Source organism: Bufo gargarizans, chromosome 5, assembly GCF_014858855.1.
Source record: "Bufo gargarizans isolate SCDJY-AF-19 chromosome 5, ASM1485885v1, whole genome shotgun sequence".
NCBI classification, from domain to species: Eukaryota; Metazoa; Chordata; class Amphibia; order Anura; family Bufonidae; genus Bufo; species Bufo gargarizans.
In genome coordinates this window covers 468,064,393-468,136,481 of record NC_058084.1, presented here as the reverse complement: position 1 = coordinate 468,136,481, position 72,089 = coordinate 468,064,393, and the positions used below count along the sequence as shown (strand labels likewise).

General features: G+C 45.1%; 1 protein-coding gene across 5 annotated transcripts; it reads right to left on the bottom strand.

The window, feature by feature from the left end:
- Positions 1-18,798: 18,798 nt before the first annotated feature.
- LOC122938979 (mucin-2-like) lies at positions 18,799-62,546 on the bottom strand. Of its 5 annotated transcripts, none has more exons than XM_044294884.1 (7): positions 62,162-62,546; positions 54,645-54,715; positions 54,263-54,411; positions 35,123-35,243; positions 30,365-30,560; positions 29,469-29,942; positions 18,799-22,605 (listed from the first exon to the last, which is right to left on the bottom strand). In XM_044294884.1, exons 3-7 carry the CDS (start codon positions 54,391-54,393, stop codon positions 19,730-19,732), a joined length of 3,798 nt encoding a protein of 1,265 aa, XP_044150819.1. In that variant the 5' UTR covers positions 54,394-54,411; positions 54,645-54,715; positions 62,162-62,546; the 3' UTR covers positions 18,799-19,729. The 5 variants fall into 5 exon arrangements, with proteins under 5 accessions (XP_044150819.1, XP_044150820.1, XP_044150822.1 ...); XM_044294885.1 differs by lacking the exon at positions 62,162-62,546 and adding an exon at positions 61,955-62,077; XM_044294887.1 differs by lacking the exons at positions 54,263-54,411; positions 54,645-54,715.
- Positions 62,547-72,089: the final 9,543 nt, after the last annotated feature.

Here is a 72,089-nt window from a genome sequence, read left to right as displayed (position 1 = left end):
TCTTCTCGTTGTGCAGCGTTTTCTGCCACACTTTTTCCTTCCCACAGACTTCCCACTGAGGGGCCTTGATACTGCACTCTGGGAACAGCCTATTCGTTCAGAAATTTCCTTCTGTGTCTTACCCTCTTGCTTGAGGGTGTCAATGATGGCCTTCTGGACAGCAGTCAGGTCGGCAGTCTTACCCATGATTGCGGTTTTGAGTAATGAACCAGGCTGGGAGTTTTTAAAAGCCTCAGGAATCTTTTGCAGGTGTTTAGAGTTAATTAGTTGATTCAGATGATTAGGTTAATAGCTCGTTTACAGAACCTTTTCATGATAAGCTAATTTTTTGAGATAGGAATTTTGGGTTTTCATGAGCTGTATGCCAAAATCATCAATATTAAACCAATAAAAGGCTTGAACTACTTCAGTTGTGTGTAATGAATCTAAAATATATGAAAGTCTAAGGACCTGTACAGAGCCACCTGGGCTGAGCTGAAGGACTTGATGTTGCTGAAACTAGGGGAATCTTAGCATCAGGTTGTGGACCCTTTCCTGACTGAACGTAGGAGGAGGGCTTTTGACAATTTGTCTCTAGAAGACTGGGAGAAAACGCTACCATCAGGGGCAGAGTTTGTCCAAGTTTTCACAGAAAGGGCAAAGGGAAAAGATGAGAGTTCCAGAAGCCTAAAAGACGTAGTTCAGGGACCTCAAGAGACAGTAGAGACGTATGCAGCTGGACTGTGGACCATTTGGACTGACATAGGGTGGGATCAGACTGGACCAATGGGTGAGAAATTGATGACATCAGCATTTATGGAAGGCTTGAGACCTGCTCTGCAAGCCAAGTTAAAAGCCTGTAACCTGAACGGCGAGTCACTGCACTGCCACAATTGATTGCTGCTCCAAAAGGGTTAGAACTGGACATGAAAAAGAATTCAGGGGCTGCAGTCAAATATGTAAATCAGGGCCAAGGACAGCAACAAACGTCCCGTAGAGATTTTAGATGTTATAACTGTGGCTAACCTGTCCACATAAAACAATATTGCCGCGCTCCTCGCTGGCAACGGGAAGCACCCAATGATACTGACAGTGGAGATCAACAGACCTCCAGTGCCATTTTTACCCCCTGCTAGGAAATAGGCAACCCAGTGCTGGCACTGCTTGCAAAAACTGAAGAAAAAGGCCCTCAACTTCATGTACCCTTATCCATAGGCAACATAAAGACAGTACCATTCCTGATTGACACGAGGGCAGCCAAAACAGTAGTAGACCAGAGTTTCTTGCGGCCACATCAGTTAACCCCTTATTATGTACCGGCTGTGGGATTTACAGGAGAAACAGTTTTTGTCCATGAATCTGAGCCAGTTAAACTAAAGATAAAAGACAGTACGGTTGTTACCCGATTGTTAAAGAAAACCTTCCAGAACCTCTTTTAGGGACTGATGTTTTGCAAGCACTGGGAGCCCACATACACTTTGATACTGATGGCACTACACGTGTAGATTTTGGGGCCCCAGAGGAAGTATTATGTCCCTTAATAGCAACACTGGCCCTGCCTGAGACTGAACCATCAGAATTAACCCTTGTAGACCAGGCTGTTTTTGAGGTGGTACCGAAGGATTTATGGGCAACATCAAAAACAGACTTAGGGAAACTCCCTGTGTCTCCGGTCACATTGCATCTTAAGCCAGGATGTCAGCCCCCTCAAGTGAAGCAGTACCCCCTCAGTCATGCCCAGGAGATAGCAGTGGCCAGTCAAATTCATGCTTTTCTCCAGGCCGATGTATTGATAAAAGCAGTATCTCCCGCTGTTCCCAATAAAGAAGAAACCAGTTAAGGGACAGCCTGTCAGTTACAGGATGGTTCATGATCTTAGAGAAGTTAACAAGGTGACAGTTTTACAAACTCCAATAGTGCCAAACCCACATACCGTACTGTCACAAGTTCCATCCACTGCTGCTGCTTTCTTTAGTGTTCCGTTGCATCGTGACTGACAGTATCTGTTTGCCTTTACATTTACAGGTAACCAGTATTCTTGGACCGTCCGCCCTCAGGGAGCTCAGAACTCCCCCGACCATGTATACACAGGCTCTGCAATCTGTCCTTACAGACTGGGCACCGCCCGGCTCAGTGCTCCTGTCACCATACGTGGATGATTTGCTCCTGTGTGCTGAAGACAATGAGACTTGCTGTGAGGCAACTATATCTCTTTACATTTTTCTACATCAGAACGGGTGTAAAGCCTCCAAGCAGAAGCTGCAGTTTTGTAAAAACAGGGTTTTATTTCTAGGACACTGCCTCTCCCATGGAGCTCGCCACCTAACCCCAGAAAGTAAGGAGGCTGCTGAAAGGCTACAAGTGCCCAAAGGCGCACAAAGCCTAAGGGTGTTTTTGGGTCTGGTGTCATACTGGATTAGACATGCCTCCATGTTAGGCTACTTTCACACTTGCGGCAGTGTGATCCGGCAGGCAGTTCTGTCGTCGGAACTGGCCGTCGGATCCGCCGATCTGCCACTGACTGAAAGCATTTGTGAGACGGATCCGGATGCGGATTCGTCTCACAAATGCATTGCAAGGACGGATCCGTCTCTCCGCTTGTCATGCGGACCGACGGATCCGTCTTGTAAATTTTTTCACATTTTTACCGATCTGCGCATGCGCATGCCGGAACATTCTTATGGGAAAAAAATGCCGGATCCGGCGTTCAGTCTTCAGTTTTTTTCGCCGGAGATAAAACCGTAGCATGCTGGGGTTTTCTCTTTTGCCTGATCAGTCAAAACGACTGAACTGAAGACATCCTGATGCAAACTGAAAGGATTACTCTCCATTCAGAATGCATGGGGATAAAACTGATCAGTACTTTTCCGGTATAGAGCCCCTGTGACGGAACTCTATGCCGGAAAAGAAAAACGCAAGTGTGAAAGTACCCTTAATGCAGCCTCTGTATGATTGTCTGTCATCTGACGCATTTCACCTGACAGAAGAGGCAGTGAATAATTTTCATACATTGAAGCTGTGCATAGCCTTGGCCCCAGCCCTGGGTATTCCAAAATATGATCAGGGCCGTCTTTAACACGGGGCAAAAAAGGGGCAGCTGCCCCGGGCCCAGTTGCTCCTGGGGGCCCCAAGGCAACTGCCTCTTGAGCCCCGCTGGCCATTGGAGGACCTTTCATGGGTCCATACTTTATTAACTAAGTAGCAGGACATGTAGGGCATATATGGGGGATGTCCCTGCACTTACTATTATTTATGGGCGCCGCTCCATTACGCCGCTGTGGCCCCCGATACATTCTCCTGCAGTGTATGCTAAGTAACAGCATCGGAACACCAGGGAGGAGACATCAGCTTTTGTCCCAGGGCGTTCCTTCTCCCTGTAGCGCTGTCCAATCGCAGCGCAGAACGTCACAGCCAGGGAGAAAAAAAAACTCACCTTCTCTCTGTGATGTTCTGTGCATGGCGAGTTCATAAAAGATTTATTTTTTTGGGCACAAGTTAGCAGAAATTGATTAAAAAATTTTTTTTCTTACAAAGTCTCATATTCCACTAAGGGCTCTTTCACACCTGCGTTCTTTTCTTCCGGCATAGAGTTCCGTCGTCGGGGCTCTATGCCGGTAGAATCCTGATCAGTTTTATCCTAATGCATTCTGAATGGAGAGAAATCCGTTCAGGATGCATCAGGACGTCTTCAGTTCCGGACCGGAAAGTTTTTTTGGCCGGAGAAAATACCGCAGCATGCTGCGCTTTTTGCTCCGGCCAAAAATCCTGAACACTTGCCGCAAGGCCGGATCCGGAATTAATGCCCATTGAAAGGCATTAATCCGGATCCGGCCTTAAGCTAAACGTCGTTTCGGCGCATTGCCGTATCCGACGTTTAGCTTTTTCTGAATGGTTACCATGGCTGCTGGGATGCTAAGGTGTAGCAGGGAGCGGGGGAGCAGTATACTTACCATCCGTGCGGCTCCCCGGGCGCTCCAGAGTGACGTCAGGGCGCCCCAGGCGCATGGATGACGTGATCGCATGGACACGTGATCCATGCGCATGGGGCGCTCTGACGTCACTCTGGAGCGCCCCGGGAGCCGCACGGACTGTAAGTATACCGCTCCCCCGCTCCCCACTACTACTATGGCAACCAGGACTTTAATAGCGTCCTGGCTGCCATAGTAACACTGAACGCATTTTGAAGACGGATCCGTCTTAAAATGCATCCAGTTCACTTGCGTTTTTCCGGATCCGGCGTGTAATTCCGGCAAATGGAGTACACGCCGGATCCGGACAACGCAAGTGTGAAAGAGCCCTAACTTGTGACAAAAAATTAAATTTTACATGAACTCGCCATGCCCCTCACGGAATACCTTGGGGTGTCTTCTTTCCAAAATGGGGTCACTTGTGGGGTATTTATACTGCCCTGGAATTTTAGGGACCCTAAAGCATGAGAAGTAGTTTGGAATTCAAATGCGTAAAAATGCCCCTTTTTTGACGTTTTGGGCTAACTAAATTTAGGGGGTATTCCTCTGAGACTACCCAGGAAAAAGAGCAAACCTGCCTAGTAAAAAGGAGTGCTTGCGAAGTAAACCTGCGATCGCTAATAAAGATCCAAAAAGCTCAAAAGTGATCTGTTTTTGCAGTGATCAGAAAAAATAAATTCTGTCACTGCGGTGGGGCAGACTGAACGCAAGTGTGCGCACAAGATCAGGCCTGATCGGGCGAACACTGCGTTTTGTAGAGCCTAAGGTGACCCTAATGTACTGATATAGATCTGATTGCGATCAGTCTTGATCACTTACAGATACTATATAGTACTAGTGCTGATTAGCGACAGTGATGACGCTAATCAGAGACTAACCAGTGACTGCGGTGCGGTGGGCTGGGCGCTAACTACCTAAGAAGTAGCTAACTAACTGGCGGTAATAAGGGACCCTTACAGGGGGGTGATCAATGACAGGGGGGTGACCAGGGAGTCTATATGGGGTGATCAGGGGTTAATAAGTGACAGGGGGGGGGTGTAGTGTAGTGGTGTTTGGTGCTACTTTACTGAGCTGCCTGTGTGCTCAGGATTGTGTACTGTGCAATCCTGTGAACGCGCGCTCCTGTGAGCACGCGTTCACAGGAGATCTCAGGTCTCACGAAATGATGCCAATAGGCGTCACTGAGACCTGAGAGCGCTGCCGTCCGGATGCCTATCGGTGTTACCGTGACGGCAAGCGGTTAAACTGATCCTCTGGATAGATCATCAGCATCTGATCGGCGGGGGTCCGACATCCGGGACCACCGCCGATCAGCTGTTTGAGAAGGGATAAGCTCCGTTCAAGTGAACAGAGCTTAGCCGCGCCCAGGCAAGTTGATACTAGTCGTGACGTCACTGGGCCAGTGGTAAACAGTGAGAAGGCCGCGGCGCTGCTGGAGCGCCGCTGCCTACTCCAACAGCTTATCGGCGCCCCGCCGATCAGATGCTGATGATCTATCCAGAGGATAGATAATCAGTTTAAACAAACTGCAGAACCCCTTTAAGGTAAACGCTCACACAAGATGTACCATGGTGGAAGCGAAAGGCAATGATCGAGCAGACAAGGCAGCCAAACGAGCTACACTCCAGCCACTAAATGCTGACGCCACCCCGGTGAGAGCCTTGAGACCTGAGGATATTTCTATAAGGACATTTCAAAGAATGCTCGAACAAGCACCTCCTGAGGAAAAAGAACTTTGGGCAAAACAAGGGGCCAAACCTGATAAACATGGAATTTGGAGAAACAAGGACAAAATGTGTATACCTCGCCCTCTATACCCAGCTAGGGTTTAGGAGGCCCACGGGCCCACTCACCTATCAAAAGGTGCCATGGTAAGTGTGGTTAATGCAGGATGGATTGCTCCAGGATTCTCTACAGTAGCTACTTGGTTTGTACAAGGATGTATGGTCTATGTATTGAACAATCCCGGTCAAGTGGTGAAGACTCCAAGCACGCACACCCCCAGGCCACTTTACCCGTTCCAGAGACTGTAGATAGACTATATACAACTGCCTAAGGTAGGAGTATAGGAATTTGTCCTTGTGTGTGTTGATCTCTTTTCAGGGTGGCCAGAAGCCTTCCCAGTAGCAAAGGCAAATGCAAAGAACACAGCAAAGAAGCTGGTCAGTGAACTGGTGTTCAGGTATGGTGTCCCTGAAGTTATTGAATCAGACAGCGGTTCCCACTTCACAGGAGAAGTAATGAGGGAAGTGATGCAGGCTTTAGGGGTCACCCAAGCTTTCTATACAGTATACCATCCACAAAGCAGCGGCCACGTTGAGCGCCTGAATGGCACGCTCAAATTAAATCCAGGAAGCCATGCAGGAAACTCAGCGGCTTTGGCCAGAGTGTTTGCCTTTAGCCTGATACTCAGTCAGGACCTCTCCAAACAGAAAGACATGATTATCCCCATTTGAGATTCTGTTTGGAAGCGCCCCCAGATTAGGCTTGTATTTTGCACAACAGTTTCAAATGAACGATGATAGCCTAAAAAGCTACGTACCGGCCCTCACAAAGAGGCTTGAGAACACCCATAAACGTGTTTGTTTCCCTTCCAGATTCAGTAGAAGGAACACTCAGTCTGCAACCAGGAGACTGGGTGGTGATAAAAAGACATGTGAGGAAAGGCCTGGATCCCAGATTTGATGGTCCTTTCCAAGTCCTGTTGACTACTCATAAAGCAGTAAAGGTTGAAGGAAAGCCTAACTGGATACACGCTTCTCACTGCAAGGAAGTTCTGACGCCCGAGGATGAGGATCCTCCTGCTGATGGCCACCCTAATCCTGGGAACAACCGCCCTGTACCAACAACTGAAGGATAACTGGGACAATGCACTTATCAGACATCACCAGGAGCTGTTTAGAGGACTCAATGACAGTAAAATAAAAAATTGGATCTGTACTCACAGTCCCGTGAGTTCAAGAACTATGCCTTATCCGGCAATCCCCTTGACTTTTAAAGAACTTATTTATATGTCATGTTGGCGGTTTGTCTCACAAAGAAGACCAGGGCCTGATGATCAAAAGTATAATCGTAGTATATGCTGTGATTAAGCTTGTGTTTATGTGCGCCAACAGGTTCTGTACCAAAAGGAGAAACTACCAGGATTATTGAGAGGTCTTGTCAACTGCATCAATACCGGAGAGGGAATCTGGCCTCCGGCTGGCGGTTGAGCCCATCTCACCTGAAGTACCTTTGGGTCAAGATGTCAGTTCTAAGATATCTCAAAATGCGGGAATTGTGAGGGATGAGAATCGATTTTGTATATTTCCTCCATCTTGTGCATATGTGGAAAATTACTGAGCCAGCTGGCAGGATGTGGGGAGTTCCTGTGTGTAGACCAAATGTTCTATCTACAAGGCCACGGTAGCCGCTCGCTTATCACAGTTTGACGTGCAGAGAGTTATGTTCTTTCTGTGTTTCGGAGTGCGTTGCTAAAGAAGATAAGATGCGGAAGTATTGCCTTATATGAATAACAAATCAAATCACTGGTTTTCGATTTCCACCCCCCTGATTTGTCTATGCTCATCTGTAGTGTTATAAAGATGTCCGCTTGTGTGTAATAAAGTGGAGAGAACCTGATTCAGCAGTGTGTCTGTGTCAGCTCCCCGAGCGCTCGTACATCCACATCAATTGGGACCCCGACAATCATAGAAGTAGGGGGTTTTGCCCCAACACTGGTGATGGTCCTCAAAGGTGTCCTCTGTATTCTTCCTCAACTTTGTCTCTTAGAGCAGAGACTCAAAATAGTTACAAGAGACACCAAATTTCACCGGATTTTCTTCGTATCTATGCTTTACTGTTCGACAATGCATTGAAGGATCAGGAGCATAAATATCAGGCAAGTGAGCTCAGTGCTGGCTTATTATGCAACAAACCTCTGCTTTATACCAATAAGGGTGCATTCACATGTCCGCAAGGGTTTTATGGTCCACAAATTGCGGATCTACAAAACACGGACACCGGCCATGTGCATTCTGCATTTTGCGGACCGCACATGGCCGGCCCTACGATAGAAGTGCTTATTCTTCTCCGTGGCTGCAGAGAAGAATAGGGCATGTTCTATCTTGTTTGCGGCACAGCAGAATGGAACTACGGATGCGGACATCACACGGTGTGCTGTCTGCATCTTTTGCGGCCCCACTGAAATGAATGGCTCTGCACCCGTTTCGCAAAATTGTGCAACGGATGGGGACCCATTAATGCGGACATGTGAATGGACCCTAATTTGGACACAAAATCTGAGAAATGATTTGCTACGATACTAGTAAACACGGCTGGAATCCGGTAGCCAGATGGAATAAGCCAGACGCAGTCTGTAGAGATGTTGTTCGTAGTGCAGTTTGAAGTGTAGATCAAAATGGGGTTATACAGCAAGGAGTATAAACAGTCTGGGTAAGACGGTTCTGAGGAGCAGGAGACTGGAACAAGTCACAATACTCGAGCAATGATTGAATTGCCACATGGGTAAAAGTAGGCCCAAACAGGAAACAAGATGGCTTCCAATCAGCACACATCGGCCATCTTTGTTAAGAGCAAACATCAGCCTCCAGTGGTGAAGAGCAGAAGTGCAACACAACAGTTCAGAGTGAGTGAAACAGCAGCCTCTAGTGGTTAATTAGAAAAATACATCACAATCCCGATATTATTTTGATATACTGTACATGAAAGTCATGGTGACCTAAATGAGGATGTCACTAAAAAAGAGGTTATCCCAGCACAGAATATAAAAATGAAAATCTTAGAAAACATAGATATTAATAAAAAAAAATATAAAAAAAAAGAAATGACTTGAGAAGTTACCTGTTGACTTGATGCAGAAGTATATACACTGAGGAGCAAAAGGGTAACAATGTTTAGATCTTGTGACTTCCAGGCTCCATATCTCACCATCCACTACAGCTTCGAACGCGAGACTCCCATCATTTTATAAACCATCCTCTCGGCTATCTCATACATAAATTGGACTTGCAGCTATTTAGCATATGATTAGTTCTGCAGATTCTTCTCATGTAACTGCGTTGTTACCGTTTTGCTCCTAAAATTCTACATTTACATTTTTTTTATTTTGTATATCCACCTTTGGCTTTAAGCACTGCCTGAATCCTTCTGGGCATACTATCGATCAGATTCAAGAATGTCTCGACCGAAATCTGTTCCCAGGTCTCTTCTACACAGTTCCCAATGTCGGTGCATACTGATCGACTCACTTGGGTACGAATACAGCTTTTTCTTCATCTCTACCCACAAGTGTTGGATTGGGTTGAGGTCTGGGGACTGTGGGGACCAATCCAGCACCTCTACTTCATTGTCATTACCTATTTCTTCACCAATCTCGACGTACGCTTCATGTCGTCCTGCTGGAACACTATGTTGTCCTTTTCATACCCATAGTACTCGAGTGTATGAAGTCACTCGTCTTGTAGGACACTCACATATAGCTCAGCATTGAGACACCACCCATCCTGGTCACGTATCCAACGCCTTTGGCCGTAAAACAACCCCATATCATCAGGCTTTCTCCACCGAACTTGACAGTTCCTTAAATTTCTCGATCCATTAGCCCCTCTCCCCTTGTTTCTTCCAGACACATTTGCACCCATCAGAGTCCAGTCTATTGACTTTCGTCTCATCGCTCCAAATCACCCGTTTCCAATCTTCTACTGTCCTTACTTTTTGGGAGACTTGTTAACGCTGATATTTTGCCTGGACGTTCACCTCTTGGCTTTGGAATGGATGGACTTCATTTCGTAATCTTCCAGCTGTCATGGCGCTCACATGATGCAGTTTGGAGATCTTCTTGGCTGAGATACCGCTATCGATGAGTTGGATGATGCTCTTCTCCTTTCTTGGGAAATCTTTTTCATGGCTGCTCCTGGATTCGGACCAGTGACCTTTCACTTGGGAATCAACCGAATAACACACTGAGCCATCAGGGAATGTGAGGACAGGGTGCAATTTGTAGTCTACAAGAAGAAAAAGATTGTTCGACCACCAGGAGCAAAACAGTAACAATTCAGTTACATGAGAAGAATCTGCAGAACTAAATCATATACTAAATAGCTGCAAGTCCAATGTATGTATGAGACATCCAAGATGGTTGTCTATAAAATGATGGGAGTCTCATGTTCGAAGCAGTAGTGGATGGTGAGATATGGAGCCTGAAATTCAAAAGCTCTAAACATTGTTACCCTTTTGCTCGTCAGTGTATCTAAGGGCTCTTTCACACCTGCGTTCTTTTCTTCCGGCATAGAGTTCCGTCGGCGGGGCTCTATGCCGGAAGAATACTGATCAGGATTATCCTAATGCATTCTGAATGGACAGTCCGTCCTTCAGGATGCATCAGGATGTCTTCCGTTCCGGAACGGAACGTTTTTTGGCCGCAGCAAATGGCGCAGCATGCTGCGCTTTTTGCTCCGGCCAAAAATCCGGAACACTTGCCGCAAGGCCGGATCCGGAATGAATGCCCATTGAAAGGCATTGATCCGGATCCGGCCTTAAGCTAAACGTCGTTTCGGCGCATTGCCGGATCCGACGTTTAGCTTTTTCTCAATGGTTACCATGGCTGCCGGGACGCTAAAGTCCTGGCAGCCATGGTAAAGTGTAGTGGGGAGCGGGGGAGCGGTATACTTACCATCCATGCGGCTCCCGGGGCGCTCCAGAGTGACGTCAGGGCGCCCCAAGCGCATGGATGACGTGATCGCATGGATCACATGATCCATGCGCATGGGGCGCTCTGACGTCATTCTGGAGCGCCCCGGGAGCCGCGCGGACTGTAAGTATGCCGCTCCCCGCTCCTACTATGGCAACCAGGACTTTAATAGCGTCCTGGCTGCCATAGTAACACTGAAAGCTTTTTGAAGACGGATCCATCTTCAAATGCTTTCAGTACACTTGCGTTTTTCCGGATCCGGCGTGTAATTCCGGCAAGTGGAGTACACGCCGGATCCGGACAACGCAAGTGTGAAAGAGGCCTAAGATGTTACGATTAAAGTCATATTTCCTCCCATGTTGTATGCGGCAGCAGGAGTTACCGTTTCCGTAGTCTCATTCATTTTGATAACAGTTGCCGCTCAGCTGTTTCTGTAACTCCCTCCACCTCTGGCAGAGACATAGAAAGGTTATTCCAATCTCAGGCTTGAATGACCTTCTGCACGCTGGGGATCTTTCAGTTCTTCAAGTGCTGACGCCATATAGCGCTATGCAGAAATTGAAGGTGCGGTACAAAGAGCAGACTACAAACAATGTCTATGCCGTATGTGCTATCCCAATGTGCAGACCACAGGGAACATTCATAGCTTTAAGAGGAGGTTATGAAAGGTCCTAATATTTGTGAACCTAGAAGGGGAAGGCCCACCTCCTGAAGTGCGGCTGTCCGTATCATACTAAAATAGGCAAAGGAAAGAGAACCATTTATCAGTCCAGCACCTGTCATAAGAAGCATAACAAAAGCACTTCAAAGAGAACCCGCTTATGGCGTCTCTCCGGTGGCACAATATATTAGACACAGAGGTGGTAGCTCTATGGAAATAATGCAGATTTCACTCTGCACCATCTGACGCACATTGATTTCTGGAAGGCACCTGCAAGGTCAAAATGCTTATTACACCTCCATACCGCTGAGACCAGAGATCGGCTGCAGCAGTCACGTGAAGTATACCAGATGTCGACACTGCAGTCGTGTAAAGATTTCCCCGAGGTCCAGACCAAAGCTGTGGTGCTGGAGATAGCAGGGACGAAGTGCTGGGCACAGCTTTATTTTTATTTGTTTTAGTGGCATGTGGAATATTTTTAACCAGTTCAGGACCAGATTAATTGTGACCTTCAGGACATAATTTAGGCATTTTTTATTTTTTCACACACTAGTAGTTTATTTCTAGGGCTTGCAAAGAGATTTTTTTTAATGCATTTTTTGTAATAACTCCAGTTTCTTCTCATTTTAACACATTTTCTTTTTAAGAAATTTTAGGCTTTCAAATTGAAAAAAGTAAAAACAAAATATAAACTGCTAGTGGTGCTTGGTCTATGTTCACACAACCAAGGTGGTTCACCCTTTATATTAACTTCTGCAGCAGGGTGTACATTGACGCAGGGTCAAATCAATACTGCTACCATACAGGCTACCCCTATGGCACGGTAGTGGTCATACAGATGCCGGATATCCTTCTGTGGTAGGGGTCATACAGATGCCAGATATCCTCCTGTGTTAGGGATCATACAGATGCCGGATATCCTCCTGTGGTGGGGGTCATACAGATGCCGGATATCCTCCTGTGGTGGGGGTCATACAGATGCCGGATATCCTCCTGTGGTGGGGGTCATACAGATGCCGGATATCCTCCTGTGGTGGGGGTCATACAGATGCTGGATATCCTCCTGTGGCGGGGGGTCATACCGATGCCAGATATCCTCCTGTGGTAGGGGTCATACAGATGCCAGATATCCTCCTGTGGTAGGGGTCATACAGATGCCAGATATCCTCCTGTGGTAGGGGTCATACAGATGCCGATATCCTCCTGTGGCGGGGGGTCATACAGATGCCAGATATCCTCCTGTGGTAGGGGTCATACCGATGCCAGATATCCTCCTGTGGTAGGGGTCATACAGATGCCAGATATCCTCCTGTGGTAGGGGTCATACAGATGCTGGATATCCTCCTGTGGTAGCCATCATACAGATGCCAGAAATCCTTCTGTGGTGGTGATCATGCAGATTTCGGCTATCCTTCTGTGGGATTTTATGTGATAGATCGACACAAAGTAGCAAGTATAAGTGAAATGAAAATTAATACAAATCTCAAAAGTTCGGTGTGCATTTGTATTCAGCCTCCTGTATTCGGATCCCCTTAAATAAAATCCAGTGTGAACAATTGCCTTCAAAATTCACCTCATTAGTAAATCAAGTCCAGCTGTGTGTAATGTATTCTCAGTATAACTATAGCTGTTCTGTGAAGGCCTCAGAGGTTTGTTAGAGAACATTAGTGATCAAACTGTATCATGAAAACCAAGGAACACACCAGACAGGTCAGGGATAAATTTGTGGAGAAGTGTAAAGCAGGGTTAGGTTATTAAAAAAAAAAAAAAATATATATCACAGGCTCTGAACATCTCACGGAGAACTGTTCAATCCATCATCCGAATATGGAAGGAGTATGTCACAACGGCAAACCTACCAAGACATGACCCTCCACCTTAACTGACAGCCCAGGCAAGGAGAGCACCGATTAGAGAAGCAGCCAAGAGGCCCATGGTCACTCTGGGGGAGATGCCGAGATCCACTGCTCAGGTGGAATAATCTGTCCACAGGACAACTATTAATCATGTTCTCTGAAAATCTGGCCATTATGGAAGAGTGGCGAGAAGAAAGACATTTTTGAAAATAAGCCATAAAAAGTCTAGTTTGCAGTTTACCACAAGCCATGTGGGGGACACCGGAAACGTGGAAGAAGGTGCTTGGGGGCAGATCAGACCAAAGGTGAACTTTTTGGCCTAAATGCAAAATGCTACATCTGGCAGAAAACTAACCCTGCACATTACCCTGAACAAACCATCCCCACCGTGAGACATATTGGTGGTGGCAGCTTCATGTTTGGGGGAGGATTTTCTTCAGCAGGGACAAGGAAGCTGGTCAAAGTTCATGGGAAGATGGATGGAGCTAAATACAGGGCAATCCTGGCCGAAAAGCTGGTAGAGGCTGCAAAAGACTTGAGACTGGGGTGGAGGTTCACCTTCCAGCAGGACAACAACCCTCATACAAATGCACAGTACACTTTCCAGATTTTTACTTATGAAACATTCTGAAAACCTTGTATCATTTTCTTCTCGCTTCACACAGACTTGTACTTTGTGTTGGTCGATCACATAAAATCCCAATAAAGGGGATCTCTCACTTCAGTAAGTGGCATTTATTATGTGTTAGAAGTTAATCCCAGGCAGTTCCTAATGTATTGTAATTCTCCATATTGCTTCCTTTGCTGGCTGGATTCATTTTTCCATCACATGATACACTGCTCTGTCCCATGGTTACGACCACCCTGCAATCCATCAGTGGTGGTCGTGCTTGCACACTATAGGAAAAAGCTCCGGCCTGTCTGGTGGCTGAAACCACGGGAGCACACATAGGCTAGTGCTTCTTCCTATAGTGTGCCAGCACGGCCGCCGCTGCTGCTGCTGGATTTCAGGGTGGTCGTAACCATGGTAAACAGCAGTGTATAATGTGATGGAAAAATGTATCAAATAGTAACATTGAGAATCACAATACATTAGTAAGTGCCTTGTGTTAAGTTTCTCAATTCCATTTGCTGAAGTGACACAGCCCCTTTATGTGGGTGTAACGTGGAAAAAAAAAAGTAGAAAAGCTCCAGGGGTATGAAGACTTTAAGGCACTCTACAGAGAAGCCTCACTTGGGTCATCACAGGAACTTGGAGGACATACATCCCCCCTCATTTGTGTGGCTGTTGCAATCACATATATAGCACATATTCATATTTAGCTGTCAGTATATACAGATTTTTTTGCATTATATTCAGGTTGAATACTCTAATCCTGGCTTAATTTACTCTGTACTGACCTAATGCATTCATGTCCACCACCTACTGACTGTTTGGTCATGTATTTTTTTACGGCGGCTGCGTACACCTTGTCCTTGCCTGTCTCCTCCATGTTCATCTAGGCCCATCAATCGATTCCAGACCTCTACCCACTATTACCATGATACTACCCAGAGATAATCTCTCTAGTGTCTGTATTTATGGCAGAGTACTGCTGAAATAAAAAAATAATTTAAAAAAAAAAAAAAGGTCAAAAGTTTTCTATGAACATTTAGTTAAAAAGTATCAAATTATCCCCATATATTTAATTCCTGCAGCGGCCACTGAACGATAAAAGGAAAAAAGGAGCCACGGTCGGACTTTAAAATATTTATTGAGTACAAAGTTATGTGAAAAGTTGAAACCAGAAGGCTGTGTACCCCGGGACCGCGTGTTGAGGTAGAAGTGACAGGTCAGGTACGTAACACTACATTGGGTAATAAAACACTGATAAAAAATATATACAAGTCCACGTTGGCAGCAACCGGAACATGAAGTCACTGTGTGCAGTCGTGAGGGCCACGTGGCTCCACCTGTGATGAAATCCTGGTCAGAACACCCATGGCTCTCACATCTCGTGGGGGTAGGAGCTCCATAGACCATAAGTGCATTTAGTTCCAAAGGGTCACACTTGGGCCGTGGGCGACACGAAGGACATTGCGGCTGCTTCCAAGCAGGGGCACAAATACTCTTTGCGGTTATTTCCTCACCGTGAAATAACCAAAACCCAATGTCAGTGTTAGGGACAATTCTAAAACCAAAAGAGATTGCAAAATACCAATTGAAAGAGGATGCAAGAAACGGGTGCATGGGGGGCACCCGAGGGTAATGGCCAACGACTTAAGAAGCACGAAACAAAGATTCTCGGAATTTACAACAGAAATTTCACGCATTCAAGATTCAAAACAGGATTCCAGTTTGGGGGTATTTGGACTTCAAGAGGTGCAGTTAATGGGGAACGCGAGTCCTAGTGTATTAATATCACATTATCCACGAGCCTCTGGTCTAAGAAGATCCTCGTCTGCAGTAATTTACTACAACTGGTGGGAGTGCTCCTATAGTAAAAGGGTGTGCACCACCCGTAGATCAATGGAGCAGAACCCCACAGGGGGACAACGCTGAACTAACCAAAATTGTCAGAAAACCCCTTTAACCATATTCTTTTGTGCCTAGAGGTCTCCCGCAAGTTGCAAGCATTACTGCAAATGGACGTATGCCTGTAATCCACAGCTAGTGCTAGGTAACCAAAGGCTCTCCACTGCAAAATGAGAAGAAATGCATCACCCCAAATGCAAAATATTCCCAGTAAATTCTTAAAGGGGTTATCGAATTTCTCAAAACCCCCCCCATGTGCCGGTCCCCTCACCGGTAATATACTTACCCCGCTCCACTCCTGGTCCCCGCACCGCCGCTGCTTCTCCCTGCACACGGATGAAAACATCCGGTATCGGGTGGGGACAGCCAATGGCAGGCAGGAACGGGGAAGCGTCACCCGCAATGCTAGGGAGGCTAGTCACCATCAGCTATTAGGCCACGGACCACAACGCAATTGCATAACGGAAACTGGACGGATCCGTTAGGCAGGCCATAGACTTATCATGACAGAATGAATAACAGAATGCCTCTAAAGGCATTCCGTTATGCATTCCATCATGGAATCGCGTTATGGTCCGTGGTAATGGAATCCATAACGCAATTCAGATTATGAAGTTCGCTCATCCCTAGTGGTCTAACTATGACGATGACTCCCGTAAACTGCAGAAACCCTGCCCCCTGTATATCCGTAGCACACCTTAAACAGCAGCATGGAGGACATTATACTACAGCAGTAATGAGCAGCGTAGCAGTGAATCCAGCACTGGGGTGGGCATAACACATAGCAGCCACATCTCTTTACATCACTCTAGCTGCTCCTCGCCTCTCGACAGGATTCCAAGGAAGGCAGCAACAGTCAGGTCCATAAATAGTGGGACATCGACACAATTCTAACATTTTTGGCTCTATACACCACCACAATGGATTTGAAATGAAACAAAGATGATGTGCTTTAACTGCAGATTGTCAGCTTTAATTTGAGAGTATTTACATCCAAATCAGGTGAACGGTGCAGGAATTACAGCAGTTTGCATATGTGCCTCCCACTTGTTAAGGGACCAAAAGTAATTGGACAATTGTCTTCTCAGCTGCTCCATGGCCGGGTGTGTGTTTTTCCCTCATTATCCCAATTACAATGAGCAGATAAAAGGTCCAGAGTTCATTTCACGTCTGCTATTTGCATTTGGAATCTGTTGCTGTCAACTCTCAAGATGAGACCAAAGAGCTGTCACCATCAGTGAAGCCATCATTAGGCTGAAAAGGCACAACAAACCCATCAGAGAGATGGCAAAAACATTAGGCGCGGCCAAAACAACTGTTTGGAACATTCTTAAAAAGGAGGAACGCAGCGGTGAGCTCAGCAACACCAAAAGACCCGGAAGACCACAGAAAACAACTGTGGTGGGTGACCAAAAAATTCTTTCCCTGGTGAAGAAAACACCCTTCACAACAGCCAGATCAAGAACACTCTCCAGGAGGTAGGTGTATGTGTGTCAAAGTCAACAATCAAGAGAAGACTTCACCAGAGTGAATACAGAGGGTTCACCACAAGATGTAAACCATTGGTGAGCATCAAACACAGGAAGGCCAGATTAGAGTTTGCCAAACGACATCTAAAAAAAGCCTTCACAGTTCTGGAACAACATCCTATGGACAGATGAGACCAAGATCAACTTGTACCAGAGTGATGGGAAGAGAAGAGTATGGAGAAGGAAAGGAACTGCTCATGATCCTAAGCATACCACCTCATCAGTGAAGCATGGTGGTGGTAGTGTCATGGCGTGGGCATGTATGGCTGCCAATGGAACTGGTTCTCTTGTATTTATTGATGTGACTGCTGACAGAAGCAGCAGGATGAATTCTGAAGAGTTTCGGGCAATATTATCTGCTCATATTCAGCCAAATGCTTCAGAACTCATTGGACGGTATTTCACAGTGCAGATGGACAATGACCCAAAGCATACTGCAAAAGCAACCAAAGAGTTTTTTTTAAAGGGAAAGAAGTGGAATGTTCTGCAATGGCCGAGTCAATCACCGGACCTGAATCCGATTGAGCATTTCACTTGCTGAAGACAAAACTGAAGGGAAAATGCCCCAAGAACAAGCAGGAACTGAAGACAGTGGCAGTAGAGGCCGGCAGAGCGTCACCAGGGATGAGACCAGCGTCTGGTGATGTCTATGCGTTCCAGACTTCAGGCTGTAATTGACTGCAAAGGATTTGCAACCAAGTATTAAAAAGTGAAAGTTAGATTTATGAAAATTATGTCCCATTACTTTTGGTCCCTTAACAAGTGGGAGGCACAGATGCAAACTGTTGTATATTGCTGCACCGTTCACCCGATTTGGATGTAAATACCTCAAATTAAAGCTGACAGTCTGCAGGTAAAGCTGACAGTCTGCAGGTAAAGCTGACAGTCTGCAGGTAAAGCACATCTTCATCTCAAATCCATTGTGGTGGTGTATAGAGCCAAAAATGTTAGAATTGTGTCGATGTCCCAATATTTATGGACCCGACTGTATAACCTGATCTCTCAGTGCGCTATTAACTCTTATTCACTGAAGACAGACTATCAGTAAATGAGCGTGATCAGTGTGGGAAGGAGCGAATTCTGTTAAGTGGAGAAAGAGGCATTTTTCTGTAATAAGCTAGATTACAAAATGTTCTCTCTTACTTCGACTACTTATGACAGAAAAAAATAAAAAATACTCAGCTACTCCTTAATTCAACTCAGGTTTTAAGGTTATCGGTTTCTAGGAAAGCTGAGACGCAACCAATATGGCTGCTACTCCAGCTCAGATGTGGGTTGTCCGGATTCTTGTCTGAGTTAGGCCGAATGCACACGGCCGTTGTTCATGGCCGTAAGCGGTCCGTGGAACCGCGGCCTGGATTCCTCCTGAGAGCAGGAGCGCACGGCGTCATTGGTTGCTATGACGCCGTGCGCTCCCTGCTGCCGCCACAGTACAGTAATACACTGGTATAGATCATACCAGTGTGTTACTGTATTGCGGCGGCAGCAGGGAGCGCACGGCGTCATAGCAACCAATGACGCCGTGCGCTCCTGCTCTCAGGAGGAATCCAGGCCGCGGTTCCACGGACCGCTCACGGCAGTGTGCATTCGGCCTTAGTCTAGTGATACAGCAATATCTGACCTAATGGAATTTTTAACAATTCACAGGAATGAGGAAATGCTCTGCAGTGCAGTAATAATTCAGTAGCTGTAAGGATATGCATACCAACGCCATACGGAGTCATGGTGGAACTACAAGAACGCTCACCCTAAAGTGTGAGGAACACCGAGAAGTCTGCAGTCCTTGGCAGAACGCTCATCTTTCAGCATCTGATGTCAGACGGAGAAGTCTTTGATACGACCCCTGTTCTTCGGGAACTTACATTTACAGCACCAAGTGACGCAAAGACTATACCACAGGGCGACTGCTGGTCGTCCACATATAGAGACATGACAGATTTGGTGTCAGTAAAACTGGATAAGACACTACACAAAACGGCGTCAGAAAAGGTGGCCACATGGTGTGAATAGAGCCTGGCGCTACTTTCACCGTTTTATAATAGCACACGGTGTAGTTTTGAGGCATGGTTCAGTAGCATTTATATGGTGTCCCCCACCTTTTCCCACAGCCCTCTTGGTCCATGAGCAGCTTCGCAGCAGTTCATGGGTAATTCAAGTCTGACGGACGTTCCCAGATTTGGAGACCTCGTGAAAGTTCGGGAAGCTGTTTAGTGGGGCCTGTTAAAGCGTTTTGCTTTACGTACAGTGCATTATATGCTAAATCTACGCCGCTATACTTACATTTATACACTACGGTTTATTTTTCCCTTTGTGGTGAAACGGTTCACCTACAACGAACATGCCAAAGCTCTAGACAAGTTTCAGATGGATGTCCGGAGACACTTGAAATCTGAGACAACACACTTAGAAACTAATTTTCTAATAGATCTTATAACTTTTACATATAGAAAATTCTGACATTCCACCCCCCCCCCGTAACTAAAAAGACAGCTACAAAAATTAAAAGGACGATGTATAACATCTGCCGCTTCTACACTGTGACGACATACACCGTGCTTCCGTCGTCTCCTTGCGTAGTGTACAAAATGGTCGGAGCATCGTCATCTCTTGTTCCTGGAAGAACTTCTTTACCAGAGTCTTTGGCGGTAGATTTGCCAACATGGCCCCCGGCTGGGGCATCTACTGGCTTGTGAACTGCTTGGTGGGAAGTCAAGTTCTCAAGGGAGTTAAACTTCTCATCGCAGTTGCTGCATTTGAACAGTCTTTCGACTAAGGCTGCCGACGGCTGCTCGCTGCTGGGTTGGTTAGCTGCTCCACCCTGCTCTCCAACCTTCCTTACAAGCGTGGCATTATTCTTCTGATTGCCACCACCTACAACATTAGAAGCTGGAGTCGGGGCCACCTGCAAAGTCCTATTTGCATTGACAGGGGTGATATTCCCTATAGGTGCCGCAGCAGACCCTGAATTGCCGAAGCCCCCATTTAAGGTGAGGATTGTGGGATTGTTGATACTTAACGTTCCTTTATTATTGAAGTTATTGGTATTGCCAGTAAGGGCGACAGGAGAATTATTGATAATGTAACGTCCATTTACCGGGGCTATATTGCTGAATGCCAGTTTTCCACCCAAGGTTACGGGAGTAACATTTCCAGAGACGACACCCCTGTTAACAGTGACCACGGTTGCGTTCCCGTGATCCTTGGAAGAAACGGCAGAGCCAGTCAGAATAAGTCCAGAACTTGCATCTACAAAGAGTGGAAAGGTTTGTGGATTTCCCGCAGCCGATACCGGCACAGCCTTGAGGGTTCCACTGGTAAGGTTGGAGTTATTTATATTGAGAGTGCTGGTGATATTGCCAGTTTGGTTAACATTGATTGCCACCGGTTTGGCATGACCAGGAGGCACTGACACTGGAAGCGTATTTGTCTGACCGATGACCGGGGTCATGGCTACAGAGCTGAATTTAGGATTGACAGTCCTGGGAGTGGTAACTGTGTTGGTTGGCACAAGTCTAGTCTTACTCATTGGCATTCTGGTATTCTGTTTTATGCCCGGAATCTGATTTTCTGCAATATTTACAGGAGTTGCGAGTACAAGTCCTGAACTACCAAAAGTAAACATGAAACTTTGGTTGCCGTTTACAGGGACAGACAAGGGTTGGTTGCCGAGACCGGTGCCTCCGGTGACGATAATCGGTGAAGGCTGCTGCACCTGAACTTTATTAACCAAAACGGCAGCCCCTTGTTGGCCAGCTTGAGGGGTGATGCCTTTGTTGGTGGAGGAAGGAGGAGTTGTAGGAGGAGGTTCCTTGTGGCTTTTGGGGTTGTTTGCTGAAGAGGTCATAGGTTTAGAATTCTTGGACTCAATAGTTGAACTACTGGCAGGCGAAACTCGTGGTGGTCCTTCGCCATCTTTGTCATCAATAATTATGATTGTATTAGAGTCCTTCATTTCTTTTGGACCTCTGGAGGTTGGAGTCATAAAGATACCGGCACTCCGGATGTCGCTGATGGTAATTGGTGATGTTTGGAGTATATTTTCTCTCATTTCAGGTGTGCCTGCAGCACTGCGGACGTTACTGATGGTAATTGGTGGTGTCTGGCGCCTATTGTCTCTCATTTCAGGTGTTGCTGCAGCACTCCGGACGTTACTGATGGTAATTGGTGGTGTGCGGCGCGTATTTTCTCTCATTTCAGGTGTGGCTGCAGCACTCCGGACGTTACTGATGGTAATTGGTGGTGTGCGGCGCGTATTTTCTCTCATTTCAGGTGTGGCAACACTCCTGACGTTACTGATGGTAATAGGTGGTGTTTGGCGCTTATTGTCTCTCATTTCAGGTGGTGGAGTTTTCTTAGAATCTTGGCTTCCACCAACCACAAGTGGCGTTAAAGGAATGCCCAATTTGGGGATTGCAACGCAAGCAGAACTTCCTGCCTTTCTTGGCGTCGGGACACGCTTTTCTTGTTCGCAGTGAACAATGATCACCGGTGGACTGGATCTTTTTGCTGGGAGCCCACTTTCAGAAGTGGGCTGAGAAGAAGGTCTTTTAATGGCATGACTTTCAGTTACTACAATCTGCTCTACAGCTTGACCAAGAAAGGTGGAGGATGAGGGAAGAGTGTTTTTGGAAGCTGTATCCCCCCTTTCTGATGGTGAAGAATTCGGTTGCCCAGCGTTACCAGTTGCTGACGTAGCTGGCTGTACTCTGGTCATTTTGACACCATGGATAGAATAATTTAGCTGGTGTCGCCCATTACCATAGGAAGGCATTATGTTTCGGTCTTTGCTATTATCACTGCTGGTCACCGTTTGGGGTAGAGGTTTATTCCTCTGGTCACCAACAATTCCTGGACTGTGATTGGCCGCAAACACTGGCATCGTTTCAATGGCTGCCAATGGAGACATAGACTGGGACCTCCTGTGATTCATACTACTGTTGGCAGTTACTGCGCCGTACTTGACACCCTGATTATGCCCATGAGGCGAAGAGGCTGCTCCATTGCCTCCATGGATGCCATTACCGACTGAGTGCTCTGGCTTGTTTGGAAAAACATTTGGGGACTTGGCATCTCCGGGCCTGCAATACCCTGGATATGGTGCAGACAGCTGAATCATCCCAGAATTCCCTTGAACATTTACCGGAGGGGTAACATGTCTGACCGGAGGGCGTATATTTGAGAAAGATTGAGAATTTGTTCCAGCATTAAAGTATGGATTTGGAGGAGAAGGATATCGATGCCCCTGGGCCCCGTCAACTGGCCCAGTAATAGGATGATGCAACCTTCGTTGTTCCCAATGGATGTTCATTCCACATTGATTATTGCAAAAGCCTCCGCAGCTGGGACAGGGGGGCGGAGGATTTCTTCGATCATGGAACATCGCGTTTCGGTTTCTGTTCTCAAGATCTAAAAAGATACAAGAAAAATTGTGTTAGATCCACTGATCTTGGCCAGTAATTAGGTCCTACCTTAAATCTATGAAATCAATGTGTAGATTGTAGCCACCATGGAAGCTGCTCTATGGACATGTAGACAAACGGGGCAACGTTTTTGGTACTGGCTGGTATCTCGGTACCAAAGGCCACTTTGGATTGCCATTCAATTTTTTTTTTTAAAGATGCAGATATGAATACGGTTGTAACTCACTGAAGTCTCCTGCGAGTTCGGTCGAGACGAACTTTGGCTCAATGGAGCCGAAACATATTAATGCTGTACGGAAACCGCATTAAAATCTAGGTATTTGAACTAAATCGACTTCGGATCTATGATCTATGCTCCGAAGTTCGTTCCGCTCAAGCCTAGTGACCACCAATATGCCTTGTATGGAGGAGCGGGAGCTCAGCTCCCTCATGGACACTTGGCTCCTGCATTAACAGGCAGGATTGGCAGACCTAACAGATTGCCTGTCAGTTTTCAAATGACTGTATAATACTCTGCACTACATACAGTGATGTGCAGAAGGGGAAAATGCTGCAAAGTAAGAAAGCTTTCATAAATCGAAATGTTAGTTTAGTTTATTTTTATGAATAAACAAAATGCAATTAAGTGAATGAAGAGAAGATAAATCTAAATCCAATCAGTATTCAATGTGCCTGCCCTCGGCCTTCAGCATTGGGTCTTCTAGATACTTGCACACTGTATATGAAGGAACTCTGCAGGGAGGTTGTTCCAGACATCTTAGAGAACTAGCCACAGATCTTCTGTGGATGTAGGCTTGCTCAGATCCTTCTGTCTCTTCATGTAATCCCAGACAGACTGGATGATAATGAGATCAGGCCATATCATCACTTCCAGGACTGGAAGATGTCCAGCAGTGCCATCAGCTCAGAACTGGCAGAACCCAGAGGGACTCAGCACACCCATCTACCGTGCAAAGAAGTCTGGCCAGGAGTGTTTTTCATGGAAAAAAAATTGCAGAAAAAAAAAAAGCCATACATCTGACATGGAAACAAGACCAAGTGATTCAACTATGCACAAACGCATAGGAACTGGAGAGCAGAAAAATGGCAGAAGGTGCTCTGGACGGATGACAAAAAAATGTGACATATGTACAATAATGAGGGTCTGCAGGCAGCAGTGAAGATGGTGGAGGGAGGTACAATAATGAGGGTCTGCAGGCAGCAGTGAAGATGGTGGAGGGAGGTACAATAATGAGGGTCTGCAGGCAGCAGTGAAGATGGTGGAGGGAGGTACAATAATGAGGGTCTGCAGGCAGCAGTGAAGATGGTGGAGAGCGGTACAATAATGAGGGTCTGCAGGCAGCAGTGAAGAGGGTGGTGAGCGGTACAATAATGAGGGTCTGCAGGCAGCAGTGAAGATGGTGGAGAGCGGTACAATAATGAGGGTCTGCAGGCAGCAGTGAAGATGGTGGAGAGCGGTACAATAATGAGGGTCTGCAGGCAGCAGTGAAGATGGTGGAGAGCAGTACAATAATGAGGGTCTGCAGGCCCTCATTATTGTATTGCTCTCCACTGCAGACCCTCATTATTGTACTGCTCTCCACCATCTTCACTGCTGCCTGCAGACCCTCATTATTGTACCGCTCTCCACCCTCTTCACTGCTGCCTGCAGACCCTCATTATTGTACTGCTCTCCACCATCTTCACTGCTGCCTGCAGACCCTCATTATTGTACCGCTCTCCTCCATCTTCACTGCTGCCTGCAGACCCTCATTATTGTACCGCTCACCACCCTCTTCACTGCTGCCTGCAGACCCTCATTATTGTACCGCTCTCCACCATCTTCACTGCTGCCTGCAGACCCTCATTATTGTACCGCTCTCCACCATCTTCACTGCTGCCTGCAGACCCTCATTATTGTACCGCTCTCCACCATCTTCACTGCTGCCTGCAGACCCTCATTATTGTACCGCTCTCCACCCTCTTCACTGCTGCCTGCAGACCCTCATTATTGTACCGCTCTCCACCCTCTTCACTGCTGCCTGCAGACCCTCATTATTGTACCGCTCTCCACCATCTTCACTGCTGCCTGCAGACCCTCATTATTGTACTGCTCTCCACCATCTTCACTGCTGCCTGCAGACCCTCATTATTGTACCGCTCTCCACCATCTTCACTGCTGCCTGCAGACCCTCATTATTGTACCGCTCTCCACCATCTTCACTGCTGCCTGCAGACCCTCATTATTGTACCGCTCTCCACCATCTTCACTGCTGTAACAGAAGGAAGTTTGTTCTACAAATGGCTGGAGAGCAGTACAATTATGAGGGTCTGCAGGCAGCAGTGAAGAGCGGTACAATAATGAGGGTCTGCAGGCAGCGGTGAAGAGCGGTACAATAATGAGGGTCTGCAGGCAGCAGTGAAGATGGTGGAGAGCGGTACAATAATGAGGGTCTGCAGGCAGCAGTGAAGATGGTGGAGAGCGGTACAATAATGAGGGTCTGCAGGCAGCAGTGAAGATGGTGGAGAGCAGTACAATAATGGGGGTCTGCAGGCAGCAGTGGAGATGGTGGAGAGCGGTACAATAATGAGGGTCTGCAGGCAGCAGTGGAGATGGTGGAGAGCGGTACAATAATGAGGGTCTGCAGTCAGCAGTTTAGAGGGTGGAGAGCGGTACAATAATGAGGGTCTGCAGGCAGCAGTGAAGAGGGTGGAGAGCAGTACAATAATGAGGGTCTGCAGGCAGCAGTGAAGAGGGTGGAGAGCAGTACAATAATGAGGGTCTGCAGGCAGCAGTGAAGAGGGTGGAGAGCAGTATAATAATGAGGGTCTGCAGGCAGCAGTGAAGAGGGTGGAGAGCAGTACAATAATGAGGGTCTGCAGGCAGCAGTGAAGATGGTGGAGAGCAGTACAATAATGAGGGTCTGCAGGCAGCAGTGAAGATGGTGGAGAGCGGTACAATAATGAGGGTCTGCAGGCAGCAGTGAAGATGGTGGAGAGCAGTACAATAATGAGGGTCTGCAGGCAGCAGTGAAGATGGTGGAGAGCGGTACAATAATGAGGGTCTGCAGGCAGCAGTGAAGAGGGTGGAGAGCGGTACAATAATGAGGGTCTGCAGGCAGCAGTGAAGAGGGTGGAGAGCGGTACAATAATGAGGGTCTGCAGGCAGCAGTGAAGATGGTGGAGAGCGGTACAATAATGAGGGTCTGCAGGCAGCAGTGAAGATGGTGGAGAGCGGTACAATAATGAGGGTCTGCAGGCAGCAGTGAAGATGGTGGAGAGCGGTACAATAATGAGGGTCTGCAGGCAGCAGTGAAGAGGGTGGAGAGCGGTACAATAATGAGGGTCTGCAGGCAGCAGTGAAGAGGGTGGAGAGCGGTACAATAATGAGGGTCTGCAGGCAGCAGTGAAGATGGGAGAGCAGTACAATAATGAGGGTCTGCAGGCAGCAGTGAAGATGGTGGAGAGCGGTACAATAATGAGGGTCTGCAGGCAGCAGAGAAGATGGTGGAGAGCGGTACAATAATGAGGGTCTGCAGGCAGCAGTGAAGATGGTGGAGAGCGGTACAATAATGAGGGTCTGCAGGCAGCAGTGAAGATGGTGGAGAGCGGTACAATAATGAGGGTCTGCAGGCAGCAGTGAAGAGGGTGGAGAGCGGTACAATAATGAGGGTCTGCAGGCAGCAGTGAAGAGGGTGGAGAGCGGTACAATAATGAGGGTCTGCAGGCAGCAGTGAAGATGGGAGAGCAGTACAATAATGAGGGTCTGCAGGCAGCAGTGAAGATGGTGGAGAGCGGTACAATAATGAGGGTCTGCAGGCAGCAGAGAAGATGGTGGAGAGCGGTACAATAATGAGGGTCTGCAGGCAGCAGTGAAGATGGTGGAGAGCGGTACAATAATGAGGGTCTGCAGGCAGCAGTGAAGAGGGTGGAGAGCGGTACAATAATGAGGGTCTGCAGGCAGCAGTGAAGATGGTGGAGAGCGGTACAATAATGAGGGTCTGCAGGCAGCAGTGAAGATGGTGGAGAGCGGTACAATAATGAGGGTCTGCAGGCAGCAGTGAAGATGGTGGAGAGCAGTACAATAATGAGGGTCTGCAGGCAGCAGTGAAGATGGTGGAGAGCGGTACAATAATGAGGGTCTGCAGGCAGCAGTGAAGATGGTGGAGAGCAGTACAATAATGAGGGTCTGCAGGCAGCAGTGAAGAGGGTGGAGAGCAGTACAATAATGAGGGTCTGCAGGCAGCAGTGAAGATGGTGGAGAGCAGTACAATAATGGGGGTCTGCAGGCAGCAGTGAAGATGGAGGAGAGCAGTACAATAATGAGGGTCTGCAGGCAGCTGTGGAGATGGTGGAGAGCAGTACAATAATGAGGGTCTGCAGGCAGCAGTGGAGATGGTGGAGAGCGGTACAATAATGAGGGTCTGCAGTCAGCAGTTTAGAGGGTGGAGGTTCCTTGCAAGTCTGGGGCTGCATTTCAGCAATTAGATTTGCTTAGGATTAATGGTGTCCACAATGCTGATAAATACAGGCAGATGCTTATCCATTATGCGACACCATCGGAGGCATCTGGTTGGCTGCAGATTTATTCTACAGCAGGACAATAATCCCAAACATCTAGCCAATGTCATTAAGAACAATCTTCAGGGTAGAGGCCCCCACAGAGCCCTGATCTCCGCACCATCCGGTCTGTCTGGATTTACATGAAGAGACAGAAGGATCTGAGCAAGTCTACATCCACAGAAGATCTGTTACTTCACCAAGACGCCTGGAACAACCTCTGTGCAGAGTTTCTTCATATACTGTGTGGAAGAACCTAGAACAGGGATGGCCAATCTAAAGGCTCTCCAGCTGTGGCAAAACTACAACTCCCATCATGCCCGGACAGTCTACAACTATCAGCCTACAGCAGGACATGGTGGGAGTTTTAGATTTACAAAAGCTGGAGAGCCGCAGGTTGGCCGTGCCTGACCTAGAAGAACTGAGGCTGAAGGTAAAGGGCGGTCACACCGGATACCGATTGGATTTAGATTTCTCTTTTCTTACTTCACGTTACATTTTGTTACGGTAATTGATAAAAATAAACCGTTAACACGTCTATTTCTGAAAACATTCTTACTTTGCAGTATTTTTCCTCCAGAACAGAGCCCCTCACAATTGCTGGACACCAGTCAGAATCTCCCCAGTGCAGCATCCAGTGATGTCTATTCCTTACATGCCATGACCCCTCGCCATTTCTGCTCGTCAACCGCCTGTATAGCGGTAAAACACAAGCTTTTGTATTGCAGTGCGAGATGCGCACGCCGCCCCAGCATTGACAAGCTGCCTGCCTCTGCAATCTCCCTCAGGACAGGCGGGGGGTGGAGGGACCATGCTCAGTACATAATGGCAGTATAAGAGAACGGCGTCGCCCCCCAGGCAACTTCTCTCGTCATCTTGTGTCTAAGGCCTCTTTCACACTGGCGTCAGTTTTTTTGGCCGGATAAGAGCCGGGTGCGTTGCGGGAAAATGCGCGTTTTTTTCTGCGCGAGTGCAAAACATTGTCATGCGTTGCACTCGCGTGAGAAAAATAGCGCATGTTTGGTACCCAAACCCGAACTTCTTCATAGAAGTTCGGGCTTGGGATTGATGTTCTGAAGACTGTATTATTTTCCCTTATAACATGGTTATAAGGGAAAATAATAGCATTCTGAATACAGAATGCATAGTAAACCAGCGCTAGAGGGGTTAAAAAAAATTAAAAAATAATTTAACTCACCTTAGTCCACTTGCTCGCGAAGCCGACATCTCCTTGTGTCTCCTCTGCTGAACAGGACCTGGGGTGAGCTGCTGCATTAAATACCGGTTAAGGACCTTCGATGACGTCACTCCGGTCATCACATGGTACGTCACATGATCTTTTACCATGGTGATTCACCATGGTAAAAGACCATGTGATGACCGGAGTGACGTCATCGAAGGTCCTTAACCTCTATTTAATGGAGCAGCTCACCCCAGGTCCTGTTCAACTTCAGCGCAGAGGAGACACAAGGAGATGCCGGCTTCGCGAGCAAGTGGACTAAGGTGAGTTAAATTATTTTTTATTTTTTTTAACCCCTCTAGCGCTGGTTTACTATGCATTCTGTATTCAGAATGCTATTATTTTCCCTTATAACCATGTTATAAGGGAAAATAATAATGATCGGGTCTCCATCCCGATCGTCTCCTAGCAACCGTGCGTGCAAAATCGCACGGCATCCGTACTTGCTTGCGGATGCCATCCGATTTTCACACACCCCATTCACTTCTATGGGGCCTGCGTCACGTCAAAATCGGACAATATAGAGCATGCTGCGATTTCAACTGAACGCACAAGTGATGCGTTAAAAACATCGCTCATGTGCACAGCCCCATAGAAATTAATGGGTCAGGATTTAGTGCGGGTGCCATACGTTCGCCGCACGGATCGCACCCGCATGGAAAACTCGCCCGTGTGAAAGGGGCCTAAGAGTCTTAACTCAATAGAAGATTTAAAATAAAAAATTAATTAAGAAATTTTCAAGCTAGGCAAAAAGTCTGAAGTAAGAATTAATTTTATTTTTCCCTTTAATTCCTCCAGTACCAAGCCAATTTTGCAGACTTTAATTTCATTTTTTCTCTCTTTGGCTTCCAAGTTTTTCTATTTTTTTTATACCACCATATGTTCCATCTAATGTACTGCAAAACTGTAAACAAAAAAACAAAAAACAAAAAAAATATTTCTTTCTATTTGTGGAGTGGCATAGAAGCCCGAATACCATGTTAGCCCCACAGGAAACTTTGGGAACATCAGATTAGTTGCTGGAAAAAAAACCCCATCAATTAAAAGTTTCCTTGTGACGGGACACTTACCGACATGACTGTTTGGTGGGCCCATGGGCATCTGCTCAAAACCAAACACTGAGTTTCCTGGCCTCTCAGGCAATTGAAATGGGGAGCTGGGGTCGGTGGTCATTCTGTAGCCAGGACCAGCATAGTGCGGAGACAGCGGAACCATTCCTGCATTCCCGTAAATGGCCACGGACGTGGTGGGATGTGACATTCCTTCACTTCTACTGGCAAATCCTGGAGATATGGGGCTCCCATTGAAGTAGGCAGGTGGAGGAGTAGTCATATATGGCTTCCCCTGATTCCCGTCCATAGGAGATCCTGGAAACATTCCCTGTGCGTTCCACTGGTATCCCATTCTACACTGATTGTTGCAGCACGTCCCGCAACGCGTGCACTGAGCTCCACTGCGCTCCTGAGACGAGGAGATCTCACTAGGAGCAACCAGAGTGGGGGCTTCAGGAAACTTCTGCTCAACCTTAATCACCGGCTCCGAGTCTGCAGAGAAGGTATAGGATTGGTAAGATACATCGCTGTAATATAGGGCAGGTCTACATACAGTACAGAAGGATCAGCATTATAGCAGTTATATTCCTGTACATAGGGATCAGTATTATAGTAGTTATATTCTTGTACATAGGAGGCAGTATTATAGTAGTTATATTCTTGTACATAGGAGGCAGTATTATAGTAGTTATATTCTTGTACATAGGAGGCAGTATTATAGTAGTTATATTCTTGTACATAGAAGCAGTATTATAGTAGTTATATATTTGTTCATAGGGGCAGTATTATAGCAGTTATATTTTTGTTCATAGGAGGCAATACTTTTGGTGCACCGTCTTGAGGAGGTGTGATCGGAGTAATGTTCAGTAGAAAAAAAATGACATTTATTAACACCTATAATATAATGTCTTTACCATGTATCTTTGGATTGATTCCCTGTCCATTTGTGAAATAATTTAATAAGAGAAGACAAAGTGCAGGCACCTTTACTGTCGTCGGGAGCCCCCTCTGGCTGAGATTCTTGCAGTTTGGGTTTTTTGCAGGCATCAACGCATGGTTCTTCGCCCCTTTCAATTCGGGACACAATTTCTGGTTTCGGGATGCGGTATCCTGTGAAACAACAAAGTAGACAATAAGCAAAGTGAACTTTTTTTCTGCTATTAAGAATCATTCACGTAGCAGAGCCAAGTCAGTCCGTTTTGTGCCCGGATCCCAATTATATGCTCCAAACGTCTGGACAGTCCGTCAGAGGTGGACGACCACCCCAAGCCACCATAGGAGGACATCACATATTTTTCCCAGTGGGAGATTTGTATCCCGGTGCGGTTTGCATCCAAACATAAATACGATGAAGGTGCAGAGGAGAACATCGGCCGCGTTTAGTTTCCTTGGTGCCAAGAATCAGCAGCTGCCTGTCGGCAAACTGGGTGCCAATTTGGTTATATGGAAATATAGAGGACCGTTTTGTGAGCCTGGTGCAGATTTGGTTTAGGTTTGCATTAAATTACCTTGCAGAAGCAAATCAGCAGTGTAGTGGAGGATGGGGAACTGAAAGTCATTATAGGCCAGGGTAGAGCTGCTGGCCACCAATAATGCTGAAATCACAAGCCCAGCGGATGCAGGATGGACCAAATCTGCACCAGAGATGACAACTGTCCGCACCCTGCTCCATACATGTGCTGAAAGAAGGCAGAGTGTCCTCCGATGTAGGGGAACTACTGTTGGGGCCCCGGCACTGGCCCTTATCAAAGTCGTGTGGCCATCTCTGGCACTCCCATAGAAATGAATGGATTTCCAACCGGCTGCTCTGTCCATTTGGGGGGGGGGGGGGTCTCCTGTTCTTGACACTGGTGGTAGTCCCAGTGGTAGGACCCCCTTTAGGGGTCCAGTCTCGTGACTGATTCATTTCAAGGGTCTGTTCTGTGGTCTAATTCATTTTAAGGGTTCTGTTATGAGTCCTTAATTAAATTTTAGGGGTACAGTCTGGGGTCTTAATATTAAAAAGTAACGGTCTTTTTATTTGTGTAATGTGTAGGGGCAGTGATACAGAACATTTCTGTAATATACTTTAATTACTGGTGCCGGGACACTGACTGTTATCCAAACCGATGACATGGGGGCCTTGCCAAGGCTCAAAATGGGCGACTTTATAGCCATTTTTCTAATAGAAACGTACAATTTCAGTAATTAAAATATATTCCAAAAATGGTCAATGGTCAAAATTACTGCACCTATACATTACAAAAAAAAAAAAAGTTACACTTTAACCTTTTCACTACCGGAGGTTTTTTCCGTTTTAATTTTCCTTCCCCATTTTCCTTGAGCCATAAAACTTTTATATTTCCGGTCACATAGCTGTAGGAGGGCTTACAACAAACAAGTTGTACTTTCTAATACCACCATTAATTATGGCATAAAATGCAGTAGGAAGCGGTAAAAAAAAAGAAGCAATTCCTCCACTGTTTTACGGGTTTTGTTCCCAAGGCGTTTCGTTTGCGGCAAATTTGACCCGTGCCCTTCATTCTCTGGGTCAGTACGATTACAACGATACCCCATACGTATAGCTTCTTTATGTCTAAATAGTGTAAAAATAAATAGAAACTGAAAAAAAAAAAGATAGATAGAGATCTCTATCTCTATCTCTATCTCTCTCTATCTCTATCTCTCTCTATCTCTATCTCTCTCTATCTCTATCTCTCTCTATCTCTATCTCTCTCTATCTCTATCTCTATCTCTCTCTATCTCTATCTCTCTCTATCTCTATCTCTCTCTATCTCTATCTCTCTCTATCTCTATCTCTCTCTATCTCTATCTCTCTCTATCTCTATCTATCTCTATCTCTCTCTATCTCTATCTCTCTCTATCTCTATCTATCTCTATCTCTATCTCTCTCTATCTCTATCTATCTCTATCTCTATCTATCTCTATCTCTATCTCTCTCTATCTCTATCTCTCTCTATCTCTATCTCTCTCTATCTCTATCTATCTCTATCTCTATCTATCTCTATCTCTATCTATCTCTATCTCTATCTATCTCTATCTCTATCTATCTCTATCTCTATCTATCTCTATCTCTATCTATCTCTATCTCTATCTCTCTCTATCTCTATCTATCTCTATCTCTATCTCTATCTATCTCTATCTATCTCTATCTCTATCTATCTCTATCTCTATCTATCTCTATCTCTATCTCTATCTCTCTCTATCTCTATCTATCTCTATCTCTATCTCTATCTATCTCTATCTATCTCTATCTCTATCTATCTCTATCTCTATCTATCTCTATCTCTATCTATCTCTATCTCTATCTCTCTCTATCTCTATCTATCTCTATCTCTATCTCTATCTATCTCTATCTATCTCTATCTCTATCTATCTCTATCTCTATCTCTCTCTATCTCTATCTATCTCTATCTCTATCTCTATCTATCTCTATCTATCTCTATCTCTATCTATCTCTATCTCTATCTATCTCTATCTCTATCTATCTCTATCTCTATCTATCTCTATCTCTATCTATCTCTATATCTATCTATCTCTATCTCTATATCTATATCTATCTCTATATCTATCTCTATATCTATCTCTATCTCTATATCTATCTCTATATCTATCTCTATATCTATCTCTATATCTATCTCTATATCTATATCTATCTCTATATCTATCTCTATATCTATCTCTATATCTATCTCTATATCTATCTCTATATCTATCTCTATATCTATCTCTATATCTATCTCTATATCTATCTCTATCTCTATATCTATCTCTATATCTATCTCTATATCTATATCTATATCTATCTCTATATCTATCTCTATATCTATCTCTATATCTATCTCTATATCTATCTCTATATCTATCTCTATATCTATCTCTATCTCTATCTCTATATCTATCTCTATATCTATCTCTATATCTATCTCTATATCTATCTCTATATCTATCTCTATATCTATCTCTATATCTATCTCTATATCTATCTCTATATCTATCTCTATATCTATCTCTATATCTATCTCTATATCTATCTCTATATCTATCTCTATATCTATCTCTATATCTATCTCTATATCTATCTCTATATCTATCTCTATATCTATCTCTATATCTATCTCTATATCTATCTCTATATCTATCTCTATATCTATCTCTATATCTATCTCTATATCTATCTCTATATCTATCTCTATATCTATCTCTATATCTATCTCTATATCTATATATTATTTATTTTTTTACATCGCTATATTCGGACCCCATAACTTTTTTATACTTATGTCTACTGAGCCGTTTAGGGTCAAATTTTTTTTGCGCGACAATCCGTAGTTTCTATTAATGCCATTGGAGTGTGCTTGACTTTTTGTTTACATTTAATTACATTTTTTGGGGGTAAGAGTCGCATTGGAAAAAAAAAAAGGCAAATTGGCCATTTTTTTTTTTAATTATTTCTTTTTGTCAATTATTGTAAATGTCAAAAGCCGATGAGAAATGCAACAAGTTGTAATCAGTGCAAACAACAGATCAAATAAGCTTTACAGGTTTAGAAGGGGATGCTACTGTCAAGCTGTAGGTTTTATGAACATTGTTTTCCTAACTTGTGCGATAACCACTATGAGCATGGTCAGTGGAGCACACAGAGAAGTAAGGGCCCCATAACAAGGATCAAACCAGGCCCTCTACACAGGACAGAAGGGTTTCCGCCTAAACCTCTTTCAATGACCCTTGGGCCATTTTTCCACTGCCTTCTTTGCTAAAAGTTGTTTCTTTAGAGTTTAAAGTCCTGACCAAGTTTTCACCCCAAATTGGCCATTTTGACCTTTTTTTCCCTGTTACGCCATTTGCCGTTTAAAAATAAATAAATAAAAAATCATATTTTAATAGGATGGGCGTTATTTAGGCATTTATTTTTTAATTATACGGAAAGAGGGTGTATTTAAACTTTTAGATTTTACTTTAATTTTTTGCGATGCTTTTGAAGCTCAAATATGAGCCTCTAAATTATGTTTTTTTAAAATTTTACATTTTGTTCTATCAGGGATTTTAAAAATAGAAATTTTCAGTGTACATCCTCATATCTTGTCCTGGCCTGCCATCTGATGGCCACAATAACAATTGCAGCATGAACACTATCAGCCTCGTTAGCGAAGCTCGTAGTGTTCAGCACAACTACTAATGCCTCCATTGGCTGCACGGGGCATCGGTAGGAAGCGCCAGCATTTATCACGGCATCTAAAGCCTTTAATTACGGTAAGTAGCCACAGGTCTCTGCTGCGCATGCTAATGGGCGCCATGTTTACACATCGCTCTAGCTGGTAGCGAAAGGGTTTAGGATCTGTTCTAAAGGTAAGATAATTTCAGGGCCACAGTCTGGGGTCCGATTCATTTTAAGTTTCTGAATTGATTTTAGTGGTCCATTACAGGGACTGAAGTAATTTTAGGTGTACGGTCTGAGGTCTGAATGGTCTTTAGGGGCTAGTTTAGAGTCTGGTTAATTAATTTGACCTAGTTTAGGGCTCTTCATTATTTTATTTTTTTGTTTCAATGAAAATAGTTCTATAAAGTTGGTGAAACAGCAACAAGACGTCCTCTATTGGAAGTCTATCCTAGCGCTGGTTGAGAATCTGCACACAAACAAGATGCTCCCAGTTATGGAGAACGTTCCTTACCCAGGGCCAGCATGGTTTCATAGATTTCTTTGATAAGCTCCTTGTAAATCTTCTTCTGGAACTCCTCCAGGTTCTGCCATTGTTCCTCTGAGAAGTAAACCGCAGCATCATCAAAGGTCGCCTGCGAGGAAAAGACAAAATGGTCTTTAGTCATGACAATATGGTTGGAGGAGGAATAGAAAGTCTTAGGAACATCCTTCTTCGTTGCCCCTCATTCTGCCTAGAGCCGGAGACCAGAGAGACTGGCTGCTATGGACGTGCCGCTGATAGGTCCCTATTGTTACGATGTACCAACCAGTTGTCTGTCAGACATTTTGGACAGTATTTTATCCAATCGGTCGGCACTGCAGATAAACCTCGTGGCGCCCGCGTCCTAGGATCGGCATCCCATATAATAGTAGCAACGAAGGGCCGGCACTTACTTCCAGATGTTCTCAATACTTGTGTTTATTGTCACATATCACAATTATTGAGAACATCTGGAAGAGAGTGCCGGCCCTTCGTTGCTACTAGACATTTTGGACAGTCTCTACTTGTCAGAAGGGTCCTGATCATAAAGTGTCCTCCAGCTTGGACCTTCGGCGATCAGCAGAGACACCTAGCAATAAGTGTTCAGTTTCCCTGCAGCGCCACCACAGGGGAAATGAAGTATTACACAGCGTCTGTGTAATAACAGTGAATTGTCTGTGCAATACAGGACAGGACCTTCAGAGATGCTCCAATCTGGGGTCCTGAACAGAGAACCCCCCCCAAAAAATGAACACTTGAATTCAGTGACGTATAGGTTTTGTACATTGAGGATCCCTTAAAAATTGCAGAGTTTAACTGAGAAACATCTGTTGCCCAATATGACCATCAGAAAGAACAAAAGACCAAAAAGAAGCTGTACGCACGGTGGCCGCATCAGCGCGGAGACGTGAAAGTAGCAGGATGAGCCCCCCCCCCACTGGAAATCAGACACCAGGGCAAGTAGGGAGGGCCTCCGTGGAGACAGGCAGCTGCAGAAATCCTGAGCCCGGATGGGGGCCGACACTGGAGGTTTAAAGGGCCTGTCCAGGATTTTACCACTGATAAATACCGCATATGATCAGCGGGGATCCCGGACCCCCACCAATCAGCTGTTTCAAGGGAAGTCCATTGTGCAGTGGAAAGATTTGTGTAGCGCCAGTGCCGACTACCGTCCCCAAAACTACTGCAGAACAGCGGACTGTCAGGACCCCACTGAAGACGCGCCATGAGTTGTAGAATGGGAAAATCGTGTACAACCCCTTTAAGTGGCGGTGCCACAGGCTAGTGTATAACTATCTGATGGGACCCCAGCGATCCCGAGAATGGGGGACACATTATCCCAACTGAATAGCGTGTTACACTGGGTTCACACCTGAGCGTTCGCGATGGAGCGCTCTGTATGCGCGATTGTACGGGCGTTTGCAATCGCACATACAGAGACAAGCGAATGCCCATTGTCGCGCGTTCCCGAAAGTCTATGTACGGGAACGCGCGACAAGACGCCCCAAAGAAGCTCATGTACTTCTTGGGGCGTCGGGCGTTTTACAGCGCGATCGTACGCGCTGTAAAACGCCCAGGTGAGAACCATGCCGTGGGGGAAGCATTGGTTTCTCCTTGTTGAGCGTTTTACAGCGCGTAGGAACGAGCTGTAAAACGCTCAGGTGTGAACCCACCCTTAGGTCGAGCAGGTGCTGCTGCACTCACGCTCTACGAGACTGACCACCTATCAGGGATATAGGGGCGCAGCCGATCCCCTGTCTACCGTGTGAAATTAAAGGGGTTTTCCAGGATTAGAGTGTACATGGCTGCCTTCTTCCGTAAACAGCGCCACACCGGTCCACAGGCCGTGTCCAATATTGCAGCTCAGCTCTACTAATATCGCACACAACCTATGGACGGGTGAATGGAAACGCCAATATTTTACTAATCCTGTACAACCCCTTTACCATGGGAACACCAAGCTTTCAGCCATGCTCCTTAAAGGGCAATTACATGGAAAAAAAAAAGTTTTTATAAATCAGTGAGATATTGAGTATTCCTCTCTTCTGGGGTCAGCAGTCACTGTGAAACTACAACTCCCAGCATGCTCCATTCTCAGAGATCTGAGAACGGCCAAACGAGTGCACATGCTGGGAGTTATAGTTGCAGCCCCCTGCATTAGGATTTGGTAACACATGAGGAAAAGTAAATGACTCTGGGAAGGCTAGTCTGACCTGCTGAGACTTGTAGTACCTGCCACATTGTATTATTTCTGCCTCTCCGCAGCGTTGTCTCGGATCCCGTCATCCGTGCGCGCTCGCGGTGAATAATTATGCAGCAATTAGCGATCTTTACACGCTCGGCTATTAACCGCTCAGAGGGAAGCAATTAGTGCAAAATCATTAGCAAATAAAAAGGGAAATATTTAACGTGAGGAGTGTAAATGACTCTCACCACAGGTGATTATCACTGCAACTCCCAACATCCTTGATGCCAGAGAATAGGTAACGTGCATAGAGGATCCCCATGTGCCTCATCTTGTGGAGCGTCCACCCCAGAGAGACGACCGCCCGAGTGCGGCACTCCAGATAACGAGCGCAGCGCCTGCTTATCTCTGCAGCGAGCTCAGGAATGTCTGTGCTGGGCAAAACGTATAATCCACCCCTCCCTCCATACCGCTACCCCCCAGGAGCGATCCTTGGTACATAGGAGAGCCCCCCAATCATTGTGTGCAATGCATATCATAACAGCGGCAGGAATCTGATCGTCCGTGTCACCGCTGCACCAAGAAGGGACATCTTCCGCTGCAGAAACTATGGGGGCGGCCCCGTTGAATCGGCACGTGCTGCAGAAATCCGAGGGTCAGACCGACTGCTGCCACAGAGTCCACGGCGGATTTTCCAGCGCAGCGCTCGGCCAAACCATTATCTAATTAGCAGAAGGATCTTGAAAGCTGCAGAACTTCTCACTATTAAACCAGTCTTCAGAAAGCGCGGAGTGAAGCAGTCAGGACCTCGCGTTCAGTACCCATCAGGGCAGCACCGGCAAGAAACCTTTAATTATTTGGTGGGGTGACATCATCGCACAGTCACACCCTGACGCTGAGGCAATAACCACCTCCGTGGCCTCCCACATGAAGGGCTGGGTCTTCCATAGCTTTTACGTCTTCTTGCAGCAGACCACCTGCTCTTCTGCTCACGCCCAACCTCTCAGGATGCAATAATCCAGATGTTCAGACTAATCACCCGTCTACGGCGACACCTGGTGAAGATCAAACGCTCACCAGTCTATATAATTTACTATATACACCCCCGCTTTTATATCTCCCTGATCTACTGCCTCTTTGTTCTTCTCAAGCCAAGCGGCACATCAATGTCCTCCATCTCAGAAGAATTTCCAGGATAGCTAATATACATGACGCCAAGTTATACCAGCCACATGACGCCATTCAGCTGACCGCTCACATGTATGCTCAGCCAAGAGAGCATGGAAAGGGGAGTCAAGCAGCTGCCCTATGTCCCCCGCCTTCTGTCTCCCCTCCATGCCCCCCCTCTCCCCACCCTTCTGTCTACCCTCCATGCCCCCGCTCCCCAACCTTGTCTCCCCTCCATGCCACCCTTCAGTGCCATGTCCCATTCTGTCTCCCCTCCATGTCCCCCACTACCGGCTGTCCCCCTTCAGTGCCATGTCCCCTCCATGTCCCCCACTACCGGCTGTCCCCCTTCAGTGCCATGTCCCCTCCATGTCCCCCACTACCGGCTGTCCCCCTTCAGTGCCATGTCCCCTTCACGTCCCCCACTACCAGCTGTCCCCCTTCAGTGCCATGTCCCCTACTACCGGCTGTCCCCCTTCAGTGCCATGTCCCCTTCATGTCCCCCACTGCCGGCTGTCCCCCTTCAGTGCCATGTCCCCTTCTGTCTCCCCTCCATGTCCCCCACTGCCGGTTGTCCCCCTTCAGTGCAGTGTCCCCAGTGCCCGGTGGTGACCATGGAGCGGTACGTAATAGCAAGCGCGTCATCCCGCTCCGTGGTCACATGATGCAAAAAATTTGCATCAATGATTTTTTGGTGTGTCGAATTACTCAATTCAAATCGAGTAAACGCTTCAGCCCTAGCCTCAGCCAATGTACATCTGATGTATACGGCCAGCTTTAGGTTTGCCACCAAGTTTCCCTTTAAAAGGGAACCTGTCACCAGTTTTATGGTGTCCTAACTAAGGGCAACATAAATAAGTGACTGATTCTCTTAGCAAAATGCTGGTTCGCTTTCTTTAATTGACCCAGTCAATCTGCCAACATCTTGTATTGAAAAGCTCCAGCTGATCATGATGAGTCATGAATATTCATGAGCTCCTGACTCTTCCCGCCCACCTGCTGCTGATTGATAGTTATTTTCTATAGGAATCAGCAGCAGGTGGGCAGGGGAGTGGCTATAGCTCTGAATTAAATAAACACTGGACTCACTGACATCACGCTGGACTCAAATCAGCTCATTAGCATGCGGCATCTTTGTGTGTATATTATGAGGTAACCATCTGTCACCAGTAAGTGAATGCATCTAAGGCACTTTTTAGTAGTTAATGATTGTATATAATGAGTTAGATTATAATCAAATATCCACATGACAGGTTCCCTTTAAGTTCTCCAGGACGCCCACATTTCCAGGCTGGGTCCCGATGACCTCTGTGGTCGCCTCCATCCATCTTCTTCACGTTAACCATCCTTCTGACCATAACGGTCTTGTCTGTAGAGTTGGGTCTTCTTACCATTCAGTCTGATGTGGTCAATGATCTTAGGTCTTTTTTCTTGAAGTCTTCGTGGTTCTCAAGGATTCTTGCCAGTATTACATACGGTCTATACCAGGATGGGCTGATTTGCATAACTCCGCCCACACATCTCGTCACTTTGCATTTCCTGCTGCTAAGGAAATCTTGTAACCTTTCCGAATAATGAAGGAAATCCTGTTTTGGTATTTTTATTCATCTCACATCCGGGAAAAGCAACAAAACTGACTTCATCCTGCAATGCCGCCGAGTCTTCCAGTTTCGGAGCCAGGAGCCATTGCTGTGCCCGGAGGGACGGCCGCCCAGCAGTTATACGGGGGGACCCTTCACTTTATTTTAGCAGAATTTAGCAAAATCTCTTCTGTTATATTTTGCCCAATTTAAATCTTTTAAAATTAAAAAATTAAAATGTACTATAAAATTAAGAGAGTAACCTGACACCATTATGTTAAAGCTGTGCTGCACTGCGGGAAATTGTGGGGCAGAGCGCAGCCATAGATGACAGATTTAGCTTCACTTCGGTCACAAAATAAATTTAGTGCAATCGTCCCCATTTCACATCCTATGGGGACATCTCCTGGTCTTCTGCTCAGCCTCCAAGCCTTTATAATTACCCCGCATGAAAGGGTGCTCAGCCCTAGGCTCCCAACAACCAGGAGGAGGCCTTTCTCCATAGTACATCCATGGGTGGCCTCGCTGGGGCTGCCGTCTTCTCAGCCTACAATCCTTTATGATAAAATGCCCCCCCACATGAAACAATTGCTGACAACGGTAGCTCGATGTTCACATCAATTAGGGGAAGGTCCTGGCAAGGCCGGAGGTCAGGAGGCAGTGTTATACACCCATTGTTATCTCTGTTGTACTCGCTGCTCTCCCGCTATAATTCCTGCCTACACCCTGGTGCAGCCCCCCCCCCCCCCCCCGAACTCACCCAGCACACACGGATGCCAAACATTTCCAGTCGTAGGACGGCCAATCAACAGTTAACTCATCTACGCATTTCAGCTTTACGGTAAAATCGCACCCCACTAAAGGACGGCGTACGGGACTTCATAATTGACAAGAGAGTCAAAGGGGTTGTTCAAGAGTAGAAAAAAAATGGCTGCTCTTCAAAAAAAACAAAAAAAAAAACGTGCCGCCCCTATCTATGGCTGTGAACGGGAGCAGCGCTGCAGTTACCAGCGCCGTCCACCACGCAATGGATGGAGCTATAGTTCAGCTGATCGCCAGGGGTGTGGCTTGTTGAACTCCCACCTATCAGATACTGACAATACACCATCAATATTAAAATCCTGGACAACTCCAAAGGGCATCTGTCAGCAGTTGTTACAGGTGCGCCTGGCAGCTGAAGACATCGTGTTGGTCCCGTGTTCATATGTGCCCGCATTGCTGAGAAAAATGATGCTTTACTATATGCAAGTGAGCCTGTAGAAGCAATGGGGGTGTTGCAGTTGCACCTAGAGGCTCTGCTCTTTAGGCAACTGCTGCGCCCTCTGCAATTGGATTGGCAGGACCAGTGAAAACATGACCACACCGGGTCCTGTCAGAGTGCAGAGGGTACCGGGACAAGGCACCTAGAAGAAACCAGAAGGACATGTGATCGACAAGAGCCAAAAGCCTTCATCCCAAGCAGAGCGCGCTCCTCACAGACAGCGAACCGGGTGTGAGGATCTGCAAGCCAGGAGAACTGTGAATGCTGCTCTGGATGTGACTGGAGTACACGATGCAACTCAGGAACCACAAAAACACCAGGAAAGCTAAAGTTACTGCTCAGTCAGTCACATGGGAAACATTGTAACTGCCGATACCTCTGCGACTGCTACAATGTATCAGTCATTCAATCCTCAGTGATCCCCTTACATCTCAGGTGCCACATCAATCCGCCATCTTCCACTCCTCCCCCCGGGCGATGAAAGCTTCAGGACCTCAAATACTCGAGAGAAGCACCAAAAATATTTTATTCTGAAATTACCTTAAAGGGATTCTGTCACCTCTCATAACACAAATTCAGATTTTAAACCAGTCCTGCTCCACAGATTACCTTGAATCGGCTTTGCTGTTCTATCCTGTAATCCGTATGCTAATTAATCCTGACGGTGCCCAGAGGGGCGTTAAGTTCCACTTTGTGTGCCCAGTAACGCCCCCCCGCTGCAGTGCCCAGAACGCCTTCCTCCTGAATCCCTAACGGCCCACAGCGTCTCATCCCTCCCTGACGGCCGAGCGAAGTCTCACGCAGACGCAGTACCCACCGAGGGCTGCGCCAGTGCGATTTGCTGGAGACTGAGGGCAGGAGCTTCATCGTCGTCACTGGGCAAGCCGATTCAAGGTAATCTGTGGAGCATGACTGGTTTAAAATCTGAATTTGTGTTATGAGAGGTGACAGAATCCCTTTAACCCAGATATCCCAACATAAAAGCACCAAATCCATAGAGAAGTTTCTTCATCACCGGAGCGCACAAGCACTGACCACCGCTGGCGGTATGCGGAGATTATTATTATAGCACCGGAGGCTCTGATGTCCACGCTTCACTGCAATACCTGAGGAAGCGCAGCGCATACAGTGCCACAGAAATGCATTGAAAATACCCTGAACAGATGAGTTACAAGATGAAATTCTGTCTACCTGCAGCCACCACTAGAGGGCGCTCACTACATACAGATTATACAGCCACCACTAGAGGGAGCTCACTGCATACAGATTATACAGCCACCACTAGAGGGAGCTCACTGCATACAGATTATACAGCCACCACTAGAGGGAGCTCACTACATACAGATTATACAGCCACCACTAGAGGGAGCTCACTGCATACAGATTATACAGCCACCACTAGAGGGAGCTCACTGCATACAGATTATACAGCCACCACTAGAGGGAGCTCACTGCATACAGATTATACAGCCACCACTAGAGGGAGCTCACTACATACAGATTATACAGCCACCACTAGAGGGAGCTCACTGCATACAGATTATACAGCCACCACTAGAGGGAGCTCACTGCATACAGATTATACAGCCACCACTAGAGGGAGCTCACTGCATACAGATTATACAGCCACCACTAGGGGGAGCTCACTACATACAGATTATACAGCCACCACTAGAGGGAGCTCACTACATACAGATTATACAGCCACCACTAGGGGGAGCTCACTACATACAGATTATATAGCCACCACTAGAGGGAGCTCACTGCATACAGATTATACAGCCATCGCATCAATAAGGGAGAAGGGGCCATGCATTGGGGCGGAGCCTAAAATATTGAAGGCTTCTGGCTCTTACACATAAGGCATGGATCGCCTACAACAGGCATGCTCAACCTGCGGCCCTCCACCAGCTGTTGCAACTCCCAGCATGCCCTAACAGCCTACAGCAGGGTATTGTGGGAGTTGTAGTTTTACAACAGCTGGAGGGCTGCAGGTTGAGCATGCCTGGCCTACAATATACAGCAGTCGTCCCTGTCCCTTATAGTAAATGTCAGAAATGCGGCTCTGATCCATGCCCGCCTGGATTACTGGAATTTAGAAATAATCACTCTACTCCCCCTACCCTATAGACAATGTATACACAGCACGGCTCACACAGAGGGCCCTATAGACAATGTATACACAGCGCCCCTCACACAGGGCCCTATAGACAATGTATACACAGCACGGCTCACACAGGACCCTATAGACACCGTATACACAGCGCCCCTCACACAGAGGACCCCAGACACCGTATACACAGCGCCCCTCACACACAGGGCCCTATAGACAGTGTATACACAGCGCCCCTCACACACAGGGCCCTATAGACAGTGTATACACAGCGCCCCTCACACACAGGGCCCTATAGACAATGTATACACAGCACGGCTCACACAGGACCCTATAGACACCGTATACACAGCGCCCCTCACACAGAGGACCCCAGACACCGTATACACAGCGCCCCTCACACACAGGGCCCTATAGACAGTGTATACACAGCGCCCCTCACACACAGGGCCCTATAGACAGTGTATACACAGCGCCCCTCACACACAGGGCCCTATAGACAGTGTATACACAGCGCCCCTCACACACAGGGCCCTATAGACAGTGTATACACAGCGCCCCTCACACAGAGGGCCCTATAGACAGTGTATACACAGCGCCCCTGACACAGAGGGCCCTATAGACAGTGTATACACAGCGCCCCTCACACAGAGGGCCCTATAGACAGTGTATACACAGCGCCCCTCACACAGAGGGCCCTATAGACAGTGTATACACAGCGCCCCTCACACAGAGGGCCCTATAGACAGTGTATACACAGCGCCCCTCACACAGAGGGCCCTATAGACAGTGTATACACAGCGCCCCTCACACAGGACCCTATAGACAGTGTATACACAGCGCCCCTCACACACACAGGACCCTATAGACAGTGTATACACAGCGCCCCTCACACACAGGGCCCTATAGACAGTGTATACACAGCGCCCCTCACACACAGGGCCCTATAGACACCGTATACACAGCGCCCCTCACACACAGGGCCCCATAGACACCGTATACACAGCGCCCCTCACACACAGGGCCCCATAGACACCGTATACACAGCGCCCCTCACACACAGGGCCCCATAGACACCGTATACACAGCGCCCCTCACACACAGGGCCCCATAGACACCGTATACACAGCGCCCCTCACACACAGGACCCCATAGACACCGTATACACAGCGCCCCTCACACAGAGGGCCCTATAGACACCGTATACACAGCGCCCCTCACACAGAGGGCCCTATAGACACCTTATACACAGCGCCCCTCACACAGGACCCTATAGACAGTGTATACACAGCGCCCCTCACACACAGGGCCCTATAGACAGTGTATACACAGCGCCCCTCACACAGAGGGCCCTATAGACACCGTATACACAGCGCCCCTCACACAGAGGACCCTATAGACACCGTATACACAGCGCCCCTCACACAGAGGGCCCTATAGACACCGTATACACAGCGCCCCTCACACAGAGGGCCCTATAGACACCGTATACACAGCGCCCCTCACACAGAGGGCCCTATAGACACCGTATACACAGCGCCCCTCACACAGAGGGCCCTATAGACACCGTATACACAGCGCCCCTCACACAGAGGGCCCTATAGACACCGTATACACAGCGCCCCTCACACAGAGGGCCCTATAGACACCGTATACACAGCGCCCCTCACACAGAGGGCCCTATAGACACCGTATACACAGCGCCCCTCACACAGAGGGCCCTATAGACACCGTATACACAGCGCCCCTCACACAGAGGGCCCTATAGACACCGTATACACAGCGCCCCTCACACAGAGGGCCCTATAGACACCGTATACACAGCGCCCCTCACACAGAGGGCCCCATAGACACCGTATACACAGCACCCCTCACACAGAGGGCCCCATAGACAGTGTATACACAGCACCCCTCACACAGAGGGCCCTATAGACAGTGTATACACAGCACCCCTCACACAGAGGGCCCTATAGACACTATACACAGCGCCCCTCACACAGAGGACCCTATAGACACCGTATACACAGCGCCCCTCACACAGAGGGCCCTATAGACACCGTATACACAGCGCCCCTCACACAGAGGGCCCTATAGACACCGTATACACAGCGCCCCTCACACAGAGGACCCTATAGACACCTTATACACAGCGCCCCTCACACAGGACCCTATAGACAGTGTATACACAGCACCCCTCACACAGAGGGCCCTATAGACAGTGTATACACAGCGTCCCTCACACACAGGGCCCTATAGACACTGTATACACAGCACCCCTCACACAGAGGACCCTATAGACACTGTATACACAGCACCCCTCACACAGAGGACCCTATAGACACCGTATACACAGCACCCCTCACACAGAGGGCCCTATAGACACCGTATACACAGCACCCCTCACACAGAGGGCCCTATAGACACCGTATACACAGCGCCCCTCACACAGAGGACCCTATATACACTGTATACACAGCGCCCCTCACACAGAGGACCCTATAGACACCGTATACACAGCACCCCTCACACACAGGACCCTATAGACACTGTATACACAGCACCCCTCACACACAGGACCCTATAGACACTGTATACACAGCACCCCTCACACAGAGGGCCCTATAGACACTATACACAGCACTTCTCACACAGAGGGCCCCATAGACACCGTATACACAGCACCCCTCACACAGAGGGCCCTATAGACACTGTATACACAGCACCCCTCACACAGGGTGCTGCCGGGCGCCCTCTACCGGTCACGCCAGGCAGTGCGGGATTGATGCCTCCCGGTCTCCCACACAATGTATAGCCTGCGCCTACGGGCGGTATGTACCGGACCTCAGCACATACGGGGCATACTCGGCCTCCGCACGTGAGAATAACGGCTCCTACAGATAACACGGGGGTCCCAGCACCGAGGATAGCCGGCTACCAGGAACCCGTGCACACAGAACAAAGCAGAGCCGCAGTCCCGGAGCCCAGAACCCGCGGAAACGCCTACCTGAGCCAGGCTGCCCGAGATCAACGGCCGCTCCATGTTCCGCGGCTCCCGGTCACCGACTACAGCCCGAAAACTGGGCGAGAACCGGAGGAGGAGCGAATCGGGCCGGAGGCGGAGCCACCTATAGGAGGAGACACGAACAAGGAGGAGACAAAAGGCCTCAGACGATTGGCTCTCAGAGACAGGCGGGGTTAAACCGAGGCGGGAGATGAGATGACGGCCAGGGATTGGATGAACGTGAGAGGCGGAGTCAGAGGGCGTGGACTAATCCGAGAACCGTGAAGTCCCCCGCGATTGGTCGTAGGTGAGAGGCGGAGCCACAGTGTTTCCACAGGAAAAGGCGGGTAGTGTCAGAGGGGGAAGGGCAGCCACTATTACATTGGAGGAAAACAGGGGCGGAGCTTCTGAGAACAATAAACAATGGGCGGAGCCGAGAAAACCACCTGAAATTCCCGGATGAGATTAGTCACCGTGGAAACCGAGTCTTGTCACGTGACTCGTGGATGGCTATTGTGTATATCATACAGAAGCTAACCCTGACGGATAAGTGTTAGACAGCAGTGATAGCCCTCTAACACTGGAAGGCAGAGTGTAATAGAGCAACTATACATATAATGAACAGCAAGCCCCAAAAATGTTTTCTCCACCCAAAATGTATCTAATCATTTTTGATGAATAAAAAAAAAATAATTTTTTTTTTAGATTTTTTGAGAACCCTGATCATTTTGTATTATATATATATAGAGTTGTTTTTAATCACTGGTGTAAAATTGCCCAATACAAAATAAATTACTATAATACTGCCCCTATATAGAAATATAATTTATAACTACAGCTCCTATGTACAAGAATATAACTACTATAATACTGCTCCTATGTACAAGGATATAACTACTATAATACTGCCCCCTATGTACAAGAATATAACTACTTTAATACTGCTCCTATGTACAAGAATATAACTACTATAATACTGCCTCCTATGTACAAGAATATAACTACTATAATACAGCTCCTATGTACAAGAATATAACTACTATAATACTGCCTCCTATGTACAAGAATATAACTACTATAATACTGCCTCCTATGTACAAGAATATAACTACTATAATACTGCCTCCTATGTACAAGAATATAACTACTATAATACTGCCTCCTATGTACAAGAATATAACCTGCTATAATACTGCTCCTATGTACAAGAATATAACTACTATAATACTGCCTCCTATGTACAAGAATATAACTGCTATAATACTGCTCCTATGTACAAGAATATAACTACTATAATACTGCTCCTATGTACAAGAATATAACTACTATAATACTGCCTCCTATGTACAAGAATATAACCTCTATAATACTGCTCCTATGTACAAGAATATAACTACTATAATACTGCTCCTATGTACAAGAATATAACTACTATAATACTGCCTCCTATGTACAAGAATATAACTACTATAATACTGCCCTATGTACAAGAATATAACTACTATAATACTGCTCCTATGTACAAGAATATAACTACTATAATACTGCTCCTATGTACAAGAATATAACTATAATACTGCTCCTATGTACAAGAATATAACTACTATAATACTGCTCCTATGTACAAGAATATAACTACTATAATACTGCTCCTATGTAGAATATAACTATAAACTGCTCCTATGTACAAGAATATAACTACTATAATACTGCTCCTATGTACAAGAATAACTACTATAATACTGCTCCTATGTACAAGAATATAACTACTATAATACTGCTCCTATGTACAAGAATATAACTACTATAATACTGCTCCTATGTACAAGAATATAACTACTATAATACTGCTCCTATGTACAAGAATATAACTACTATAATACTGCTCCTATGTACAAGAATATAACTACTATAATACTGCTCCTATGTACAAGAATAACTACTATAATACTGCTCCTATGTACAAGAATATAACTACTATAATACTGCTCCTATGTACAAGAATATAACTACTATAATACTGCTCCTATGTACAAGAATATAACTACTATAATACTGCTCCTATGTACAAGAATATAACTCTATAATACTGCTCCTATGTACAAGAATATAACTACTATAATACTGCCCTATGTACAAGAATATAACTACTATAATACTGCTCCTATGTACAAGAATATAACTACTATAATACTGCTCCTATGTACAAGAATAAACTACTATAATACTGCTCCTATGTACAAGAATATAACTACTATAATACTGCTCCTATGTACAAGAATATAACTACTATAATACTGCTCCTATGTACAAGAATATAACTACTATAATACTGCTCCTATGTACAAGAATATAACTACTATAATACTGCTCCTATGTACAAGAATATAACTAGCTATATACTGCTCCTATGTAAAGAATATAACTAGCTATAAATAAGGTTTTTTACTCCTATGTACAAGAATATAACTGCTATATACTGCTCCTATGTACAAGAATATAACGTACTATAATACTGCCTCCTATGTACAAGAATATAACTATCTAATAATACTGCCTTCCTATGGTACAAGAATATAACTACTATAATACTGCTCCTATGTACAAGAATATAACTACTATAATACTGCTCCTATGTACAAGAATATAACTACTATAATACTGTCCTCCTATGTACAAGAATATAACTTACTATAATACTGCTCCTAGGTACAATAAGATAACTACTATAATACTGCTCCTATGTACAAGAATATAACTACTATAATACTGCTCCTATGTACAAGAATATAACTACTATAATACTGCTCCTATGTACAAGAATATAACTACTATAATACAGCTCCTATGTAGCAAGAATATAACTACTATATACTGCTCCTATGTACAAGATATAACTACTATAATACTGCTCCTATGTACAGAATATACTACTATAATCTGCTCCTATGTACGAAGAATATAACTACTATAATACTGCCTCCTATGTACAAGAATATAACTACTATAATACTGCCTCCTATGTACAAGAATATAACTACTATAATACTGCCTCCTATGTACAAGAATATAACTACTATAATACTGCTCCTATGTACGAGAATATACTACTATAATACTGCCTCCTATGTACAAGAATATAACTACTATATACTGCTCCTCTGTACAAGAATATAACTACTATAATACTGCTCCTATGTACAAGAATATAACTACTATAATACTGCTCCTATGTACAAGATATAACTACTATATACTGGCTCCTATGTACGAGAATATACTACTATAATACTGCTCCTATGTACAGAATATAACTACTATAATACGCTCCTATGTACGAGAATATACACTATATACTGCTCCTATGTACAAGATATAACTACTATAATACTGCCTCCTAGGTACAATAATATAACTACTATAATACTGCTCCTATGTACAGAATATAACTACTATAATACTGCTCCTATGTACTACTATAATATCCTCCCTATTGTACAGGAATATAACTACTATAATACTGCTCCTAGGTATAAGAATATAACTACTATAATACTGCCTCCTATGTACAAGATATACTATAATGTGCTCCTATTACAAGAATATACTACTATAAACTGCGCTCCTATGTACAAGAATATAATACTACTAGAATACCTGCCTCCTATGTACAAAGAAATATAACTACTATAATACTGCTCCTCGTACAAGAATATAACTACTATATCTCCTTGCCTCCTATGTACAAGAATATAACTACTATAATACTGCATCCTATGTACAAGAATATAACTACTATAATACTGCTCCTATGTACAAGAATATAACTACTATCATACTGCTCCTATGTACAAGAATATAACTGCTATAATACTTCTCCTAGTATTCAAGAATAACTACATAATAGCTGCCTCCTTATACAAGAATATAAACTACTATAGACTGCTCCTATGTACAAGAATATAACGACTATAATACTGCCTCCTATGTACAGAATATAACTACTGCTAATACTGCCTCCTATGTACAAAGAATATTAACTACTATAATACTACTGCCTCCTATGTACAAGAATATAAACTACTATAAATAGCTGCCTTCCTATTGTACAAGAATATTCAACTAACTATTAATACTGACCTCTATGTACAAGATATAACTACTATAATACTGCCTCCTATGTACAAGATATAACTACTATAATACTGCTCCTATGTACAAGAATATAACTACTAATACTGCTCCTATGTACAAGAATATAACTACTATAATACTGCTCCTATGTACAAGAATATAACTACTATAATACTGCTCCTATGTACAGAATATAACTACTATAATACTGCTCCTATGTACAAGAATATAACTACTATAATACTGCTCCTATGTACAAGAATATACTACTATAATACTGCTCCTATGTACAAGAATATAACTACTATAATACTGCTCCTATGTACAAGAATATAACTACTATAATACTGCTCCTATGTACAAGAATTATACTATAATACTGCTCCTATGTACAAGAATATAACTACTATAATACTGCTCCTATGTACAAGAATATAACTACTATAATACTGCTCCTATGTACAAGAATATAACTACTATAATACTGCTCCTATGTACAAGAATATAACTACTATAATACTGCCTCCTATGTACAAGAATATAACTACTATAATACTGCCTCTATGTACAAGAATATAACTACTATATACTGCCTCCTATGTACAAGAATATAACTACTATATACTGCCTCCTATGTACAAGAATATAACTACTATAATACTGCTCCTATGTACAAGAATAAACTGCTATAATACTGCTCCTATGTAAAAGAATATAACTGCTATTAAACTGCTCCTATGTACAAGAATATAACTACTATAATACTGCTCCTATGTACAAGAATATAACTACTATAATACTGCTCCTATGTACAAGAATATAACTACTATAATACTGCCTCCTATGTACAAGAATATAACTAGCATATAATACTGCTCCTATGTACAAGAATATAACTACTATAATACTGCCTCCTATGGTACAAGAATATACTACTATAATACTGCCTCCTATGTACAAGAATAATAACTACTATAATACTGCCTCCTATGTACAAGACTATAACTACTATAATACTGCCTCCTATGTACAAGAATATAACTGACTATAATACTGCCTCCTATGTACAAGAATATAACTACTATAATACTGCCTCCTATGTACAAGAATATAACTACTATAATACTGCCTCCTATGTACAAGAATATAACTACTATAATACTGCCTCCTATGTACAAGAATATACCTACTATAATACTGCTCCTATGTCCAAGAATATAACTACTATAATAATGCTCCTATGTACAAGAATATCACTGCTATTACTGCTCATGTACAAGAATAGAACTCTCTAATACTGTCTCTTATGTACAAGAATATAAACTACTATATGTGCGGCCTCCTGATGTACAAGAATATACTACTATAATACTGCTCCTATGTACAAGAATTTAACTGCTATATACTGCTTCCTATAGTCAAGAATATACTGCTATCAAATGCCTCCCTATTGTACAAGAATTATACTACGATAAATACTTGGCCTTTCCTAATGTACAAGAATATAACTACTATAATACTGCCTCCTATGTACAAGAATATAACTAACTAGTATACTGGCCGCCTTTTAAAAAATATTACTACTAAAAAAAATAATACTGCCTCCTATATCAAGATAACTGCTATAATACTGCTCCTATTACAAGAATATAACTACTATAAAGCATGCCTCCTATATACAAGAATTAACTACATAATACTGCTCCTATTTACAAGATATAACTACTATAATACTCCTATGTACAAGAATATAACTACTATAATACTGCTCCTATGTACAAGAATATAACTACTATAATACTGCCCTATGTACAAGAATAACTACTATAATACTGCTCCTATGTACAAGAATATAACTACTATAATACTGCTCCTATGTACAAGAATATAACTACTATAATACTGCTCCTATGTACAAGAATATAACTACTATAATACTGCTCCTATGTACAAGAATATAACTACTATAATACTGCTCCTATGTACAAGAATATAACTACTATAATACTGCTCCTATGTACAAGAATATAACTACTATAATACTGCTCCTATGTACAAGATATAACTACTATAATACTGCTCCTATGTACAAGAATATAACTACTATAATACTGCCTCCTATGTACAAGAATATAACTACTATACTGCTCCTATGTACAAGAATATAACTACTATAATACTGCTCCTATGTACAAGAATATAACTACTATAATACTGCTCCTATGTACAAGAATACTACTATAATACTGCTCCTATGTACAAGAATATAACTACTATAATACTGCCTATGTACAAGAATATAACTACTATAATACTGCTCCTATGTACAAGAATATAACTACTATAATACTGCTCCTATGTACAAGAATATAACTACTATAATACTGCTCCTATGTACAAGAATATACTACTATAATACTGCTCCTATGTACAAGAATATAACTACTATAATACTGCTCCTATGTACAAGAATATAACTACTATAATACTGCCCCTATGTACAAGAATATAACTACTATAATACTGCTCCTATGTACAAGAATATAACTACTATAATACTGCTCCTATGTACAAGAATATAACTACTATAATACTGCTCCTATGTACAAGAATATAACTACTATAATACTGCTCCTATGTACAAGAATATAACTACTATAATACTGCTCCTATGTACAAGAATATAACTACTATAATACTGCTCCTATGTACAAGAATATAACTACTATAATACTGCTCCTATGTACAAGAATATAACTACTATAATACTGCTCCTATGTACAAGAATATAACTACTATAATACTGCTCCTATGTACAAGAATATAACTACTATAATACTGCTCCTATGTACAAGAATATAACTACTATAATACTGCTCCTATGTACAAGAATATAACTACTATAATACTGCTCCTATGTACAAGAATATAACTACTATAATACTGCTCCTATGTACAAGAATATAACTACTATAATACTGCTCCTATGTACAAGAATATAACTACTATAATACTGCTCCTATGTACAAGAATATAACTACTATAATACTGCTCCTATGTACAAGAATATAACTACTATAATACTGCCTCCTATGTACAAGAATATAACTACTATAATACTGCTCCTATGTACAAGAATAAACTACTATAATACTGCCTATGTACAAGAATATAACTACTATAATACTGCTCCTATGTACAAGAATATAACTACTATAATACTGCTCCTATATACAAGGAATCTAATCCTATAATATGTCCCTATGTACAAGAATATAACTACTATAATACTGCTCCATTGTACAAGAATATGCCTACTATAATACTTGCCTCATATGTACTACGAATATAACTCTATAATACTGCTCCTAGCTGTGAGGTTGTGTCAGTAGCTCTCCTCATGTCTGGAGCAAGCCCAGAGAGGAGACACCCTAGGCAGGGATGCTCCCCTTGCACGGCCCAGGTTCTAAGGCCTATTCTGGAGAAACATATTCCCAGGTCTCTCAATCTGTGGATGAAATCCCAAAGTCCTTCTGAAGAAGATTAATGAGCAGAATGAGCGGTCATGGTGTCAGCAGTCCCAGTCATGGTGTCAGCAGTTCCAGTCATGGTGTCAGCAGTCCGAGTCATGGTGTCAGCAGTTCCAGTCATGGTGTCAGCAGTAAGTAAGAGTGTGATGAATCCACCTACCAGTGTGAATGTGCAGCTTTTAGAAGGAAAAAGTGACAGCAAAACCACAGTGCAGAAATATTCTGAAGCAAGAGGCCAGCAGAGTTTGCAGGAGGTGACGCAGACTCCATTGCAGCCCACACCTTCTCCATGCAGACAGAAGGACTTCTCTGGAAAGATAAACGATTCAGCGAAACATTCAGCAAAATGTCCTGATACCATCTGACCGTACAAGATCTGGGAGCAGCAGCAAAAAAGTTGCAAAAAGTGCGGTGGAGACCAAAGTTCGGGAAATGTTTTTTTTACAGTATAAATCAAATTCTGAAGTTATTATGCGAAGTCTCGCCAGACTTTGCGAAGCAATAACTTTGGCTCATAAATGCTATAAATAGTAGGAACATACTTAGCCAAACACTGAGTTGGAGCGCCACCGATCCAAAATTGCAGTCAGTGATCAATCACACGGCATAAGTTCTGGAAAATAGCAATAATTGGAAAGTTCTTACCAATCATGTGTAATTTAAATTCATGTACTTCTGCTGCAGATGTGATTCGGTTGCATGTAGTCCAGTTTCAACTTTAGGTGGCCAAAAGCATCATGTATAGATAGGCAGCGGGAACATCTAACCCTAACAGACCCTGTGTTGTGGGAAGGGACTAGTAATACCCTGCCTATCTATACAGAGCACCCGCCCCCAAAGGGGCGACCCCGTCCGGATACCTGACCGTAGACCGGCGATATCCCTATTGAAGTAATTCCTGACGTGCCACGTTGTCATGCCCTGCTCGGACGGTGTGCGGAGGTCTGTCAGATTGGCAGCACGTGTCTAACCTTTTGTTTGTTTTGGAATCATGCTGGATCCGTCTTCCTTCAGGTGCTCTGGGTGGGGTCATTGGCTTAAATTGCCTTCAATCCCAGAGGGCAGTGCGGGTTATAGATTTCTGTCTGGCCTTGGATTCAAGGAAGGAAGGATTGTCTGTTCCAGCTCAGATAAGTTTGATTTCTGTTTGTGTGGTTTGCGGTCTAGGCTATTTGTGTGTCTTCTGCCCCTTCTCCCCTTTCACCATCTCAGGGATTCTAGGGTGTTTGCAGTCCAGGCACAAGGACACTTCATACCTACCATCAAGGTCTGAATGTGGGCTTAGCGGTATAGGGAGAGAAGTCAGGGATGTGCTAGGAGGTGACCTGTCCCCAGCATCTAGCCTAGACACTTGTGTATTTGGTTGTCTGTGTATCTGAGATCCTGTCCGCCGTGACACACGTTTTGTTTATACATCACCAAAGGTACACAAATCCCTCACCAGTCCCACAGGACGCCCAATTGTTGCACTCACTGATTCTATACTGTCAGCCCCGGCCATCATCCTTGAAAGGGCTCTTACTCCACTAACTAAAAAGGCACCATCATATCTCCTCGATACTAATGATTTCTTGAGACAAATACGTGATCTAGAGCTGAGGAGGGATAGCGACATACTGGCCACATTTGATGTATGTAGCTTATATACATCTATAGAACATCAGAAGGGCATTCGAGCTGTAGAATGGCTTTTGGCATCATCTGCATATAATGAAAATGAGAGGAATATTTTCCTGAGTCTGCTTACTGCCATACTGTACGAGAATTATTTCCTATTTCAGGACACCTTTTACCGCCAGCAGCGGGGGACCGCCATGGGTTCGAATGCCGCACCGCCTTACGCTAATTGTTATATGTCATGGTTTGAGAAAGAACACATCTATGAAAACAATTTACACAAAACTCATTGCATTTTTTGGCGACGTTTCATCGATGACATATTCTGCATGTGGCGGGGCGAGATTCGAACCCTCGAACAATTCATGCAATACATGAACTCTATCTGGGAAGAATTGCATGATTTTCCTAGTTTATGACGTAAAGTCATGATTTTATTAAAGATATAAAAATACATTTCTATAGCAGCACAGAAAAAGAAAAAACCTTTACCACACAGGGTAACTATGGCAACAAGCCCACCCCTAAACCAGTATAAGAGTCCTGGCATCAAGCAGCTCCTCCTCTTTCTTTGATGAAGCCACATCCTGAGAAACCGTGATGACAACAGGACCGAATCCAATCACGAAGAACCCCATCCGAAAGCATCCAACCGGGACGATTGTAGAAACAAGGCAACAGAGCCAAACTTGACCTCAGGCACCAAGAACGCCAGTGTTATTATCCTAAGGAAAAACAGATAAGAGAAACACAGATAATGTAAGATCAATGCAAGTCTAATGTACTGCATAACGAGAAGAACAGATCAGTACTGCCTTAAAGCAGAATAAAAATATATCAATAAATATTAAGAACATGAAGCATGATACAGCATAATAGTAATAATAATAATAGTAATAAAATACCATAAAATAGACAATAAGGGTGGGAGAATATCAATATGGGCGGGCAATACTCGCCTCCGTGTCTTTAATAAAATCATGACTTTACGTCATAAACTAGGAAAATCATGCAATTTTATTACATGACACGGAGGCCCCTATTGCAAGTTTAAAGTTGTTGAATAACGGAAGAAAAAACATGAGTGGATGGACGGAAATAAAACTCACGAAATGTGGAAACTCGAAACCAGTTAGCCACACAAAGAATATCCTCCAAACGGGCACCAGCGACCGCCATCGATGTAGAAGCAGCGCCTCTAGTGGAATGAGCCGTGAACACCGAAGTATCCACTCCAGCTAAGGACATAACCCACTTAACCCATCTGGACAAGGTAACACAAGTGACAGGAGCAAAAGGACGCCGATACGACAGAAATAATTCCGGCGAAGTCGAAGAGCGATGAGGAAACGTGCGGGCCTCATATACCTGAAGGCAAGCAACTGGACAAAGGGCAGGAACTTCGGGAAAGCTAGGGTAAGAAACCGATCTAATGTTGGTTTTGGTACGCCGAGAAATGTTAAAAACAACACCCTCTGGCGTAAAAGACCTAGCATCATAATCCAATGCCCTGACATCGGAAACCCGTTTACATGAAATCAAACAAAACAAAGTGACTAATTTTGCAGACAACTGTCGCAAGGACAGCTGCTCATTAGAGGGCCAGGAAGAAAAAAGGGAAAGAACCAAGGAAGCGTCCCAGGTACAAGAAAAACGAGGACGAGGTGGACGAGAAAGACGGGAACCCCTGAGAAGTCGACAGACTAAGGGGTGTTGCCCAGCCGTCGACCGTCAAAACCCGAATGATAGGCAGAAATGGAAGAACGGAACAAGTTAATTGTTCGGTAAGCCTTACCCGACTCAAACAGTGAAGTGAGGAACTTCAAGATCTCTGTTACAGGGGCTGATACGGGATCCAAGTTCCCTGCCAGGCACCAGTCAGTCCAAGATCGCCAGGCGGCACGGTAGGATCTCCTAGTCCCCGGGGCCCATGCGCTCTCCAGAAGACGTCTAGTTGCTTCCGGAACATCAGAGACGTCCCAGGAACTCCTGAAACTCTGCACGCGATCAGGCGTAGGGACCCTTCCAACACGAGCGGATGTTGGCGACCTGACGGATCGAGTAGAAGGTCTGGGAAAGACGGCAGCAGCAAGGGAGGCTGGATCAGACACTCCAGTAGCTGAGGAAACCACGACTGGGCCGTCCAGAAAGGAACTAGAAGTACCATCTCGGCTCTCTGAAGACGAAGTTGAGCAAGGACTCGAGGTATCATCATGAACGGCGGGAAAGCATATGACAGACGACTGGTCCACTTCTGGAGAAACACATCCACCGCCTCTGCGTTCGGGTCTGGCCTCCAGCTGTAGAATCTCGGAAGCTGAGTATTCAGGCGAGAAGCGAAAAGGTCGATGCACCTAGGACCCCATCGAGAAGAAATGGAGGAGAACATCCTCACGTCTAATCTCCAATCGCTGGAATCCACCAGAAAACGCGAGGACCAGTCCGCGTGAGTGTTGTGCAAACCAGGAAGATATTCTGCCACAACATTGATGTCCTTCTCCAGGCAAAACTCCCAGAAGTCCCTCGCTAGATGGGAAAGAGCTGAAGAGCGTGTTCATTGACATAACGCACAGCCGAGATATTGTCCATCCGGAGTCTCACACACGCGCAGGCCATACCATTCGTGAAGCTGCGAATGGCGAAAGAACCAGCTAGTAGCTCCAGTGAATTGATGTGTAAATTCGCCTCCGCAGGGGACCAACGGCCGCCAGTGGTCACGCTGTTGCAGTAGGCACCCCAGCCCGAGAGACTGGCGTCCGACTCTATCGTGAAGTCCGGACGCGGACCGAAGATAGCCTTGCCGTTCCAGGCATCCAGATTGTGGATCCACCACCGAAGCTCGTCCTTGGTCTCTCTGTCCAGAAAAATCAGGTCCTCGTATGTAGCACCGGCACGAAGGTGCGCAAGCTTGAGGTGTTGAAGAGCTCGGTAGTGTAACAGAGCCGGGAAGACTGCCTGAATGGAAGCGGATAGCAGGCCAATCACATGGGCAAGTTGGCGTAGAGAAACTTGAGGGAGAGTCAACGTCCGGTGAAGTTCCCTGCGAATAGAACGAACCTTGACGGAAGGAAGACTGAGGGACTCTGAGGCAGAGTCGACCCGGAAGCCCAGAAACTCCATGGAGCGGGATGGGACGAGACAAGATTTCTCCAGGTTGTTGAGAAAACCCAATTGGGAAAGAAGATCCATAGCGGTCGACAGGTGCTCCAGCAGACAGTTGCGATCCTGGGCCATTAGGAGGATGTCGTCTAGATAGATAATTAGATGAATCCCACGACTCCATCCAATCGTTCAAGAGGAGCATGTCCCGGAGAAGGTGAATGCCCTCCATTTTGAAATGGCGGTAGCAGACATAGTGATTCAGGGGACAGAGATTTATCACCGGGCGCATCTGACCGTCCTTCTTTGCCACCAGGAAGATGCTGCTGATAACACCTGCGGGAGTGGAGGGAGCACGTTCTATCGCGCCTTTCCGATATAGGGAAAACAGTTCCAAGTGTAGAAGACGTCGTCTCTGAAACGGAAGACAAACAGGATGGGGAACAGGAATTTGAACAGATGGAACAGTCAATTCTATATGGAACCCTTGAACCGTAGATAAGACCCAAGGGTCTGTGGTGACAGTCAACCAAACATGGGAAAAACGATGGAGTCTGCCTCCTATCCAAATTGCTGAAGAAGATAGAGCTTGACTTACCGAGGGGTCGACGATAGGAAGAACCTCTGGGGCCTCTGGATCTCCAAGAGGAACCGCGGGACGGGAAGAATGCCGGAGGTTGTCTTGAGTCCTGGGAGGCACGAAATGGGTAGGAGCCTAGAACCGCGGGACTGAAATGTTGCACGGCCGGACAGGCGGCCCCTGGAGCTGCCGGCCCTAGAAGAGACCCGCCCCTGGAAGACGCGTCTCATGGACGACTGGGCCTTATCCAGTGCAGTGAAGGCCCCTACAAAACGGCCGAGGTCCTTAATAAAGGAGTCCCCGAAAAGTAGACCCTGGGCGTCCTTGCCGGCCTCCGTGAGGGCCAAATTAGAGAGCTTCGGCTCTATTTTAAACAGTATGGCCTTTCTCCTCTCGATGGATAAAGAGGTGTTGACATTGCCGGTAATACACACGGCTCTCTGAACCCATCCACTAAGTTCCTCTGGGTCAATGGCCAGATTTTGGGTCCTGGCAGCTTCTGCCATTTAAAAAAATTTTGTCAGAGGGCCCAAAACGTCAAGTAATTTATCTTGACAGGCCTTCAGGGCAGACTCCAAACCCCTACGCGGGTTCCATCCGGACTTAGCCAGGAACTGAGTCATCTTCGGATCTACCGAAGGGGTCTCGCCCACTTTGTTTGGGATAATGGGCCTGGGACATTCAGCCCGCAATTTATTTCTCGCCTCCTTGGACAGGGGATGGCGAATTCGGGATTCTAAGTATCTCGCCACATGGTCAGATGGTAACCATTCGGCGGAGCGAGGGTGATGCAGAGCATCAGGGTCAAACAGGGACTCTCCGGACGGGTCAAGGACCGCCGAAGTAGGAGTAGGGGGAACTGAAGGAGAGACCATAGGTTCCGCCAATGTGGAAGAGGTGCCTGGGAGGACCTCGTCTGTGAAATCAAGCCTTTCTTCACTAGAAAAACCATCCTGTATACTAGCCTCCTCATCAGAAAATACATCCGATTCAGAATCGGGTTCAGGTTGCGCTCTGGCGCATTTCCAAGGCCTCGCCTTTTCTGCCTGGCGGGCATGGGCTCTCTTGCGCGATATATGCGCGCTCTCAGTGGTGGATATCTGCACACCAGTCATAGGTTTTCTGGAGGCGGTGGGCTCAGGCACAGAGTGACTGTGCTGACGGGCCGGGCGATGATGGCGTTTGGATGAGTGGCCCTTAAGCGCCTCAGATATAGAGGAAGAAATGGCGCTAGAAACAGAGCCCATAGCGGCTTGAATAGCAGCTGCCACAGAGCGCTGCAAATCAGAGGCCTGCAGGGGCATAGACCCAACTGGGGTAATCAGAGAAGGAGGGGATAATACATCCTCAGGGCCCCCAGGTAAGGAAGGGTTAACGTTATTATTACCTTCAGCCATAATACCAATATATGGTAACCAGTAGAAAATATATACTGTAAGAAGACTTAAATGGACGAACTAGAAACAATAATCGCAGCCAGAGAGAACTGGACCGGAGCAGCCGATTAAGACAGAGCAGGGGGAAAACGGCCGTAATCTTGCGATAATTCACGAGACTTCTTGTAAGAGCCGGAAGGAGCGCGCCGTCCCGCCGAGAGTAGACGCGGGAAAGGCGAGCAGGGAAGAAGAAGGCAGGCAAAGATGGCGAGGGGGAGTGGCTACAGGAGAGACGGTCGGAATAAGGTGAGGGGAAGAAAGCGACGAACGGGCGCCACAGCAGGGGGGAGCGATAAATAAAAGTGAAGGCAGAACCGAGGGATAAAAATCCCAGGGGAGAGAAATAAAAGAATGTTCACAGAAGTAACAAGGGTAATAAAAAACGATTGTAGAATAAGTACACAGTGATACCAGACCCCAGATGGGGGCGAAACCCCCTGTCTAATTACAGAAAACACACGTTAATCTCACAGGATATATAAATCAAGGCTACACAAGAGAAAAGTGCTACTTATCTGATGGGGAGCAGCAAAGAAAGAGGAGGAGCTGTTTGATGCCAGGACTCTTATACTGGGTTAGGGGAGGGCTTGTTGCCATAGTTACCCTGTGTGGTAAAGGTTTTTTCTTTTTCTGTGCTGCTATAGAAATTTCAGTAAAGAAAGAGAATGCAATAGGAGCCTCCGTGTCATGCAATAAAATTGCAATTCACTGTACATTCATACATGGCCAAAATAAATTTTCCGGACACATGGGTCATGAAGGATGAGAAGGGTCAGATACACACAGACCTATATAGTAAGAGCACCGACCGAAACACTTTGCAAGCAATCATCCACCTGCGGTCAAAAAATCATTACCCTATTCACAACTTCAGAGGGTTGATAGGTCAGTGTCTGACACTGACACCAGGACAATACGTGAGGAAGAAATGCTAGGATAGTTTCGCAGTAGAGGCTATCCAAATGACCTACTAAATTCGCAACGGGCAAAACAACCAAGCGGAACCGCTACCATTAGCAACAAACAACCGCGAGTTCCTTTTGTGGTGAAATATCACCCTTGGGTAAACAAATGCAGAACCGTCATTTACAAATATTGGAATATCATTAGCAGAGCCTACCCTCATATTGCAGAATTCCAGTCTCCTCCTATGTTGTGTTCTAAAAGATCCAAAAATATTCGTGACATTCTGGTCGGAGCCGATGTAGGTAGTGACAGATTAAACCTTCGCCAGGCCACTCTCTCCACACCTAAAAATGGGACGTATCCATGCCTCCAGTGCATACATTGCTCTAGTAGTGCCATCAAAGGGGAATATTTCACTCACCCGTATACAGGGGAAAAATTTAAAATAAATGGCTTCTTCACATGCAAAAGTAACTTCGTGGTCTATATCTTGAAGTGTCCCTGTGGACTTGTGTATGTCGGTGAGACTTCCACCAGGATGAAAGATCGCTTCTGCAAGCACAAATCTACAATTAGAAAGAAAAATGTGTTACTTCCCATTCCATACCATTTTGAGAAACACCGATATACCATTTCCCAGCCGCGCTTCCAGATAATAGAGCACGTAGCTTTGCCTAGGAGAGGTGGAGACAGGATCAGAGAAGCCTACTGGATTCATCGCCTACAAACCCTAGAACCTAAGGGGTTAAACCGTGATTATGACTTGAATAGTTTTCTTTAACATATAGAGCCCTTTTAGTTTTGCAGTCACTCTTTCAACATGCTCCTTTTTCTTTCTTCCACAGAGAACTTGATGCACATAAAAAACCTACGTCATTTATTGCCTGATCAGGGCGTACGGCAAGTTCATAATTTAGCATACAGCATTAAGTATTATGTACTAATAATTACAATATATCATTGAACAGTTTTTGTTTTGTGAACTGGTAACATTATTTTGCAAGCTTGTAATTCCTGCATCATTGTACCCTTTGTTTATGGCGTTGCCATGGTAACCAACGTCACTTCCGGCCCTATCGCGGGCTATTTAAATGTGTTTATTTTTTGTAATCATTATGTTTGAGAAAGGCTCATAGTAGCCGAAACGCGTCACTTGCCTCCTGTATGTGACTATTAAAATACTTCAAAATTACTACCATAGCGAGTGCCAGTCCTCCCTGTGAAGTTCGTTTTAATAATTAGTCAGGGGAAACAACACCTAGGGTATCTTAAAAGTATAATAATGTGGGGGGCATGAAAGAATACAAGGATCATGCCAGTACCCCTAAATGAATGTATATAATGAATGGGGACCATCCAACTGGGTCAGTGGACCAAAAACATTGGGAGAAAACAAAGGGGGAGATGCATCCTAGTCTGCTCCTACTAGTGGGTAGGAATGATATATGGCAATCGGCCATGTTCAGCGTGCGGTGTGGCAATTTAAAGGCCGCGCCAGGAGCGCCTGTTCCCCGGAAATCCAACCCGATCACGTGAGCGGGCCGATGCGACCCATGTGATGCGTTACATGGAACGCCGCACCACGTAGAGTGGAACGCAACGTAGGGCCACGTGGGATGGAGCCAGGGTAATGGGAAGCGCGAATCCGATGTGTAGCAACCAGGATGCCCCAAGTTACATGGGACGTCGTGGTTGATGCGGGGAGGCGTGTGGTTGCAATACGCCTTATGGTATCAATATTGGACCTCAGCTGAGGTCACAAACTGAGTTTCTTAGGCGGTACACAGACCACGGTAAAGTGCTGATAAGGCTATAGAAAAGGCAAAACAGTAAGAAGTCCCAGTTATTCCCATCAAATGAAACAACCAAAATTAATTTGTTCATTGAGTCCCAGAGAAGCCGTGGTTTTAAGATAATAAATCCAACTAGCCTCTCTCTGGTGGATAACTTTGTCCCAATTGCCACCCCTCCGGGGTGGTTAATCTTTATCAATGCCCATGAAGGAAACACGAGCTCTGCCATTGTGAAGGACTTGTATATGTTTAGCTATGGGAATATCCTTCATATTTATGATGTCATTGAGATGTTCACCCACTCGTCTGCGGAATTCACGGATGGTTGTACCGATGTATTCCTTCCCACATTTACATAAAAAGCTATAGATCACCCCACGTGTTTGCCAAGACCCCCCGAATGGATATTGAGAATTTACGCTGAAGCACTACAGAGACCCGAAATTTAACCCGATCAATTCAGGACCCGACGCGCACCTTAATAGGACTACAGCTGGAGTGCAACACGTGCACCTATCTACAAACAAAGTCCAGCGCGAAAAGAGGGGATCCTGCATACTCAGCAAGCGCCGGCTCTTATACCTACGGAGCGACGCATAAGAGTTAGCGAGGGGAACGGGACAAGTGCGATAAAGGTCCGAATAGGACAAACAAGCGTACCAACACAAGTGGAGATTTCCTAAGACACAGCCAATCCATCACAGCAGAACAGTGAGTACAGCGGGACGCCGCACTAGTAAATCACTGTATCGAATAGCTGTGTCTCTACTTTGATCACATTGGATAAAGATCCTAACAGTGGGGCTTATATTCCAAAGGACAGTCCCTCCACAATCCAACTGTATTGACGGGGATACCAATTGAGTAGGAGGACTTCCTGTGCCGAACCCTTAGGGGATCATTGTCGCTTTACAGAACATATTTTTATTTTCACAGTTTTAGATATTTATATTTGTAGACAGTTATATCCGGATTTTTATGGTATTAGGGTGTGTATAGAGATAATGTGCATGATATGCTATTGTTCATAAAGTATATATACAGTGTATTAATAAATTGTGTGGTTACATATATTGAGAGAGTGCCCAGTATTTCTACAACTATCCAATTACTTTACTAGAGGAAGGGTGAGACCTCTGTACTGAGAGCACCTTCACTGTTGTCTGCACCAATCCTGTGCGTCACCTACTTTACATTTAATCTCCCAAATTTGTTTTGCGGCCTTATCATAAGTAGTAATAAGTCGAATCTGCTTCGCATTCTGGGGAACCACCTGTTTAGGGGTAAGGAGGGTGTATCTCTCCTCCTATAGAGCCACCCTAAGGCTGGTCTAAGAACTGTGTCCGGAAAGCCATGTTGTAAAAATCTCTGGCGTAAATCAGAGGCCTGTACGAGGAATTCCTTCTTAGACGAACAGTTACTCCTAAGGCGGAGATACTGCCCTTTAGGAATGCCTTTCCTGAGTGGGAGTGGATGTTCACTCTCCCATCTCAGGAGAGAATTGGTAGAATTAGGCTTCCTATAAACTGAAGTGTCCAGTTCACCCCTCCCATTCCTTGTGATAAGTACATCAAGAAAGGGAAGGATTCCTCATCTGACTCACATGTAAAACGCAGGCCTAACTGGTTGTTATTCAAATCCTTCACAAAAGAATCAAAGGCCGAATATTGCTATTCCAAATGATGAAAACATCGTCAATATACCGGACCCACAGTCCTATGGGTTGAGTCACTTCACACGACTCCCAAGTAAAGACCATATTCTCCTCCCACCAGCCCAAGAACAGATTTGCATACGACTGGGGGAACATGAACTCCCCATCGCAGCACCCCTGAGCTGGTGGTAGAGTCTGTTGTTAAATAAAAAAATATTTCTAGTTAAGGTAAATTCGAGAAGACGGAGGACAAATAGATTGTGGGCCCAGTATTGACAACCTCGAGTTTGTAGAAAATGATTCACCGCCTTCATCCCCAAGTCATGCGGGATGGAGGAATACAGGGCCTCCACATCAATGCTAGCAAGTAAACTACCCAGCCCCCCCTCCCCCTTCCATTCTTTGCAGGGTTCTCTTCATCATTATCTTTCTCATGATTTTGTGCTCGTTCTTTACCCAGTAATACCGATCTTTAACTTGTGCTCCCTTTGAATAGACCAGTAGGGGACTATATATTTCCTTCCACCTCCCCCTTTTGCCTGTTCTTTCTCTTCATGTTTACTCTACACTCATTTTTTCTTTCTCTTTTTTATTTATTTTTGAGTATTGTTTATTCTATTTTCATATTTATAAGCCTTTTGTCATCTGATGAATATTTCTGTATATGTCCACATCCACTGTTTTGCCTTTTCTATAGACTTATCAGCACTTTACCGTGGTCTGTGTACCGCCTAAGAAACTCCGTTTGTGACCTCAGCTGAGGTCCGATATTGATACCATAAGGCAGGGATGTCAAACTCGTGGCCCTCCAGCTGTTGCAAAACTACAACTCCCATCATGCCTGGGCATACTACAGCTATCAGGAAATGATGGGAGTTGTAGTTTTGCAACATCTAGAGGGCCATGAGTTTGACATCCATGCCATAAGGCGTATTGCAACCACACGCCTCCCCGCATCAACCCCGGCGTCCCATGTAACTTGGGGTGTCCCGGTTGCTAGGCACTGGATTCACCCTTCCCATTACCCTGGCTCCGTATTACGTGGCCCTACGTTGCGTTCCATGCTACGCCGCTGTACGCGGCTCGGCGTCCCATGTGACGCATCACGTGGTTCGCGTTGGCCCGCTCACGTGATCGGGTTGGATTTCCGGGGGACGGGCACTCCTGGCGCGGCCTTTAAATTGCCACACCGCACATGGCGGATTGCCATATATTATTTCTATAGAAATAGATAAAGTAGTTGCTTCACCAATATACCTCAGGATAAGTTGGTGCTCTCCCCGCGACTCACCCAATGTCGTAAGAAAAATAGAAATGCTAAATAAAGAATAGTTTGGGGGGCACTCTATCTTCTGATTATATGTGGACACGTCTCTAGTCTAGTTTAGAACACCAAATGTTATAACATATTAAGAATTTATTAAAAAACAATCAATGTACAAAAACCCCTGTGTAATAGGTGGGTATTGAATGGTAAATCTATATCAATCGTCCACCTCACTCTTGGAACGTTACCATAAAATAATACATACGTAAAATAAACAATAAAAACAATGAAAGAATAATAGAATAAAATTTGTGGGAATTTGTAGCCTAGACCCTTTAAAAAAAATTATATTTGTAGCATGGACTTTTTAAGTTGGCGGTATAATGTCTCTAAATTCTATTGGTATTTACCAGCCTGAATGTAGCGCTGCTTTGTGCAATCGTGAGTTATTTTATCAGTTCAACTTGAGATTGTGATATGGAATTCAACAATTCATCTTAAAATAGGCTCATAGTCTTGATATATTTCCCAGTTAACACACTTGTATATAAGCGTTCGGTGTTGCTGATTTTTCAAATGGCGTTCCTGCAGAGAGCCTATTATTAAGTATCAGTATGGCATTTCCTTATAACGTCTTAGTAAACCTCTATATTTCATTATATACAGTCAGGTCCATAAATATTGGGACATCAACACAATTCTAACATTTTTGGCTCTATACACGACCACAATGGATTTGAAATGAAAAAACAAGATGTGCTTTACCTGCAGACTGTCAGCTTTACCTGCAGACTGTCAGCTGTAATTTGAGGGTATTTACATCCAAATCAGGTGACCGGTGCAGGAATTACAGCAGTTTGCATCTGTGCCTCCCACTTGTTAAGGGACCAAAAGTAATCAGACATAATTATCATTAATCAAACTTTCACTTTTTAATACTTGGTTGCAAATCCTTTGCAGTCAATTACAGCCTAAAGTCTGGAACGCATAGACATCACCAGACGCTGGTCTCATCCCTGGTGATGCTCTGCCGGCCTCTACTGCAACTGTCTTCAGGTCCTGCTTTTTCTTGGGGCGTTTTCCCTTCAGTTTTGTCTTCAGCAAGTGAAATGCTCAATCGGATTCAGGTCCGGTGATTGACTCGGCCATTGCAGAACATTCCACTTCTTTCTCTTAAAAAACTCTTTGGATGCTTTTGCAGGATACTTTGGGTCATTGTCCATCTGCACTGTGAAGCGCCGTCCAATGAGTTCTGAAGCATTTGGCTGAATATGAGTAGATAATATTGCCCGAAACACTTCAGAATTCATCCTGCTGCTTTTGTCAGCAGTTACATCATCAATAAATACAAGAGAAGCAGTTCCATTGGCACCATACATGCCCACGCCATGACACTACCACCACCATGCTTCACTGATGAGGTGGTATGCTTAGGATCATGAGCAGTTCCTCTCCTTCTCCATACTCTTCTCTTCCCATCACTCTGGTACAAGTTGATCTTGGTCTCATCTGTCCATAGGATGTTGTTCCAGAACTGTGAAGGCTTTTTTAGATGTCGTTTGGCAAACTCTAATCTGGCCTTCCTGTTTTTGAGGCTCACCAATGGTTTCCATCTTGTGGTGACCCCTGTGTATTCACTCTGGTGAAGTCTTCTCTTGATTGTTGACTTTGACACACATACACCTACCTCCTGGAGAGTGTTCTTGATCTGGACAACTGTTGTGAAGGGCGTTTTCTTCACCAGGGAAAGAATTCTTCGGTCATCCACCACAGTTGTTTTCCGTGGTCTCCCGGGTCTTTTGGTGTTGCTGAGCTCACCGGTGTGTTCCTTCTTTTTAAGAATGTTCCAAACAGTTGTTTTGGCCAGGCCTAATGTTTTTGCTATCTCTCTGATGGGTTTGTGGTGTTTTTTCAGCCTAATGATGGCTTCACTGATAGTGACAGCTCTTTGGATCTCATCTTGAGAGTTGACAGTAACAGATTCCAAATGCAAATAGCAGACGTGAAATGAACTCTGGACCTTTTATCTGCTCATTGTAATTAGGATAATGAGGGAATAACACACACCGGCCATGGAACAGCGGAGAAGCCAATTGTCCCATTACTTTTGGTTCCTTAACAAGTGGGAGGCACATATGCAAACTGTTGTAATTCCTGCACCGTTCACCTGATTTGGATGTAAATCCCCTCAAATTAAAGCTGACAGTCTGCAGGTAAAGCACATCTTGTTCGTTTTATTTCAAATCCATTGTGGTGGTGTATAGAGCCAAAAATGTTAGAATGGTGTCCATGTGCTGTATATGCACAAATTTGTTTTATGGCACAGAAGTACTTTACTAGTCCTGTAGTGCAGGTGTATCCCCGAATAGAGTGGCTGTTCTTACCGCTTGTTAATCTCCGTGCCCATTTATCTTTTTTTGCAGGAAACCACGTGGCTTCCCACGTGATCTGAACCTCCCACATGGCGTCCCACGTGATACGGGCAGGTTAGTTTCTGTCGGGTCCTGAAGTCCAGGCTTCGAGTAGGCAGATCTTTTTCACGTAAGGAGATGAAGAAAACAGTGGATTAAAATCTCTTCTATGTCAATCCGAGGTTGATACTTTATTGTTTTCACTGCTATTCCCCAAACGCGTTTCAGAGCCAGAATGCTCCTTCTTCAGTGGTTAGCAGTAATTGCCTCCAGGATTCCTTTTATATGATGTATGCGCTTTAATAGGAGGTACCTATTATAGAAGGAGGATATTCCCAAAAATTGTCTGGATCCATGAATAGGGTCACATAAAAAGGGGTCACTGTCACGAGGGTGTCAAGAGCCACGCCTGACTCCGTTGTACCCGGGGTCAGGAGGTCGCAGCGGTTGGCTGCACGCTCTATGTCAGATAGGGAAGTTTCCTTATTGTAGCTTTCTGGGTTTGCTTTACAAACCCTTTTGGCTCACTCAGGGATCCGTAGCTCCTTCTCTCAGCTGTTCCTTGTCCAGCACTGCCAATCCTCCTTATATTCCCCTCTCACACTTCTCTGGTTGCCAGATATAGAGCTTCCTGCCTGGACATCTATTCTGACCCACTGGAGCTGTGTTGCTGCGTTCTCTGAGTGTTGCCTTAGAACGCTACCCTCCGGATCCCTGTTGGACCTTTGTGGACAATTGTTGCCGTCCACCTGGGTGTTTGTGTTTGTCTGTGTTTGTCTGTCCTCTCCCTGGTGTTTCCCTCTTAGTGCAGTGGTGAGGACTAGCGATCCCACCGGCCCGTTCATTATCTAGGGCTCATTTCAGGGAAAGCCAGGGTTTAGGCACGTGATCGCCGCACGGGTGAGGAACCCGTCTAGGGACGACAGGGCAGGCAGGTACCAGCTGCAAGGTGAGTTAGGGGTCACCACCTTTCCCTCTCCCTTGTGCAGGGCTTTCCCTGTTTTCCTCCCTGTGTGTGTTGCCGGTCATTACAGTCACGTTCCCTAATTTTTGTAATCCATAATCCTTAAAATGCCCTACCTACCCTAAAACATACAATCAAGGATAAATGATTAACCTAGTGCAGTGGTGGCGAACCTATGGCACAGGTGCCAGAGGCGGCACTCGGAGCCCTCCCTGTAGGCACCCGCACCCTGGAAAAAGTCTGTGGTGTACCAATATACCTTAGACTTTTCCTGCCATTCATCAGTGCGGGGTGAGCTATGAACGGCACAGGCAGTGCACTAAATGTGGGCAGGCTATTATAACTAAATGATAAAGTACATGGAAGATATACTATTGGACTGTAGTGTTCAGGGTAAATTGCCGTTTTGGGATAAATAAGTGGGTTTTGGGTTGCAGTTTGGGCACTCGGTCTCTAAAAGGTTCTCCATCACTGACCTAGTGTATCCCCAAAACTGAGAGGAGAAAATAACATTGACAGACTAAACTCATATAAACATAAAACAGAAATAATGTCAGTGATATATCTAGCTACATTGGGTAGCCTGTTTTAAACGGAAAAAAGCCTGTTTTTAACGAAAACGCATATCTTTAATAAAAACGCAGGTGCGGTTTCCATGCGTTATCTGTGCGTTTTCCAGTAAATCAATTTTTTTAGGTTTAGATATATGTTTTTATGTATATTATTGAGTGAATATTATTCAGAAAAGTCCAAAAAATACATATGTCATCATTTGTGTTTTATATGTCTAATTTTTGGTCCCTTGCTATATGGGTTTCCCTGCGGTGTACCTGTACATCACATCACATCACGTTCAGTGTAAATTTCATACCTTACCACAAGTCACTAATGCAATTCCTGTGCGTTAGGTATGCGTTTTTTCTATTTTTCTAATTATTTTTTATACCACATGGATCTAACCAATTCTATGTTTCATATTTCTATGGTATTTGCCAATTTAACAGGCCCCCATCCCAAACACTACATTGAGGTATCCACACAGAATTTTACGAACATCGAGGAGCGTCTCTCACTCCCACACGACCCCTTTGTCTATGATACAACAAGAATAAGTAAATGTATTGGGGTATAGGGTGGCCTGTTAAATTTGGCAAATACCATCGAAATATGAAACATAGAATTGGTTAGATCCATGTGGTATAAAAAAAATCATTAGAAAAATAGAAAAAAACGCATACCTAACGCACAAGAATCGCATTAATGACTTGTGGTAAGGTATGAAATTTACACTGAACGTGATGTACAGGTACACCGCAGGGAAACCCATATATCAAGGGACCATAAATTCAATTATGAAAAATTAGACATATAAAGCACAAATGATGACATATGTATTTTTTGGACTTTTCTGAATAATATTCACTCAATAATATACATAAAAACATATATCTAAACCTAAAAAATTTGATTTACTGGAAAACGCACAGATAACACATGGAAACCACACCTGCATTTTTATTAAAGATATGTATTTTCGTTTAAAAACTGGCTTTTTTCGTTTAAAACAGGCTACCCAATGTAGCTAGATATATCACTGACATTATTTCTGTTTTATGTTTATATGACTTTAGTCTGTCAATGTTATTTTCTCCTCTCAGTTTTGGGGATACACTAGGTTAATCATTTATCCTTGATTGTATGTTTTAGGGTAGGTAGGGCATTTTAAGGATTATGGATTACAAAAATTAGGGAAGGTGACCCCTTTTTATGTGACCCTATTCATGGATCCAGACAATTTTTTTGGGATATCCTCCTTCTCTAATAGGTACCTCCCGCCCATACATCATATAAAATGAATCCTGGAAGCAATTACTGCTAACCACTGAAGAAGGAGCATTCTGGCTCCGAAACGCGTTTGGGGAATAGCAGTGAAAACAATAAAGTATCAACCTCGGATTGACATAGAAGAGATATTAATCCACTGTTTTCTTCATCTCCTTACACGAAAATGATCTGCCTACTCGAAGCCTGGACTTCAGGACCCGACAGAAACTAACCTGCCCGTATCCAGCATGTGTGTGGACGCACGCAGGTGATGCGCGCACCTTCCTCCTGGCCGTTGAGCTCCAGCCCGCACTCTGGTGGACCTGATGCAGCCGTAACTGCCGCTCACCGCTCCCAACTCTGCCACTCCTGACATCACTGCACAGTTTCTTGAGTCCTGCGTCCCTGCCATCTGCCTGCCTACGGCCTCCTTGTC

What these genes read in the sequence shown, in the direction of transcription:
- LOC122938979 (XM_044294884.1), bottom strand. Translation starts at nt 54,393, where the DNA reads ATGGAGAAGGTGTGGGCTGCAATGGAGTCTGCGTCACCTCCTGCAAAC. An exon ending in AAAGCTGCACATTCACACTG is followed by an intron (nt 35,244 to 54,262) that starts GTAGGTGGATTC and finishes TTTTCCTCGCAG; the next exon opens with GCGACCTTTGATGATGCTGC. An exon ending in AATCAATCCAAAGATACATG is followed by an intron (nt 29,943 to 30,364) that starts GTAAAGACATTA and finishes CCTTCTCTGCAG; the next exon opens with ACTCGGAGCCGGTGATTAAG.